General features: G+C 42.5%; 3 protein-coding genes across 8 annotated transcripts; 1 reads left to right on the forward strand and 2 right to left on the reverse strand.

Moving 5' to 3' along the window:
• Nucleotides 1-11,906: 11,906 nt before the first annotated feature.
• spag9a (sperm associated antigen 9a) lies at nt 11,907-38,765 on the reverse strand. Of its 6 annotated transcripts, none has more exons than XM_065964596.1 (31): nt 38,256-38,765; nt 33,517-33,637; nt 30,379-30,449; nt 30,184-30,272; nt 29,839-29,989; nt 27,667-27,750; nt 26,511-26,646; nt 25,823-25,916; nt 25,534-25,655; nt 24,651-24,665; nt 24,312-24,369; nt 24,020-24,172; nt 23,342-23,393; nt 23,091-23,221; nt 22,764-22,820; nt 21,169-21,333; nt 20,747-20,876; nt 19,741-19,830; nt 19,540-19,647; nt 19,240-19,423; nt 18,916-19,131; nt 18,474-18,684; nt 18,127-18,243; nt 17,929-18,009; nt 17,777-17,844; nt 16,977-17,125; nt 16,710-16,881; nt 16,184-16,297; nt 14,405-14,581; nt 13,906-14,043; nt 11,907-13,699 (listed from the first exon to the last, which is right to left on the reverse strand). In XM_065964596.1, the coding sequence occupies exons 1-31, from the start codon at nt 38,553-38,555 to the stop codon at nt 13,581-13,583; spliced, it is 3,873 nt and encodes a 1,290-aa protein (XP_065820668.1). In that variant the 5' UTR covers nt 38,556-38,765; the 3' UTR covers nt 11,907-13,580. The 6 variants fall into 6 exon arrangements, with proteins under 6 accessions (XP_065820668.1, XP_020512070.2, XP_020512071.2 ...); XM_020656414.3 differs by having other exon boundaries at nt 16,977-17,128; XM_020656415.3 differs by lacking the exon at nt 24,651-24,665 and adding an exon at nt 25,117-25,128 and having other exon boundaries at nt 16,977-17,128.
• A 14,220-nt stretch (nt 38,766-52,985) lies between these two features.
• Nucleotides 52,986-58,247, forward strand: LOC110001020 (interferon-induced protein 44-like). Its single transcript, XM_029281766.2, has 5 exons — nt 52,986-53,205; nt 53,703-53,852; nt 56,028-56,199; nt 56,620-56,720; nt 56,839-58,247. Exons 1-5 carry the CDS (start codon nt 53,032-53,034, stop codon nt 57,142-57,144), a joined length of 903 nt encoding a protein of 300 aa, XP_029137599.2. The 5' UTR covers nt 52,986-53,031; the 3' UTR covers nt 57,145-58,247.
• A 923-nt stretch (nt 58,248-59,170) lies between these two features.
• LOC110001018 (interferon-induced protein 44-like) lies at nt 59,171-62,866 on the reverse strand. Its single transcript, XM_020656432.3, has 8 exons — nt 62,772-62,866; nt 62,289-62,333; nt 61,697-61,730; nt 61,362-61,560; nt 60,950-61,099; nt 60,254-60,425; nt 60,055-60,155; nt 59,171-59,939 (listed from the first exon to the last, which is right to left on the reverse strand). Exons 2-8 carry the CDS (start codon nt 62,329-62,331, stop codon nt 59,778-59,780), a joined length of 861 nt encoding a protein of 286 aa, XP_020512088.1. The 5' UTR covers nt 62,332-62,333; nt 62,772-62,866; the 3' UTR covers nt 59,171-59,777.
• Nucleotides 62,867-71,542: the final 8,676 nt, after the last annotated feature.

Genomic DNA, 71,542 nt, shown 5'->3' on the forward strand with positions numbered 1-71,542 from the left:
GGAAAATTAAATGATTGTTCAGCATTGTGAGGAGATCAGCAGCACCCCCCCCCCCCCCCCCCCCCAAAAAAAAAGAACATTAAAACTGAGTAAGCGTCCACATTCCTGTGAAGGTAAAATCTCCCAGAGGGCCTGAGGGTTGGAGGTGTTCCCTACACCTCAGTGCACGAGAAGTTTCACAAACACTGACATTTCACACCCAAACCAGCTCCTGCTTCATTAAAAGGGCATTGTGCAACAAACCAGCAGGATACAAGAGGAACAGGCAAACACTCAAAATCATGCAGAGACTTTTAAGGAGCAGATTTCAAAGCAAGTTCATCAAGCAGTAAACCAGCAGCTCTGCAGAACCAAAAACAAAGACCACAGTCCGACAGTTTGGATCAGAGCTTTGCACGACTGCTGCCAAGCATCAACATAAACCATAAAATGCTGTCTTTATAAAACAAAGAAGACTCACATAACAGGGGGGGGGGGGGGGGGGGGGGCTGCATGTCTTCTTCACTTTTCGGGTTTTACTGCAGTCAGCATCCAGTTCGGTGCAACTTCACCTTCTTCAGGTTTTAGTTTAAATTAATTTATTTCAATCCAGAGATGCCTTTAAAGAAGCCGATATCAGTTTCCTTCCATGCACACATTCATTTTAAAAATGATTTCTTATGCTTCCTTCTACCTGCCCCACAGTCAGTGGTCTTGTTATCATTTCTTGTCTTTGGGGTGTAAAGTTGGTGCTTGTTACCAGAAAATGTTCCACTAACTTTGTCTCATGGTTTCATCTTATGTTAAGTGTAATTCAAAAATTCTCAGTCTACTTATATGAATTGTTTGAAAGGGCACATGCTCTTCTTCTTCTTTTGTGTCTCTGGCAGTCTGGAGGCCTTGCGGCACATTGCTGCCTCTCACTGGTCAGTCCTGGTATAACACTTCAAGGTATTTCCAGTAATCCTGTGGCAGATATAGAAACCAGGACAGCTCTCACAGTCTCTGCTCGGTTCTCAGGGGGATTTAGGAGACGTCTCAGTGTTACTCTCTGAATTCTAAAACATGATAAAGCAGTGTGTGTAGCTGTTGTGACATGTTTGCAGGTTCTGCAGAATTCACCCTCAGGCTTGTCTTTGCCAGATCCCATGTGAATCCCCTAAAATGGCACATGCATCAAACAAAAAGCTTTGAATACTTCCTGGTCAAACCACAATGCAACAAGAAGGGGTAAACAAATGAGACTAAATATCCTATAAAGCATGTCAGTAAGATCAATATTTCAATTAAGGCATTCAAATGGACATTTACTGTAAAATAAAGTGTTCAAGTTTGAACTCATTTCCCAAGGCTGGTTGGAAACAAATACAGAGACAGAAAAACAGCATCCTCCCCCATCGTAAAGTTAAACTTCGTACGGTCCTTATTCTTAAAAACCTGGTGGAGCATGGGGCATTCGGGCACACGTGTTCATGAGAGCATCACCCTCAACTCAACTAGGAAGTGATCCTCGGAGAGAAAACATGTTAGTTATCAAAGCGGACGAGGAAACAAATACGTTATTGATGAAATACTAAATGTAGAACGTGTATTGATCAATTTCAGCGGAACCTAATCTGAGCTGATAAAAACATATCACAGAACAAATATTCAATAAAATGAAAGATAAAGGAGTTCTTCTTCTTCTTGAGGGAGTGTTCGACCGTCCCTCTCAGGGGAACACTGAGACATCCCCGATGCAAAAACAAAGCGGTCCTGTATCCTGAGTAGCCTTTCACTTCCTTGAGCTGTGAGCTCCATGCATTTTGTAAATGTTTTTTGAAATATCATCGCATGAAACTGGATCCACATATTCTCCGCTGCAAGCACACCAACACAATATGTGACACCGCACTGTATTGATTTCCAATCTTTCATCAATCTACTCCATGCAATCACATTCTGTGAACTCTCTGCCCTCATAAAGACCAAGGTACTGTGTCACATAAAAACCTGGATGCTCCTGCACACAGAGCTGACCCTTCATCAGACGAACCAGCTCCTCGCCTCGACCTGTCATGAAGGAGACGGATGTTTGCGAGGCGCCCCCAGGGGTCACGTCTCCATGTTCCAGCCCGCAGTCCAACCTTCACAGAAAATACACGAGTACATGTAATTCCTCTCTGCTCTGCTGTCTCTGTGCGTCCTGTAAAAGTCAAGAGGCTCTGTAACTCGTGCTGTATTTCATGTTTGAGTCCGTTCAGGTTCACATGTTTTAAAGATCTCAAGATGTGCTTAAACATGCAAGAGAGGGCAACAAAATGAACAAACTAAAGAAGAACTTTGGAAATTTGTAAGGTGTTTTTGTGGGCTGTCTTAATGTAAAAGAAAATCAACGACACAAATGGAAAATGATTTATTGTAAGAGAGATATAATAAAGAGGTAGAGGTAGGAGATGTGCAGGAATGGCGTGCTGAGATACACAGAAACATAGGATGAAGGAGACACTGACAAAAAGGACAGAGAGATAAGCAGGAGGTGCATGAGTTCACGTGAATATTTCATGACGCAAGAAACATCTTATCAAAAACAGAGACCTGTTTTCTAAACCCAGGAAGACAAAAATCTAAAGGAATGCTTTTAGGAGACTTACATTTTAAATTAAGTGCTTATATCATTGGAGGATTACAGTGGTCGACAAGGGGTTTTCAGTCCTGGCCGACAATTATTGCAGCGTGGACACATGAAGCGAGTTCAGCTTGGACTTGCACATCGGGGATGAGACAGCTGAGCGAGGGTTCTGTCAGAGCAGCCCTGAGATGTCTGGAGCTAATGCTAGCTGCAGGGCTAACTGAGCTGTTGCTAACTCACTGCTCTGTATTTGACCCCGATCATTGCGGCTTTGGACCGTCGTGAGTATGAAGTTATTTTTAAAAAGGGTGATAAAAATACCTTGAAATATGTTTTTTTTTTAATTATATGAATTATTGCAGATTTTCACAAGAAGGGTTTTTCATGAAAATACTTTCTGTCCTTAATGCATGGAGGGCTTTCACTGAGCTAAAAATATAAATAAGTGCAGCATGCATTGTCTGCTTGATCCACAATTTCATCCAACTGGCAGGTTATCTGAAGCGAGTGTGTTTCCATAAAGACGTTTACCTCACACACATGTAAAAGGCATGTGTTAGGACCGTTTAAAAAAGGTAAATATGAGGTTAATATTCATGTTCTACTTTTTCCATTCTCTCCACGAACTGGCTGAGAAATCAATCCCCTTTCACCCACACACATTTTTATCGTTTACATCCAAGTTCCTTTATGCTCTACTTAAAATGTCCTTCCACCCACATCCTATGTGTATTTCTCTCACTCATACACACACACACACTCGGATACTCCCTGATACTTCACGTTGCTAAAGCTGGACAGAGGTTGTCATGGGAACACTTTGACAGTTTTCTTGGCTCACTCGTGCAAAAACACAGAAACTCGATCAGGAGGCGGAGAGAGAGAGAGAGAGAGAGAGAGAGAGAGCGCGCGCACGTGTGAGACAGCAGGGCAGCAACTTCAATCATCAAGAGACATCTGTGACGGGCAGGTGAACACAATGAGTTCTGTTTGTGGGCGAGTTATCTCTATTTATGTATTGGATTGTTGAAAAGTGCTCATAGACAGTGAGCACCTGCAGAGTCTGGATTCATCAGATATCACAGGTCTCCAAGTAGCAACTGCTTAGTGGAGATGCCAGAATCAGCTGAGCACCAAAGACATGTGTTGCTCTAACAGTAAATGATTTGCAGACTCAGTGTCTCGGTTGCGATTTGTCGGCTAGCTAGTGCATCGCTCAGTCTGTCTTCCCTGTCAGAGATATATGACTCGGCCTCACTACCACAAGCCTGCCGCTGCAGCCAAAGATGCTCAGTAATCACATCATGGTGCACGACAGCAAAATATTCCCTCATGCATTTTCTGCTGTGTTAATGTAAGTGTGAGATGGTGTGTGTGCTCCAGAGCCAAGTAAACATACATTAACATCCGCTTCCACGTGCACGGGGGTCAGCTCAGCTTCATTTCTGATTAATTTATAGAAACCAGGAGCGTGTATATAAAATGCATCTTTCTGCTTTTTTTTAAATCATGCTTTCTCTTCCAATTGTCTCTGTGACATCAAAAATACAAATGCTATATTTGTCTTACTGATGGCTGATTTCTCACACACTAGTAAGTGTAGCTGCAGGCCATCGTCTCTGTGCCTACAGCTGTCACTAAGACAGACCCAAATACATAAACGGCTATATAATGGAAATATAAACAAGGTTCAAGGCAGGTAGTTGGATACTGCAGTATATCGCTGTGTGTAGTTAGAGCTGGGTGAAAACAGGGATTTGTTTGTGTGCTTTAACACAACATAGAAGCTACATTACAAACCACTGTGAGGTCCTATTAGACAAAACAAGACCAGTTTCCAGGCAACCATCGGAGACTCCAGCATTTCACCGGGTCAAGATGAGAAATAGTTGTTGGAAATAGATGATTTATCACAGAACTGTAAAACAGAGGTTGTTCACTTTGAACACCGAGTTGTTTCTTTACATTCATACGGATCCATGCGTGCTGTCCCCACCGTTCAATCTGATTGTGGCAACGTGTATGAGAGTGGGTAGGAAAGAATCTTTAACCTTAGATATACAATTTTTTGTTAAGGTGACCTTAACACAAACCCAAAAAATATGCATAACAGGGAGTTTCACCCAAGGATTTTTTTTAATTTTAAGGCATCAGTTTTATAAGGCACTCAGGTTTGTTACATTAAGAGGCAGGAGACGTGGTTCAATTTATCAAAAATAAAGGATGTTTTAATACAAAATGGATTAAACTGCATTATAAAAACACCAAACACACAAGGACGTCAAGGGAGAAAGGGAGAGTAGCACGTCGTGCTTCCTGCTTCCCGTGCTGCAGGAAGATACAGGCCTGCAAGACACGTTATGATGAAACATCGCATAGGATGTAAGTTAGCTACATGCTAACATACCTGAACCGATGGCAGCAAGAGGAAGGAAGTGAGGCGACCCGGAGGTGGGCGGGAAAACCAAAGAGTAAGAGGGAGAGAAGACGGACACGCCTTCCCTTTAAAGAGCGTGCCAGCCCCATTGAAAGAAAGGCAACGCAGACTCACACATTAAGCAGGGATGACACATATCATCCTTATGCTGAGCTAAGTTAGCATGCTGAGGCTGGCAGTATTTCATACAGACATGAGTTTGGTATCAAGTATTATTTACTGATGATATTCTAATATAATCATTTGACTATTGCAAAGAAAGCAAACAAGCACATTTCTGCATTATGTTAATAAAGAAATGTCACAGTTCAGACTCTCCAGGTGTGAACACTGAATCATGACGGTGATGTTGCACGAACAACAACAACAACAACAGTACATGCTGGTAGATAACAGCAGAGATAAACACGTGATCATTGTGGCTGTTATTTTCAGCCAGCTGTGACACTTAAAAGATAAAACAGTAAAAGTAAATGATCCAAGCCGTTCAACCTTTGTGCTTTTCTTATTTAACACTGCTGCTTCGCTTGCATCTTTGATACATTTTACCCAGACGTACTTAAGGATCATCTTCATCAGCTCTTTGGCAAACATGAGCTCAACCAACTTACTGCCCCTGCTGAAGGCCGATAGCTTAAACCATAGACACTAATTATTGAGTGTTGCGTCACTGCCTCATTGTGCACTTTCCTTTCTGCTAATAGAAATCTGAGAAAACTGACCTTCCTCCTCTCCATCGTTTCCCCGCAACCCAATCTGAACTATTTGAGCTTTTTTTTTTTGCCACAGTTGCTCATTTCTCCACCATAAAAAACTAACCTTGCAACATGCAGTCCTACATTGGTTCATCTTTTCTGTGGTCTAACATGGACTCGCTGCAGCTGAATGCTCTCATTTCATGATAAGGACGAATGGTACACAAAGAAGGAGGTTAACAACACTACAGGCCACAAGGAAAGCATGGACATGTGTCAGTCACGCACACTCTCACACATAGATTACAGGCAGGGATGTCAGCTGCATTTGATGATGGAAGATGTCAATATTTCCCCGAGTCTCTCTCCGGGGGTCTTCACATGAGAGCGAGGAGGGCCCAGAGGAAAGGTCAGCCCCGGCTCAGAGCGGCAGCTCGGCCACATCAGACGCAACACTGAGGGATCAAAAGGGAGGATGTAGCCCACCAGTGAGACCTCACAGCGGGATCTCAAGGAGGACTGACGCTGGAGGAAGAGGTGGAGGAGATGGAGGATGAGGAGGGATGACAGAAGGAGGAGGAAAAGCGGGGACAAGCTTGAAAGTGAAGGGAGGAGATGATGGCTGTTTTTAGAGATGATATGGGCAGGAGGTTTGGATTTGAATAGAATATCACATATTATTTAGAGCTAATGAAGCTAATGATAGCTACACTGACTCAGAGGGAGAAACCGTTAGTTAGCAATCTATGATCCCATCGTGTTAAAGTCTGGGGAAGGTTTGGATTCAGGTGCTGATGGATAAGATGTTGCGTGGGCCGTTGGATCTCTAAACATCAGTTTACAGACAACAGATATCTAAGTTAAGACTTCCATTTCCTTTTCCTGGTTACTGTTTACAAATACGCAAATACAGAGCCGGTGAGCCCGTCTCTGGACTGTTTGATATAACGGCTGATGCTAAGAGGACGTTTTTAAAAAATGTTTTTAACCAGGAGAAACCTCATTGAGATTAAGAAACTCATTTAACAAAAGTGTCCTGGACGTTGACGGATGAAGCTAAGAAGAGAAAAAGAAAGAGAGAGTGACCAACAGGAAGTAGAGCGTACATCCCTGCAGATATTATTGAGAACAGGTTGCGAGTAGTGAAGTCGGGTCGGAGCAGCTTCAGCTTGCTCCTGAAAAAAAGACATTTTAAAAAGTGTTCAATGATTCATCTGAGAATTTAGTTGCAAATGATTTTGTCATCAAATCAGATTTTGTGTAACAAAGTCCTCTGACTCCAGGCTCAGTTTCACCCGGCTTCAGGGAATTTTTTTGCTTTCATTTATGCTACATTCATTTGTGTTTGAAGAAATAGCTAACATGGTTTTAGCAGTACATTAAGCATTACGGAATTGAACTCGCTTGGTTTGCGGTCTCTGAAGCTTTGCACAGCCTCATCAAACACGTTTTTCTCTCTAGAACCAATGCTTCAGCTCTTTTGTTTACATGCGTTTAGAAAAGATATAAAGCAGGAGAGTAAAAAGTAGAATGACTGTCAGAGATAGTGAAGAGCTTCTCGGGGGAGAAAACGACCGCCAGGCCTATGAATCATGAAAGGGAAAAAAAAGAGAGTGAATCATGAAACTCAAATCATCCAGCTGCTGCATGCGTGTGAAAAATATGAGAATGCAAATGAAAATGGAAAGAAGATAGAAGAGAGAGAGCGATAAGAGCAGGGTGTCTACGTCATCAGTGGGAGAGTAAGCAGACCCTCGGGGCAGAGGGGGAAAAATAAAGGAGTGAGGAGTGTGAGTAGCATCACCCTCATCTCCCCTGCTGCTGGTGGCTCTGTCGCCGGTCATGCTCTGTTGGGTGGTGATGTCACTCAGATGGTAGAGAGGCTCGTCCACCCTGCCCACCACGCCGCAAAATAAAATAATCTATCATTTCCCTCAAATGCTTTAAAGATTAAGTAACGAGCCTGTTGTGTAGATGTTAGGGGTTAAAAGACATTTGTGTTTAATTACAGTGGAGTTATATTTGTGCAGAGGCTGTGGTCCTTTGGGCGAGGGAATCGTTTGTAATCAGTATAAAATATCTGTGAATGCAGCGAGCAAAATGTACTTGTAAAGTATCAGTAAATGAGATGAACTAACTCATTTAGATCATTTCAAGACGCTCAACAAGTACATTTGACAGAACCAAAGTATTTGTTACTCTCCACCTCGGGTGTTTTCTTCCTCTTCTTGGTGTGGCTGTATGTTTCCGTGTTGAGAACAATGAGCTTTTTCTCATATCAAGAAAGAGAAAGAGAACTGAAGAGAGAGGGGGGAGAGAGAGGGGGAGAGAGAGAGAGAGAGAGAGAGAGAGAGAGAGAGAGAGAGAGATTGGAGGTTTGCACCCATATATAACCTCTGCCTCACTGCCAGCCAGCTCATGGTGTCACGCTAAACTGTGCCCCTGCTCTCAACCCCACTTCTGTCCCCTCAGCACTTTAGTCATTGGCTATAAATAGGAACACACACACACACACACACACACGCACACGCAAACGCACGCACACACACACACACACACACACACATACACACACACACACACACACACACACACACACACACATACACACACACACACACCCACACACACCCCGGCCCTCTCTGTGTATTTTCTCACTGAAGAGATTTCAGCTGCGATGAGGCCTCACCTGCAGGCTCGTGTTGTGTTTATGGTCCTCGCAGCACGCTCGGAGAACGCCTTGCTGCTCCGCTGTGTTGGCTCAGAAAATGCTTAGCCCGGCCCATCACAGTGAAATACTGAGCAGCTCCACAGGAGGCCAAAGGCACTCTCACCGGGACCGAGGGAGGCCATTAAATCACAAGCCATTACAAACACACACACACACACACATTGCAGGGGACAAATACAAAAGAAGGAAGGGGACACATAAAAATGCACAAACACCATTTCAGATATATTTCCTGGTTCAGTATCAGATTAAAAAACCATCCTAAGACATGTATGCAGAATATTTGTATTTCCTATTAACTGTTTAAATTTGAACCTGTTCGTTAGCTTACCCGCCTCGAGTACAGCGTTCTGACCGAGTTGGTTTCTGAAGCCACAATGGCCGTGTTTGGACGAGATGGTGAAGCTGCAGAGGAGTGAGAGGTCATCAAAGCCAAACAGTAAACACCAACTACTAACTGATTCACTAGAAAGAAGGCTAGTTACCCAGTGTGTTTCTTAATAAAGTGTGTAGCAATAATGCATGGGCCAACTAGCAGGCCATAGAGTAAGTGCTATCAGATGGGGCCCTCTCAGGGAGGTCTTCTACTGTCATTGCCAAATTTGCACATTTTCAGTCAATGCTGTGATTTAAGATTTGTCCGGACCTTGGGAGCCCGCTACTGGCTCGGGGCCCAAAGCAGTTCCCTGCCTTGCCTATTGACAAGCAGCGCCTCTGGTTGTCACCGTAAAAAGAGCCAAATACAGGCAAACTTTCCCCTAGTTGTGCAAGTTTCCCATAAGCATCCCCCTCACCATCACAGCTAAACATTTCTGCATTTAGAACCAGCAACTAATGTTTGAAGAACATTTTGTACTTTTCTCTATCCGCTCACACAGGTAGTCGGGATCAGCTCCCCTCTTGCAGTACCTCAGCTGTACTGCAGCACCAGCTCAGGTTTTTTTTTTTTTTTTTATAGTCTCAAGAATCCCCCGTCTGAGCCACAACACACGCTGTGACGTCAGAGAGCGCTCTACGTGTGTGCAGGCCTCGCTGTCAGCCCCCGCACGGCTTGTGAGGAGGAGGTGGGCACAGAGAGAGAGAGAGAGAGAGAGAGAGAGAGAGAGAGAGAGAGAGAGAGAGAGAGAGAGAGACGGGGGTGGGAGCTGGGCTCTACGCTGTGATGTAATTTCATGGAAATTGTTATGTGTGGTGATGCTGCAGCTGACAGGAGCTCTGAACAAGCACAGCCTCCTACTGGTCGAGGATAAAAAGCATACAAAAATAAACAGTGCACAGATGAGAGAATCAAAACAAGGGAAATATGATGATTGTGTCTCCACGTGCAGCAGTGTTTACATACATATTAAGTCCACATTTATATCTGAGGGTTCAATCTAAATGTGTAACAGTTTCTATCATGCTAAAGCTAAGCTAGTCCTGCTAGCTGTAAGCAGGATGATAAAAACTTAAATGTCACCTCTTGCAGTGATCAAAAGGTGTCCTGTGTTTAAAAGATCAGACATGAGACTCATGATCCAATGATGTGACCGCTGAGGAACAGAGAGGACGCTTCAGCATGTGTTATAGGATAAACTTACAGCGCCATCTGGTGGCTACAGGTCAGCTGTTTTGTGAGTCTGAAGCCATCCAAATGTCTCTCATTTGAGTTCCTTATCTTTAATCCTGAATGTCATTAAACCATGGTTTACAACTGCAGTAATTAGTGGGCTGGATTTTAATGACAGACTCATAGAAAAGTCTGCAGAATCTACAGCGTACAATTAAATTATAAAGGCGAGACGCAGGTGAAGATAAAAGTGCATGGCAATTATTGTTTTTCCATTTGCACGTTTTCAGTGTCATCAGTGTACCGCAGGCAGCCTATACCACCAGTGGCGTTTCTAGAGTTTGTTGGGGCCCCAGGCAAGAAATATTTGGGTTCCCTTCAACCAACATTTATCACCATTATGTCTGCCAGTGTCCCAACGCTCACTCCTCTTCCTCTTTTTTCCCCTCGTTTCTGTTTTCTCTTTTATGGACGAATCATTCCTCTTCATTTTTTCAGTTGACTTTCATTGACTAACTTTGTTTTTAGAGTGAATGTTGTCAGATGGGGCCCCCTTAGGAAGGTTTCCTACAGTCATTGCAAAATTTGCACATTTTGGGCCACTGCTGTGGTTTAAAGGTTGTGAGCCCTCAGGCCCCCCCCCCCCCCTACTGGTCTGGGGCCCCAAGCAGCGCCTATGTCACATGTTTTGGATACATTTCCTGATATCATGCCCCTGAAATCTTAGTTGTTCACACGCGTCCCTTGGAGTGTGAACTTTTCCCTTAAGGACGAGGAAGAAGAGGATCTCAGGAGGCAAAAACATGAAATATAAAAGATGCTGCAGAAATCTGCGACGTCAGATGAAGCAACACAGTCTGACACTTTGCCTTTCTATCAAATGCTAAAGCGTGAACTAACAATATTGCGAGCAGAAAAGTGAATGACAGCTACAGTACGTGCACAAAGATCACAACAGCTGCGTAATATAAATGTCATCACACTCACCCTCGCGTCTTTGTGAACTTTGGTTTTGGGGTGAGTATTTCCTGCTGTGTTTTCGTATCAGCTCCCCTGACTTCATGAAGAAGTTTTACCAGAGGGCTGGCAGGATGAGGTCCGGGTGGAGTCAGGTGAATCGTTTGTCCGTGTTCACACATGCAACTCACCGCAAGTTTTTGTGCATGTTTGAAAACATCGTCTGATTGGTTGTAGCGGACGAAGGGAATTTGACCTTTGCCGGATGAGGACGGCGCTGCTGCAAATCTACACAAAGTCGAGGTTACAAACTAACTTCTTATTCAGAAAAGTAGAAAAAGAACCAAACTGCTGTTTTCAGACTTTGTTTGAACTTGTTTTTAAATATGGATTTGTACACAGACATCCTGTGCATGACATTTATTTTTCCCTTTAAAGGTCTGCTGATTGTTTTTATAAAAGAAAATGTTTCAGACCTTTGTATCAACGTTCAGTCAAAGGGGAACGCAATTTAAACTTAAAGATATTTAGACACACAAGCAGAAACTTCTCCATGAAATTGATTTTAATAGATTGTTAAAAATAAGGCTATGATGCTATTTTTAGCAAACATTAACCAGGAGGAACCACCGTCATGGCGTCCAGAGGAGGCGGTACAGTGTGTAAATGTGACCGATCTGACGGCTGTACAGTGAGCACACATACACCGCAAATCTGCAGAGTCAAACACACACAAACTAATGTGTCCTGCTTCCACATGTACACACAAACACAGACACCCCACCCAAAACGGTGGCGCACACACACACACACACACACACACACACACAGAGACTGAGCCGAACACAAAGCAGTACTCTCTTTAGACAAACATGCATAGCTTAGTACATGGAGGTGTTATCGCTGCACACTTTGAGTTCATGGTTTGTTAAAAAGTTCCAACAAGATGACATGAATTTCTTTATTTCATTAACAATCACGTCAACGCAGTGACTATTTTCCTTTACAGTAGCCTCCTGTTATATTTTTTTGTTCTTGTAGAAAGTTACATTCTGAACCAAAAATCGGCTCCATAACATCAGAAATAAATACTGGAATGGTCAAAAAAAAAAAAAAAAAAAACACAATAAAAAGTGACTGCTTTTTGAAATGGACTGAAGTAGTCGGATATAAAAACAAATGAAAACACGGTCTGATTATTGGTATCATGTTACAGTCATGACTTCATCGACGTGTCTCACATATGAATACAAAACACTCCAAAAAAAGGGAACAACAGTTTCATTTCGGGTCTCTGTATGTTTGAAACCACAAATGAGGAATGATGCAGAAACAAGGACGGACTCTTAAAACACTGCAACATTAAAAGATTTTTTTTTTTTCTAATCCAGATTCCCTTTTTTTAAGATCTTTTTTCCAAATTAGGATGAAACCCTGACAACGCACCTACATGTCTTTAAAATTATACGACTCAAAAGATGTTTCAAATATAAAACAAAGGAATTCAGTTTCTCCTCCTCCTTTGGTTACCGGGACGACTGACCGCTAAGAAATCTTTGCATATTTTGTTCCCTTCATGAAAATTAGTGAGTAGTAGTGTTCTACATTTCCACCGGTGCGCTTCAAAAAAAATTTAAAGTGCCAATGAGCTGAAGCAAACAGGAAGCACCACGATGGTGGCACAGGCAGGTTGTCCTCACACACCAGACGACGGGGTTTAGCTTGAAAACGCCCGAGTAGGTGCACACACACACACACACACACACACACACACACACACACACACACAGACTTGGACAAACATACAGGATTCCTCCATGCAGGCTAAAGCTAACCTACAGTTCAGTACAGTAAACTGGAAGCCTTTAAGTACCCAGACTGCTCGGGTTTTACTCACATCACTAAACTAGATCTTGTGGCATACTGAGCCCCGGAGTCAGTCGCTATAGTTACGACCCTCAGAAGCAAAGTTTCATCCTCCTGCTTTTGCAGAAAGAAAGCTCGTCTCGTTGACTTCTGATTCGTCAGACTAAACAGTAGAGTTATCAACCTCCAAACACTTTGACTACATTTTGAATTGTAGGCATGATAATCTTAAAACCTGATAATAAAACTGCTAAACATGTTGGAGATTTCAGCGACACACACCCGACGCTCACACACTAACAGACATGTGGTTCAGAAAGTTTGATAAAAAATATACTTCCTGCTCCTTGTTCAATGCTTCAAAACTCGTCTCCCTTTGATCCTTCACACCAAATTCATTTTCCTACAGCGTCCACACATCCCCCTGAACAAACTCACACCTTCGGTCTCCATTCTCCCTGCGTGCACCAGCTTCACCTCCATGCATCCCTCCGCAGACGGAAACGCCTGGATGCTCGGACGGATTCTTCCAAGTCAACATCAACCTCACTTTGCCTATTTTTCTGATTCATGAAGAATAAACTGTACAAAACATGAACTAAAAATAATGTTTACAAATTAGTGGTACTACTCAGGCGTTAAGAACCATCGGTAATAAGAAATTAAAAACTCAGAGGAGGGCATGCAGGGGGGGTTTGGTGGGCGGGCCCTGGCGTTGACACAAGAGTCTGTGGGTTTTTTTTGTTGTTTTTTTTTCAGTCATGAGAGGTTGTGACCTGCCAGACGATGAGGTGGCTCTGCTCAGCCTTGGTGGGAGCTGACTGCTGGTTGGCTGAGGGCTCCGATAAACCGTCCAACTCCCCGCCTTCGTCACCTGCAGGAACAAGACACCGGATCAATCACGTCTTCTTTTTGTCCAACCAGCAGCCCCCAAAACTAAACTGTCTCCATTTGGACACAGCAACATGATTCATGGATTATTAAAGTAGTTGGTTATTGATTTTTTTCCCCCTTGATGATAAATCAGCTGATCGATGCATCTCTCCTTGACTAAGAGAAAACAGTGCTTCTTATACTCACCCATTCTAAAGTCAATGTAACCTTCCCCTCCACTCATCACCAGGTATGTCTTAGGCTCGGACGTCGCCGTGTCAGAGGATTCAGACGGAGGATCGTCTGAGCCCGAGTCTGCGCTGCCTGGAGGGGGCATCGCCTGACCTGTGATAAAAAATATAAATAAATAAAAAACAAATGAGTCAAAAACAATTACGTCAACAGGGATGAGAAAGATTTGGTGAAGCTGTGATCAGGAAGAAGCTGCTATAATCTTTCTTAATTGACCCCAAAAAAATGAATTAATTACGATTTAATCTGATATTTCAGTTTAACTATATGAGTCAAATTATTCACAAAATGCATCAAAATTAAATGCAGATTTTATTTAAGTTTAAATAAAAACTTCCATACAGGAATTCATCTCTATTAAGAAGATGAAACAGTTTTCTGCTTTTTTCCAGTTGATATTTTTGAAACATTTCAAACCGTTTGATTGATCAGTTTGTCCACCATCGTCACTTACCTGGAACGGTAACAAAGAACTTGACAGCGTCCCGGTGTCCATGGAAACACAGCTGGGCGTGGGCCATGGAGCAGTACGGCACGGAGCTGCCTGGCATGGCACAGTCTGAACCGTCGTCAGTGTAAACCCGCACAGCACTGCCGGGCCAGGTTGGCACGGTTCCCATCGTCTTGTTGGCTGAAGGATCAGGAAGAAACCGATCATTATGAAAACTCGACTTGTGAGCTAAAATGATCAACAAAAAAAAACCGCCGATGACAGAATAAGGAGTGTGCTCTGGTCCCAGTTTATGAAAACAGGTTAAAGCAGAAAATGTTTCCTGGCAGTTTGTTGTTGATCGCTCATTGAGGACACACTCATATTGAAGCATAGTTGCACTTATGGTTGGAACATAATTTCCCTCAAGGAGACTTGATAAAACAGGATTATAAGCAGAGGTGGCCTTCGCAGTCTCTAACACAGACAGCCGAGGACTCACAGCAGATTTATCAGTTTATTGTTTGTGAGACACAAGAAGCTTCTTCCCCTGCAGAGAAAACAACAACATGCGGAGAGGAAGAACATGGAGACATAACGGGACGAGAAAAAAACAACGATTTAGTCAGAAAGCAGAAGTCCTCATTTCGCCTGGTACCAGCTGTGTGGTGTGAACCTGACAAACTGTAATGTGAGAGCTACGCTGTGACTGTGAGACCTGTATCCATGGAAACGCAGTTGTCTTTTATCCACCTGGTAGTTTGCTTTGTATTTTCTGAAGCTGCCTCAAGAGAAATCTGGGACGCGGATAAAGTGAGAGGCGAGATGCAGCCAGGAGAGGATTGAATGATCAATACCAGCCTCGTGTCTGTACCGCTAATGAGAAGACGGCTCCACCAGAGGGTTAGCCTAGCTTAGTTTAGTTTAGCACAAAGATGGAAAACAGAAAAAAAACACGTCAGCATGACCATTATCAAACCACAATCATTTCCAACTTAAAAACACGTGATGTTCCTGTAACAGTGTAAAAAGAAAAGTGTAAAATCATCAGAGTGAGTCCTTCAGTCACAAATTAAAGTAGAAAACAACACAGATGAACATCAATTCATTCTTTCACCCTGGAAATAATGCAACTCTCTACTGGCAGGTCATCCTACATGTTCTATCAAACCACTGCAGATGATCCAAAACGCAGCAGCACGACTCGTCTTTAACGTCCCCAAAAGAGCACATCACTCCGCTGTTCATCTCCTTACACTGGCTCGCATCAGATTCAAAACTCTGCTGCTCGCTTACAAAACAGCGACAAAAACGTCTCCTCCTTACTTTAACTCTCTCATCCAGGTCTACACTCCCTCCCGCCCACTACGCTCTGCCAATGAAAGGCGTCTGATCCAACCTTCACAACAGGGTCCTAAGTCTCTGACTAGTCTCTTCTCCTCTGTCGCCCCCCGGTGGTGGAATGAACTTCCAAACTCCATTGGATCTGCATCTTTAAGAAAAAGCTAAAGACCCAGCTCTTTCATGAATACCTACGACCTTCATCACGATGATGGTTCTGATGCTGATTAGAACTCTAAAGAACAGCTGTCGATGTTGTGCTCTGCCTCTGGTCACTTCCTGTCAGCACCCGTGTGTCCGATCGGACTTAAAGCTGTTTGTTTTCACTTCCTGATGTTTTCTCCTCCTCTCTAGATCCTTGCTTGTGTTGTTCTAACTCTTTGATGTACGTCGCTTTGGATAAAAAGCGTCTGCTGAGTGAATTGTAGAATTGTAAATAAAGCGCCTCAGAGTGCGACTTACCTTCAGACAGCGGGATGGAGATGATGACACCGTTTCCTGTCCCCACCCACAGGCGGCTGCAGGACACCACCAGAGCTGTGATCCTCACGAAGGAGAAGCCCAGTTTACCCGTACCTGCAACACACACACACACACACACACACACACACACACACACACACACACACACACACACACACACACACACACACACACACACACACACACACACACACACACACACACACACACACACACACACACACACACACACACACACACACACACACACACACACACAGTGACATTTCGACTAAGAAGAGCGAATAAATTAGTTTCTACCTTAATTAGACGAGTATCTGAAATACACAGAGAATACTTTCAGAACTAGAGCCAAGCTATTCACCTTAAACCTTGTATTTATGTTATTTCAAAAGCTTTCACACACAAAGTCAGAGATTCATTCTCATCAAAGAGTGAGTAATAAACAACGTCCTGGTCCAATGAGGTAAAGGAAGAGACGAGGATTAAAGTGAGGAGTGTGTACCTAACATCTTGCTGACGTAGGGCTCGATGTCCACGTCCTGAAGGTGCTGGTAGGTGTGAGCGTGAAACAAGCGTAGAGTTGAATCTAGGCGGATTGACACCCAGATCCCGTCCCCAACCCAGGCCAGCTGCCGGACCTGACTCTCCTTACGAGGGTGAGCGTCAAACGACTTCTGCTCGGACGGACAAACATTCAGAGTACCGTTGAATCAAACGTTTGGTTACAGGTTGTTTTTATTTATGAATGAAAGTAGTGAGAGAGCCGTACCTCTATCCTCATGGCCTTCGGCTGAATGACGTAGATCTTGTTCCTGTAGCCGCACCACACCTTGTCGTGGACGACCGTCATACAGCGGATTGAGTGGTGAGGCCGGCCCAGATCCAACAGGTGATAATTTGTTAAATCCCACTGACCATCTGCTTGAAAACAAGGAGAGAACGAGCACGAGAATGATTCTTATTGATCCAATAAATAAATAAAAAAAGGGGAAACATAAATGATTATTATCCTGGACTCAAACTAACCTCTTACAAAAACCACGGTTACCAGAGCAGCTTTCTTTCATAACTTTTCTTATATAATAAAGCATTTAAATGGGATAGTCCTGTTCCTCTTACTTTAGGAAGCTCTGCATTAATAATACTTTGCTGTTCATCACCCTTTTAATTGATTTCTTCTTTTAGAAAGAGGTGTTATTCCTTCTAATCACAGTACTGACATGGAAAAACATCCTGTCAGCGGTGGTCTTGATTTAAAATCCTGAGTCCGCCTAGTCTGAGGTCGAGACAAGACCGAGTAACAATGCTTTTGATTCTGAGACGAGACTGAGACCAAGACCGGTTTCAGGTACTCCAACACTAATTCTCATCTTTGCCATGTTCTGCTTTTCATGCATTCCTTTCTTTTCACAGCTTCTAATAGTTTTATTGTTTGCACAAACACTGCACGTCTTCACCTGTATGTACACTGCTGAATAAAAGTGTGTATAATTATTATACTACTTTTATATGTAAATAACAATGACCATCAGTAACTGAATTCCTCAAAGATTAAACGTGAACACTTACCGATGCTTCTGTGAAAGATTGCCAACGTCCCGTCAGCCAGAGCGACCAAGACTCTCCCTTTGACATGCCTGTAGTGAGAAGAAGAGCATGTTGCTGTAGTCAGAGATGAATGTCTGTGTGTGTGTTGTACTAGATAATGACTTCATACTCACACTATGCTGAGGATGGAGTCTTTCAACTTGATGGCGTGCAGACACTTTCTCCATCGAGCCACAGACGAGTGAACGTACAGACTTAAAGAGGAAGATACCACGAGGTGAGAAGTTAAATCACAAGACGATTTCACATCATGACTGACTGAATCATAAACATGCAAACAGCGCCCTCTAGTGTCTGTTTGTATTACTCACCATCCGTTCTGAGCTCCCAGCCACATGGTGGGGAGGGCGCTGCTCATCCTCATGACCTCCCCGTCTGAGAGGTCCGAGTCCTCGGGCAGGGAGGTGACGCCATCCTGCCCAGAGCCCCTGGACCACAGAAAGGGAAGACAGCATGATTCATTTTTAGAGAAGAGTCAACTTTTTTATTTATTTTTTTACACTTTTATTGCAGTAAATTCATCTTTCAAAGTATCCATTAAAATGCATTTGAAATTTCTTTCCCCAATATTTTATAAACCCTGTTTTAAGTTTAAGACCTATGATTTGAAACTATGCTTTTTGCATATTTGCTTTTAGTAAATAAATCCCACACTCACCTCTGTGTGTCAGCAGGTGAGGGGTCGGTGGGTCCCACCCCCAGCGGGTCGGTGAACACATGCTCGGTGTAGATCCCCGGCTGGTTTGGATCCGCTGCCTGGTCCTCCTCTCCTTCTTCGCCCACACCGGCGTTGGCCTCCGTCGCCTCTGTCGCCTCCTCTGCTGGAGGAATGCCGTCTTCTGCTGGACTGGTCTCTCTGGACAGCTCCACTGTGTGCATGGCAGACCACAGGGGATTACTGATACAGACAAGTGTTCCTGCCTAACAAACTGAAGTTTAACATAGTTTAATGTCTTTCCAGTGAAAAGGTAAGATTGACTTTGTCCTGTATCTATCCGAGCATAGAGAAGTTCACACACAGGCTCACTTTCATTATGAAGCCAATTGGTAAATCAAATCAAAGAAAGTCTTAATCAAATATGTTCTCAGCAGACATCTACCTGAGCCGGAGATGCCGCAGTGCTCAGCCGGATGAGCACTGACACGTGGGGAGGCGGTCTGGGGGATGGCGGTGGTCCCCTCTGCTGCCACCGCACCATCGCTGCCTGTTGAGCCCACACTGGCCACACTGCCAGCCAGAGACACCCCGTCACCTTGACTGGCCTCCAAGTCTTGGGGTACCTCCTCACCTGCGGGATAATCCGTCTCCAGCACACCTGGAAGAAAACAAAAAAAAGTCATAAAATCCAGCGCTGTTAAGACTAAAAAGAAATGATGAGGTAAAGATGAGAAAGAAATCCGAACAAAGCGATCGCTCAGGGTACCTGGCACACTGGCAATGCAGACCACGTGGGTGTTACAGGCGTAGAAGCTGTCCAGGATGTCCGAGGGCTGACTGGCGTCCAGCACCATCACCTTGGTGGAGGAGTGTGTGCTGGTGCAGACCCACACCCTGCTGGAGATCTCATCCTGCAGGACCAGCTCCTTCTCCTGCTCACCTTTATCCTCCTGCAGGTAAACATGAAAATCAGGCAGAAGAATTTAAATCAAAAGTCTGGAGACCTTTGTATTCACTGGGTTTCACCGTGTGTTTAATTGTTACATCATTTTAAACGTCCTCTTACCTTACTCTCCTGCTCCAACTGGTCCAGGCTGCTCTGAGAACCCTTGGTCTGTTTACTGAGCTCTGAAGTTCTGCCCCCAGACATGTTGACTCCTGCAGCACACCACAGCTGGAGAACAGACAGAGAGCATGTTATAAAATGACCTTAAGTTCATCACATGCCCATCGTATCTAAGTGTTTTGAAGTTGTAGACCTCTTTACCTTCATAGAAGCATCTTTCTGCTCCAGAGGTCTCAGGTATACGGGCACAGGTAAATTCATTTTGTTCTCCACCTGTCCACCGTTGGCCACCTGTTTGAGACAACCAGCACATGCAAATGAGCTTTAACAAAGATAACGTCTCCAATTGAGTGAAATATTTTAGGTTTTCCTCAGTAAAAAAGTAACAAAGTTAGCATTTCCTGTTTTGATTTGATTTGTTTACTCCGAACATGTAACATAATAAAAAGGTGAACATAAAAAAAAATAGACAGAATATAAAATAATAATTACAGACAGTGGAAAGTATAATTCAGAAAAAAATAAAACATTTGGACGCTATGCTTTTTTAAGTTGCATGTCCGCAAAGGAGTGGGAAGAAGTAAAAACTTTGTTTATACATGGGTCCACGAGAAACTGCTGAGAGACGACTCATTAAAACACACACAGGACTCAGGTTGTCGTCCATAATAATGTGTGTAGCTAAAGCCATGGCAAAGTTTTACTTTCTATTTGCATCCCCAGAAGCATTATGGGAAATGTAGTCCCACAAACTTTAAACATAAACACACAGGCAGACACGCACGCACACAGGCGCGCACACACACAGGCGCGCGCACGCTCGCACGCACGCACTGTTACTGCCTCTGAAGACCGTACAGAGGGGGGATTACTACGTCCCCCACTTACAGCTCTGCAACATTCAGATTGAAGGTGAAACATCACAGGGGCGTAAATATATCACGGCTTGAAACGGCAGTCTGGAGAGGGCTAGTGAGACGTGCAGAGGAGAAAATTATAATATTTTCTGTCACTTTAATTTCCATTTTACAAATTGTCATCTGTACAATAATATTTTTCTGTTTTAATGATCTTTGGTTCTCTCTAGTGGACAATCTACATCAATGTTTTTTTTTTTTTTTTTTTTTTTAAACTGTGTGGCAAAGTTAGCTGAACTAAACTAATCACTGGTGGTCCATTAGATCCTACCCAGGCCGTGATATCTGACCTTGTACTTGCTGGGCAGGCTCCAGCCGTGTGCAGTGACTCGTCCGTCCTCCTTCTGCATGTGAGCCTTCACCTGTCTGTACTGAGCTCTCTTCTGCTCCTTACGAGACGGTGAGCTGCACTGATCCTTTCTGCAGGGAGAGCAAAGTGAGAGACATGTGATCAGCTCACAGAGTTATTACAGAAGGAACGCTTCAAATGTTTAGAAAGAGGCGGGACAGAAATCAAACTTAAATATGCCGCACTGAGATAACTGTTCCGTTTTGTAAAATGTAAATAAATAAATCAACATCCAAACACTTCAACCCTAACACTGAACATCCTGGTTAACGTTTTAGCCTTGCATACATTTGGTATCTTTTCTGAGTGTCCATTAACACGTCATGTGTCAAGACAGGAACCACTAATCCTTGTTTCACTCACTCTTCGTTGAGGAAGTCGAAGGTCTTGGACTTCTCCGTGGGGAACTGGGAGAAGGTGCTGCTCCTCTTCACCAGGCTGCCCGGGGAGTTGTACTTCACGTTGGACTGGGAGTCCACCTTCTTGGTGGCGGGGAAACTGGAGGAGGCGCTAAACAGTCTGCTGAAGCTGCAGGTGGTGAAGTTACAGAAAGCCAGAAGGGAAAAAACAGAGCAGACAGGAGTGCAGGGAAAAAGCAAGGAGAGAGGGGGAGGGGGGGGTCACCAACCAACCAGATCACCAACACTTATTTTACAGTGACACAAAGCATGCTGGGAGCTGAGCTGCTCTGTCAATTGTAACCAGGACACTATGACTTTTTAAGTATCAGACATTTTGTAGTTTTTTCCCCGTCTTCAAACCGTATCATGAAAGTCCGCTTTAGCTAGGCGGTCTTGTAAATGGTTTCTGGCACCGTGTTATAAAATGAGCAGATGTAAATCAATGGATCATTAATGATAACTAATATGTTGATATTTCTGTGTTGCAGGTGATTGGGGAAACACTGACGATTTGAAAAGAGAGCTGCGGAAAGCTGAACGCTCCCCCTCCTTCTTCCTCACCTCCAACAAGAGACGATTATTGTGTTTGTTAAAATGAGATCGTTTATGTTGTTCAGTCCTCAGTATGTCGTAGGGGAGAGGAGCCTTTTCTTTGGCTTCATTTTTCTCCTGTTTTTCCCTCTTGATGACTGTATTTTATTTTCTTGATTTGAGGTAAGGTAGTTCGGTTTAACACTTAGAAGTTCTGTTTATTATTTTGCCGGCGCACTCCCTGAAGATGACTTGGTTTAGTGTTTATTGTAAATAAATCATTGTGGAGTGAGGAAGGAGAGTCTCACTTTTGAGCTATGGCCCGTTTCCCCTGGGCTGATGGTAAAATAAACCCCTCATGCAGAGAAGATGGGAAACATCGCTGTCCAGTTAAAATACTTTAAATACTCCGATGCTTCTGCAGAAACGTCCTCGTTTTGATTTCTCATCACTGACTGATTCAAACGGGGCACTAGCTCACCAACTGTTTCAGTTTGAGCATTTTCATTAACACAAAGACAACACATCATTTCATACAGATCGTGTGTATGTAGTCAGCCTGCTGGGGGGGGGGGACGCGGCCCCTCGTGAGCTCCCTGTGAGCAGACAGAGGAGTACACATGAAAATGCACACAGCAGGCAGGAGACGGGGGAAACCCAGGGGCAGAAGGAGAGTCATGTCTGAGCAGTTTGTGATAAAGAAAAGAACTGATGCACCGCACGCAGAGAACAGAGATTACGGAGACAGACACATCAAAGTGGGATCTGTGTGTGATGGAGGAGCCGCTCTGCGTCCATGGAGGGAGAGAAGGAGAGAGGAGGTTTGGCTGGGAGAAGCTTTATTAAACCATCTTTACCTAATGCTGCCAATTCAAAAGCACATCCCGGAGAAGATGAGAGAAAAAGTGTTTGAAAGAGATTTCAACTGGGAGTATTTGCACTGACCTCGACAGGCTGTGAGATCTTAAGCCCTATGACATAAATACTAAAAGGTCAAAAGGTCAACCGTATTTGGAGAGGACTCACAACTGCCAGATGCTGGATTTCTTCTTCTCTGCGAGTGTTGGGTTTTCTCTTGAGGCCCTAAAGAAGAGGACAGGGGACGACAAAGTACATGATGATGTCACAATGGATGTCACAAATTTTTGTTAATTTTTTTAAACATTGAGAAGTTATTGTGGCCGATTTAGGCTTAACCGATGTTGCATGGGCTGAGCGGTCAGAAAAGTTATCCTCATGTAATCTGCTCATTGCATCATTTTTAACCAGTTAAAAACTGTCACGGCGACAGATAAGAGAATCTTATATAAACCTGTGTTTGAAGTGTGATCACGTTTACATCAGCAGTCTTACCGGATCATCTCCGTCCACCGCACAGCTTCCTGGAGCTCCATCAGCCTCTCTTTGTACTGGTTCCTCTCCATCAGCACTCGGGCCATCTCCACTCTGGTGAAGCGCTTCCTCTGAGCCGTAGGGACATCGCTCTGTGGGAGCAGAGAACAGTTTAGCCCCACAATACGAGACCGCAGATATACGACAGCTAGAAGACGCATGTTTTCAAACTAATGTCTGCAGCCTGAAACACGATCACCGAAGAAACTCACATCTTCTTCGTCTTTACTTTTCTGTTTCACTTCTTCTATTTCCAGCCGCACTCTGAAAGACACAAACAAAATACACATGTAAGATTTCATGTCCTAATGCACGGTTGTCACTGTATCCTTTCTGAGAAGTAATAAACTACAGTGGCAGACGATGGAAAGAAGATATTAATAATAATAATACTGTACCAGGGAGAATAGAAACAAACGATTGGCTTTTAACAAAAAGAGAGAAACATAAAGAGCGGCCCCCTCTACAGTCTTGTTTTCAATATGCTTAATGCTGTGCTTCTGGGGAAAATACAACACGTACAACTATGATCTGTTTTCTTTCTTTTCCTTTTTTTGTGGCAGACATGGTCTAACAGGCTGCAAATTCAGAAACAATGCAAATCTCAAAACACTAAACAAAACAAAAAAATTTTACTAGCTGACCATGAAAACTGTGCTGCAGAAAACAAAAAACACTAAAAGCAAGCACGCTGCAAATGCATGCATGCTCCACTTTCCAATGCTTTATATTTATTTGCAGCACTTCTCCATCCTTACATTTGTTTGGGTATTTTGTGTATGCTTTTTCAATATGCATTGTTTCTATATTTGCAGGCTGTTCCTCTGAATGAGCATATACAGCTGCAGCCGATCAGTGCAATCTGCTCTGAAGTCCGTCTGTTGTCTTACTTTTTCAGCTCCTCCTCCACCTCTCTGTTCTTGTCCTCCAGCTTGGTCTTGGCCTGCAGCACGGCGTCGAGCTCGCCCTGCAGCATCTCCTTCTCACACGTCAACTCGTCCACCTTCAGTATCAGGTCTTTGTTCACCACGTTCAGAGCATTCCTGCAGAGAGAGAGAGAGAGAGAGAGAGAGAGAGAGAGAGAGAGAGAGAGAGAGAGAGAGAGAGAGAGATGACACTTTAGCATACAACGGGATATGAAGTGGTTGGTATCAAAAATCTAAAGTTACTTTGTGAACTCACTTTGTCTCAAGCAGCTGTGAATTCTCCTGAATGAGATTTTCAACTTCCTTGCCCATTCCTGAACAGAAGCGATGACAGAATTAGAGTTTCATCACTAAAAAAAACAATCTGACAGCAAATGACAACATAAAAACTACGAATTAGGATGCAACACTGTAGATGATCATTATTGCTACTGGAAAATCTAACAAGGCACTACAGAGGATGGGAAACATGTCCTACTGAGAGATTTGCTACTGCAGGTTTTCACAGCACAGGAAACTACCACAACACAGAACCCCACAGCACGAGGTCACATGACTGACAGGAGAAGGATGGAGAGAGTGGGTGGGGTCTTACCAATCAAACTAAGGTCTGAGAAAACCATGCAATCCATGTCAGGCGGAAAGAACAAGGAAGAGAGAGAGAGAGAGAGAGAGAGAGAGATGGGATATAGTTTGAGACAGTGGAATGACCAAAACGATGAAGGAGCCAGAGCTGAACCTGTAGCTGCTGACTCCACAAGCAAAAGATGTTTGTTTTGTTTCTAAAGCTAGAAAGATACAACAAAAACAACAACAACGGCAGCAGTACAAAGAGGAAAACAGGGAAATCGAGGGGCAAAAAATAAGCTGTAAAAAGAACCGTTAGGCAAACAAAGGGAAAGCATCGAACTCCATCATTCATGCATTGTCAAAGTCATGAGTCAACTTCTGTCAAACGTGATGATGAAGAAGAAGAAGCTATGAGCCGCAATGATGGCAAGCATGGCAGAGAGTGACTAATGAGAGGAGATCTAAGAAAAAGGTTTTGAGGTCATACACACCAGAGTACTCCACTGGGATTATGGACAAAAGGCAGAGGATGAGACACGGGAGAGAGAGAGGTGATGTTAACATGGGTAGATGGCTAACAGTGCGTACAACAACAGCTGGACCAAAGCAAGGTGTGCAGCATCGCAGGAAACAGCAGGTGTGGAGGAGAAACAACACATTTAAAACTGGAGCTATCAACACACCAACAGCTAGTTTAGCTTCAGTTAAGCAGCCTCACAAGGATTTCTAAAACCCGAGAAAGCAACGATTAAAGATGTCAGAAATATGTCAGGGTTATTGTGAAGTTCAATTGAAAAACTCAAAAACACGTCAGTGGTCTTTGGCATTTAGACTATTCCAACAACATATTTACTGCACCTTCATCTACACACTTCAGTGCTACAGTCCAGATAAAGGTTGTTGCTCACCTAGGAGGTCGGCTCCTTCATCCACGTCCCCGATGAGCCCCGTGCCTGCAGACGACAGCTCTTCAAACAGAGAGTCTGTGTTGCGGTCAAATGCCATGTTCTCGATGCCTTTAGTCGGGGTACTAGAGAGAGAGCATACAATAACTTTTTATTGACTGGGATACATTCAGACTGTTCACCCTCTCTTTAATGCCAAGGCTCATTTTTGCATTAATAATGAAATTGTGCAGCCCTGTAACTGTTGATGTAATGCTTCCCTGTGAAAGTGAACAGTAGTTCTATGAGCTACCTGCAGGGCTTGTATCCGATGAGATCCATGTCCAGCTCAGGGGTGGACTCAATAATGTCCTGCACATCTGAGCTGTCCTCATTTTCAGGCAAACCTGTGAAGTTCAAGTAAGAAAAGGAAAGAGACTGCATGTGGATTCAGATGCTTTTGAAATCATTTCCTGATATTAAACCTCTGAACTATAAGAGCTAAATGGCAAAATTCAGCTCCATACATTTTTTACACAACACAGCCCCGTTTCCACCAAGTGGTCCAGTTCAGTTCGGGACACATTTATTGGCGTTTCCACCGTCAGAAGTTGGGAAGGGTACCAAAATAAGGGATCGGTACCGTCCTACTTTTTTGGAAACCCTTCTGTTGGGGTGCCAAGGTTACCGATCTGACCCTAAAGGGTCCCTTTTGTTTACTGTGTCCCGTTCTTCTTCTTCGTTGAACATAATTAATAGCGGGATACACTGTGTTGGGCTGCTATGATGTCACACTATTACATAGCTGGCGAGGTTATCGCCATCTGGCTTACACTCCTCTTACCAAATAAGGGTACAGCTGGCTGTGGAAGTGCAAGCCAGATCAGGGATTACTGAACCAAACCAGACCCGCTTGGAGGGAACGCGGCTCAAAAAAGACAAAGCATCCAAAACAACTACTGGATGAAAAAAAATCTTAGTGTCATGAGGTGTGACCGTACCCACTGATATGGATCTGGTCCCCGGTGCAGCCTGCACCTCGGTGCTCTTAGTGGTCCCATCTTCCCTCTCCATGTCCGAGGCTGCGGTGGACATGGGCGTGACCGACTTGGAGCCGGTGAAGTCTGACAGCTCATCCTGTAATCAAAAGAAGCTCGATCACAGCCTAAATTTCCAGAGTTTTCAGAGACAAGGCAGACTTCAATTAAACCAGGGTCCCAAACAAAAAGGTGACACAACAACAACAACAACACAAAAAAAAGCACACTGTTCAGGATGCGACAGGTTAACATGATGAACACAGTAATCACAAACATAATGGTTTTACTACTTCAGCTACACATGCAGTTTAACAGGAGACACTACAGTCCAATGTCTCTCTGCTCTTGTAATATTTAGAGCGAGAGTATCGTCCATTAAACAATCTGAAAAACTAAGCTACACGGTGTTTTTTATTTCTCTGTGAAATAAGAACTTGTAAAAACATCACATGTGGACGATGAGATACTTCAAACTAACACACAAAGGAGACACTGAACTAGGCTGTGGACAGGGATAAGGTTAGCAACACAGAGTGACAACGAGTCTGACAAGGAGGTCCACACAAAGCTACACAGACTGCAGGGGGGGGGGGGGGGGGGCGCTGAAATGAAACAAGGAAGCTGCCATTTACCGCTGGTTCACAAAACAACACAACACAACAAAAACACAGAGACTCAAATGATAAATCTGGGTAACAATGAACTGTTACTTGACTACAGAACAGGATTCAAAGAAATGATTCTATGTTAGTGTGAATGAACTAAAAGTACAAAGCAGGAACAAAAATAAATAAAAAACTAATCAGAGGCCAGATGCAACCATGGTGTTATTGAGTTGAAGGTTTGATATTTCACCGTTTCAACCCGTGACACACTTTATTGTTGTGCACATTTTAAATTATCCAAATCCAGCCTCCGCAGTTTGCACAGGTCATGGTTGCATGTAGCATGACGTACCAAAAGTGATCTATGAAGTGAAGCTTGAAATAAATGTGAGCGCGAGGCTTTTTGAAAAGATGAAACAGCATAGTAAAGGAGACTATGCAAACACAAACACTGAGCAGCCTGCAGCCGGTGCAGGCGTGCCACCACCGCTGCCGGCATGTCGTCCAACTACCTTGCAGTCGTCTGCCAGTGAATTCCCCCAAGAAGAGTCCTGCGCACTCTTACTCTCCCTTCCCTTTGGGGGGTCGACAAAGTCCTTTGGGGGGGGGGGGGGGGGGGGGGGGGGGGGGAGAGTAAGAATGAAGCTCACATGTGCAGAAGCAGTTCAGCAGAAATGCAGACAAAGTGTGAATGTCTGGGAGTGAGTGAGAAAAAGGACAGTAGTAGTAGTGAAGTCATGTAGACAGCTGTTTACATCAGAGTGTTGACGTGTGGCTCTTTCAAAGTGTTCACTTCATAACTTGTCAAAATAAAGATGTAGCTGTCACACTTCAAGAAGCGTACAATGAATAACTGCTTAGATAACCACCGTTTAGTTTGTCTCATTTTTTAAACAAATATCCTCAGATCAAGCTTCTCAGTTCTTTTTTTGTGATATTAAACTGAATGCTATCTTCAGCTTCACTGTGTCCCAAAGAATACCATTTTTAAATCCTGTTACCGGTACCTGTTTTTTTAAAATCACTTAATGGTCTCGCCTCAAAATACCTCTCGGACCACCTCACACCGTATGAGGCACCCAGACCCCTCAGGCCCTCTGGGGCCGGCCTCCTCAGTAGTGTGCTCAAAACCAAGCAGGCTGAGGTAGCTTGAGGTCTTAATAGCTGCACACTGTCGACGTTGCACAAAAACATTGGAAATGTGTTTGTGTAATTTCGACAGTGTGCGGATAAATTCAGCTCTGTGACTTGAACTGAATCGATACGGGGGTCTGACAGGTGGTTCACGTCTTTGGAACTAAACGACCTCAGATTTGTTTTCATTTTGAAACTTTAAATCTCCAGCCCCTGATGTTTACGACTTCCTTTAAAGTATAAAACAGTAAGCGCCCCTTTAAGTGACATCTCTTCTATTGGTCCATTTAAATGAAGCAGGAAGCAATGAATCAGAAAATATAATTAAGCCAGATCTTAAGGCGATGGGATGGTCTTGCTTATGACTCATATCGTAGATGGATATTAGATCATGTTTGGCATGCTGCACATCATTAACCTGTCATCACTTGAAGCTCCGCCCACTCCCATAAATAAATATCATGTCTTGGTGTAAGTCCACAGAGTCCACTTGGCCGGCCTCAACAATAACTGTCCTGTAGCACTGATTACATAAGAACCAATCACATTCAGCCAGCCTTCTTCCCCCTCAGTGACTGGCTGCCGGCCATACAGCGGCATCACTCCCATCATGCATCGCTCCACCGAGCTGATGCCCCAGTTTAAAACAAAAAGGCAGCAGTGGGATGAATTAACATCGTCACCCTGCAGGTCCTTAACCGCCACAGATACAAATAACACCCCCGTACCAATAATATCTCAAAGAGGAACAGAGAGAGAAGCACTGTTTTTAGAATCACTTGTCGTCTTAACGTGCATTTAGACTCCTGAAAGTACAACGAATATAATAATCACAATCCTCTCCCCTGCTTTAAATAGAATGTCGCTGCTTTCATGAATATTCATGTGATGCATTTGATGATCTCCTCTGACTGCTGCCACAGCGGAAACAAAAAAAAACAAGTTTGCATATTCATCAATGGATAAAGAGGAGGATGTCTGGAAACAGAGGTGGCCTTGTCAGATGCCTGCTAAGATGTGCCTGCTCGCCTGAGCTTATCAAAGGAGCTCTATTTTTAACCGGATCCGAAGCCAAACATCCTACCGTCTTCAAGCACGGCCGACACAGCTGGAAACACGTCCAGGACGAGGGATTATAGAGCTCACATTATGGTTTACATTTAATGGATTTTTTTTTGTCTGTGCACTGTTGAAATATAACTAAAACACTGATTGTTCATTAAGAGGTGAATAGTTAGGTATCCGATTATTTAGAGAAATGAAAATGTGGTCTGAATACTGCACTATACTCCTTATTCATTTAAGATCAGAACATTTCAGACTCAACTGAACAGGCTCTGAGACTGGACTGATGAAATGTTTCAGACCAATACAAATCTGTCTCCCTACCGTCCTGACACTTGATTTAGTTTAAACCTGTGGACATCAGTAATCAGGATGTTTTTATCTGATCATGAACATGAGTTCATTCTCTGAAGAAGTGTCACAATAAAAGATTTGTTTGTCCACCATTTAAAGTTCACATATAGTTGCCATCCGCACACACTGACCTTGAGACTAGTGTTGGATCGCGGCTGCGTTGAGTCGTTGAACCTCCAGCCCTCTGTGCCCAGGGTCTCCGATCTGACCTGGGGGTCCGGGGTTAGCAGAGACGTACCAGCAGACGAAGGGAAGACCCCCAGAGAAAGAGGACGCTCTCTCCTAGAAGATCAAAGATGATGACGAGTTTAATGACAGACAGACTCCCACAGTCTGTCAGACCAGCAGAGTCATCCTCACATGACTAACTGTGGAGACATTCAACTGTCCTGATGAGGGGAACACTTATAAATCATGAACTCGTTGATCCGTCCCGTCTTTAAGGACAAACAAACACATCGTGCCTGTGGTCTTACCTGACGCGGCCGACTGCGCTCGACTCCGAGGTCTCACTGATCTGCTGCAGTTTGATCCTCTCTACATGCTCCATGTAATTATGAATCATCTGCAGAAGCCGAACAAACAACACAGAGAGAAAACGTGTCATGAAAGTTGTTAATAATAATTACAGAGTCTTCTCTCCCCCATCCCTCCTCTCCTCTCCTCCTCACCTCTGTGTGTCTCTGGTGGAGGGAGTTATATTCCTTCTTCAGCTCCAGCTCACGTTCTTCTAACCTGCCGACTAAAGCACAAACAACCATGTTCAGTGTAAGGCGGACACTTCACAATGGCCAGTACATGCATCACATTTAGTATTAAAACCATGTTTGATTTGGGTTTGGGTTTTCTAACCCTAACCCTTAATACCATTCTGATGTTTGTATGGTCGATATTAAGCTTCCTCGAGCAGCTGGTTAGCTTAGCTAAGAATACAGACAGGAAACATGTTGAAACAGCAAGTTTTAAAGATCAGTTATTAACACCTCATTCTTTGTTGTTACATAAACCTAACCCGGATACCCTGGTGTTGTAGTCAAGATCAAGGCAGAATACCTTGGTCGTGATATTTATGGTCTTGGACAGAGACAAGACCAAGACCATAAATATCACAGAGCAATCATCATTTCCTTCTCATCACAACCTCTAATCCAGTATTGATTTAAAATCCTGAGTCCGCCCAGTCTGAGAAAATAGGCCGAGACCTTCAAACAGTGATCTTAAGACTAAGACTACAACACTAGGATACCTCCTCAGAGCCCACAAAGAAAATACCCTCCTCCTGCACTTTTAGAAAAAATTATACGTTCATTTTTAGGCATATAAAACCAGTAAGATCAAATGTGTACATGTGGAAAATTGCTATCGTTAACGTTGCTGGTTTGACTGTGTTTAAAGTCATTACACTAAGCTTACTAGCTGCTGCTGGCGGTGTCTTCACATCAACTCTATAAACACGACAGTGGGATTTATCTTCATCTCACTCTCCACTCAAGATCTCAAATTATGTTGAACTTTTCCTTTACGTTGCACATAAATGAGTGTGCATCAAAGTTGCATCATCGTGCCGCTCCATGCAGGCACGGGGGACTTAGCAGAGCGGCTTATCCCACTCAGATAGATTTCACTGTTGTTACAAAGTGACAAAAACACCTAATCCTGTATTAGTGCGTCAGGTTCGGTCTAAACTGCATCCAAAGACAGACTCGCTGCATAAAGCCTGGATACTCTCCACCACAGCAGCTGCAGCGTCTGCATGCTTTATGATGACGTCTCAGCAGCTGGGAGTGTTTGGACATTGACTCCAGATTTTTATTCTTCTATCATGAGTCATCAAATTCATGGAGACATGTAATGCAGTGAAGACAGGGGAGGCAGCTGACGTCTGTAGTAATCCCTCCTGTGTGATGGAGGAGGAGCTGGTGTGTATAACATACCAAGGCTATGATACTGGTTGTTTTAATAGTTAACACCTTTTCCAGTTATATCCACTCTTAACATGTTATTTAACACAGACAGAGAAATAACTGCTATTCCTCTGATGTGGGCGAGAGCTGTTTAAGAACCATTTAATAAAATGTGATGAATCTGCTGGGAAGCCAAGAGGGTGAGATGTGAGTCTCTGAATAATTGTCCACCATCACCCTGCTGGATGCTTTATGTCTGACAACATGCGGCCCAACATGCTGCGGTCACGGCATTTTGACTCGTGGATGTGAGTCTGTTCCGATTATTAAGAGAGAGGTTATTCAAGATCAACTTCCAAACTCCATTCGATCTGCAGAGTCTCTTTGCACCTTTAAGTAAAAGCTAAAGACCCAGCTCTTTATGAACACCGAGATGACGACCTTAATGGTATTAAAGATGGTTTGTTTGATAATGGCGATTACAGGATGGTTTTGATGCTGAATAGAACTCTAAAGAAGAGCTGTTAATGATGTGCTCTGCCTCTGGTCACTTCCTGTCAGCACCTCTTGGTCACTTCCTGTCAGTTCCTCTTGGTCACTTCCTGTCAGCACCTCTTGGTCACTTTCTGTCAGCACCTCTGGTCACTTCCTGTCAGCAACTCTTGGTCACTTCCTGTCAGCAACTCTTGGTCACTTCCTGTCAGCACCTCTTGGTCACTTCCTGTCAGCACCTCTTGGTCACTTCCTGTCAGTTCCTCTTGGTCACTTCCTGTCACCCCCCCCCCCCCACTGGTCACTTCCTGTCAGCACCTCTTGGTCACTTCCTGTCAGCACCTCTTGGTCACTTCCTGTCACCCCCCCCCCCCCCACTGGTCACTTCCTGTCAGCACCTCTTGGTCACTTCCTGTCAGCTCCTCTGGTAACTTCCTGTCAGCACCTGTATCTCCAATCGGACTTAAAGCTGTTTGTTTACACTTCCTGACGTTGTCTCCACCTCTCTAGATCCTTGCTTGTGTTGTACTTACTCTCTGATGTACGTCGCTTTGGATAAAAGCGTCTGCTAAGTGAATTGTAGAATTGTAGAAATAGAAAATAAAGCAAAGACCAAAGCAGATGAAGAATCAGATCTACACTGATGTGGCGTCAGTGGCTCTTTAAACTCAGCAGTAGCTTTGGATTCTGTCCCACATGTCTCATCCCTGCTGCTGCTGTAAAATACAGTCATGAATGATTGACTATTTACTGGGAGTGTGATCGTTTAATGGGAGATGTTTAGTGGAATCAAATGACCGGTAGCATCATGTGCTCTACTTCTCCACATATAAAAGGTGCTTCTTAAGAAAGTTTGAGAGAAAAAAAAAAGACATGATTTAAATCTGAGAAATGAAACCGGCTGCTGGTGTTTGCTTTGTAGACGCTCGAAATGAGGAAGAAATTCATGTGAGCAGCTTTGTGTGAACGCATGACTCATTTGAAAACCAGCTCTGTTGCTTTGCGGCTGGATGCTGGACCAGCCATACTGTGGGAATTTCCAACAAGACAGACAGTGAGAGCCAACCAGCACACGTCCCCTCCCCTAATCCAGTGATGAAATGAGCGGTAATGCACTGTCGCATTAGGAGGATGGGACTAACAGAAATCCTATAATCCCATTACTGTTACCCCGCAAAGAGGGAGAACAAGTGTGAGTGTTTAAGTGTGTGTGCACGCCGACAGAGACGAGTTAAAAACAGAGAAGATGATTAACATGTATATGGAAACCGACTGATGAATAGAAAAACATACTGGAACAAACAGTAAGTACGTACACATCAGTGACAGGATGTTCCCTGCGCCACACTGCAGAGAAGAGACTGGGACGAGGACGGCGAGGTGAAACAACGTGTGTGTGTTAATGTTTCTTACTCTGGTCTGCGGAGTTCCTGATCTTCAGCTCCAGTTGTCTGGAGTGAGACTCCATCCGGTCCAGATGGTTCTGCAGGTCCTTCTTGTCCTGCTCATGAGTGTCCTCAAACTCGATGAACTTCTGCTCCGTGACACAAAGACACAAAGACAGAACGTGCTCAGACTCAATGGTCATTATTTGTAGTAAATAGCAAAGATTAGAAATAAAATAAGATCCTCCATCTGGGGTTTCTGTTGTAAATAAAAGGGAGGAAACAATAAGATTAAAGACTTTAAAGATGTTCATGCTGAGGTGCAGATGGCCTAGCGATTATGTCGTGCGCCCCATGTACAGAGGCTGTAGTCCTCATTGCAGCAGCCGTGGGTTTGAAACCGACCTCGGCCTCTTTGCAGCATCACATCACCCCCCCTCTCTCCTCCCAACATTTCCTGTCTCTCTTCAGCTTAAAGACCAAAGAAACCTTGAGTGGGGGAGATGTGCATGCCCTGAAACACAAGTTCACATAAAGAACATTTGTTAAGAATCTTGTGTCTTTCTTTTGGGGAGGTGGGAGGTGATGTTGAATGGTAGGGGAAACACTAAATGTATCAATATGTTGTGCTGAAGAGTGAGATTATCATAATGCTTAACTGTTCCAAGAACATTGTCCATCCTTTGCTGTGCATTCTCGCATGCCGCGATACGAGAGAAATATGCAAAGTGTGATTACATTAATCCACATCACAATCAGTGATGATCAGTGTGATCAATTAAAAGTCTATATTCAAAGTGTCTACGTCTATCTGATGTTTTTCAACAAGTCTGTCCCGAATCCAAAATGGATCTAAAAAGTTTTTGGTTTTTTTCAGAGGTTAGCTGCACACTTGAACGTCACCTGACTGCATCACAATTGTTTGAAAGCATTTTACCCAGGCCTCCATCTGGAGATTGACAAAGCTGAAGCTAGTGTCAGATATGGGTCCAATGGGCCACTCTATGGGGCCGATCTATACAGTTTAGTTCTATGCTATTCTGTGTTGACAGCGAGCTTGTGAGCGTGCTGCGGCTCTGTCGTTCAGACTTTTGGGATGTGTTTACTGCAAATGCTCACATCAACATAACGATGAAATTCAATAATTTGTGAAATTTCTTTTTTGTTTGGGGATTGACAAAAACCAAAAAGTCAATGATGTTGATGTATCTGAGTTATTTTATGAGCCTTATAATTAGTTCATATATGATGACTCTTACTTCAGTTACAGCTCGTCACACACAGTGTGTAACTAAACAGCTCAGACTACACTGTATCATTGTCAAAGAGCAACTTTTTTTCTGAATCAGGACTTGAGGGACAGGATGTGACTTAGTGGTCCAACTTAATGGTTCATCCGGAAGCTCTGGGTCCTCCCAGTTTCCTACTTGGTGTGTGTGTGTGTGTGTGTGTGTGTGTGTGTAATGTGTGCATCGGCATCCACATCCTGTCCGGATGAGTAAGCCAAGGCCCTGATGTGGCTACCGTCCCTCCTCTGGGCGCAGGAGTCTCACGTTACTGTGATGTGGCAGTCTTTGAAATGTTCAGAGCTGAAGCATACTGTTTTAAAGACATGAACAGATTCATCTTTTTCATCTGATTATTTCTGTTTGCTGCAGATTTGAATCGGCTTACATAGTTTTCATTCAGCTCTGGCCTAATCATCAAACAAAAACGCTGATAAGAGCAGGACTTCCTCAATCAAGAGAAACTTATTCTGAAAAATGAGATGACCATTTTATTCTTGACATCATTTTTAAAACAAAATGCCCCAAACTGCAATGTGTCCTCCTCTCTAATGTGAACATGCGCTGGTCTTTGCTGATGCCGAGCTGTTTATAATTTTTTTTGAAGTCACTCTGCACTCTGGGAAGATGGCCGTGATGAGCATGTTCCACTGTTGGCCCCAGACGTTTTATTGAGAAAGCAATCGAGAATAACTTGAGAAAATTTAAAATGACAAGGAGTCTAAGTGTGACCAGGAACCATGGAGTAATGCTAAAGGAAACATCAACAGTCCCATATTCATGTACAGCCGGTTTTGAACTATTTGAGAAACTGGAAAAGGCCAAAATGACAAATTATTGATCCGAACAGCTGTCATGATACCTGAGACTAAAATCAATAACTTTCACACACTCATCGATATCAGAAGTGATTCCTGCTGTTCTATGTTGTGTCTATCTTTTCATTACATTCTAGACTCGACGCTGCAATAGAGGGAGGGAGGTAAATGATGGTATCCGTTTTATTGTTGTTAATCCAACCAGTAAAAGGTCTAAACAACTCATGTGAAGTCTGACGTTTAATCAGATCTGGAAGCCGCCCCCCTTAAGGTAATATGACACCCTGGACTTCTCAGTAGAGTGGGGGTTAGTCTGTGACACCAGGATATGTCATGTAAACCAAAGACATGAAAAAAGAAAGGAAAACAAAAAGCATGAGACGTTCCCTCTCTGCTCATTTCTGACAAAAGATGACATGACCTGGAAGTGATAGCATGCCTCTCTGACCGGCCCTGCGTGGCCCTGCTCAGTCCTCCTCAGGGTGCGGACAAAGACCCCCCCCCCCCCCGCCCACAGTCCCACAAACAGATGTTTTAATGAGCTTTCATACCTAAAACAGCACTGTAGTAATGAATGTGTTTCATGTTTATGTGTTTGTGTGTCCGGCTGTCACACCGCCTCACTGTCACTGTGAGCACTGACGGGTCAACATGTCCGCAGCACACTGGGGGCCCCACGTCCACGCTGTCCTGATGCCCCGAGTCTACAGAAACAAGCCGAGACAGAAGGTCTGAGTCAAGTCACATCGGCCTTCATACAAACAAGCTCGGGGCCAGGAGGCAGGAAGTTCTCTCTCTCTCACACACGCACACACGCAGGCTTTATATGCAATTTTTTCATCCAGCAGATGTCAACCCTTGAGCACCAGCATGAAACCAAAACAACTTGCGGTGCATTGTTGTGTTAGCATGCTAATGCTAGCGATCTTTATTATGCTCGTATCTTCACACTGCATGTAAATTTACCTGAAATGAGCGTGATCTAGAAACACAGTTAAGCAGTGAGTACAGTATGTTCTTCTTCTTTTCTCTAGTCCCTCAATTAAACAACTTTTATACTCGAGGGGAGAAGTCAGCCGGCCGTCCCGGCGATGTAAACAAACTGAAGATAAGACTCTAAAAACTCTGAAAACATCACAGACAGTGGGACTCGGGTGTTACACCCATTGTAAACAGTCATGACTCACAGAGTTATTTTCAGAGGATATACTTGATTTCTACATTTAAGTGTGAAAAATCACATTTAAAGTCATGAATTATGATCTCTGTGTAAAAATCATGATTCTTTTTATTCTGTCAAACAAGCTGATGAAATAGAGCTTATTAAACATTATTCACAATTACATGAATGTGACTGTTTCATATACCCAATGTACTGCAGTATATTTGGTATCTTGAGCTGTTTTTTTTTTTTTTTTAAGTATCCTCCAGCGGGAGTAAGAGAGAGAGAGAGAGCAGCGATGGTCCATTTAAATTCATAGGTCAGCATGCTCTGACGTTTCTCGAATTCCTTTTGGTGTCTCGCAAACATTACGCTTTATGTCTCGTACAAACAGACAAAGACCAGAGGAGCCGACACTGCATCGATTGCACACGTGCATTAGAAAATGTTGCTGATGCATTCGCGCAGTTTTGACAGTGTAGAGAGGTGGGGGTTTTTTTTGGTAGAGATGGTCATCCTGTAGTCACATGCCAAAGTGTCCTCGAGCGAGACACTGAACCCCAAGTCGCTCCCGCTGCTCTGTCGGCAGCGTGTCAATGTGTGTGAAAAGGATTAGTTAATACTGAGGGACACTTTACAAAGCAGCCTCTGCCATCAGTGTGAATGTGTAGGTGTGACATAAAGCACTTTGAGAAGTCAGGAGATTAGAAGCAGATATATAAGCTCAAGTGTGTTAAGACGTGTTCGACGGGTATTTATGAAAGAAAATAGAAAATCAGTGTCTAGAAATCTATTTTTGTTGCAGCGGCATCAAAAACAGGCATCTATACTGTAAATAAATGTATAATTCCTGTATTGTGACAACCCTGAGGTAGAGTGCTTTGTGCAGGGTTAAAGGTCACAATGCTGACCTGCTGTCTGGAAGGTTAAATCACATAAACAGTGACATGATGAGCGTCATAAAGGATAGTGTGAGTGTCTGGTGACCTAAATTGCTTTGTAGTGTCACTATCACAAGCTAACCTGTAATCCTCATGACATCTCCTTGAAACTTGTGTTACAGCGATGTCCCAAAATGCTGAGTCACTTCACCTGCTGTTTCTCCACTCAGACGTGGCTCCAGCTGTATCTGATGCTTTGGTGGTGTACTGTAGGTGATTTGAAGGAGGAGGTGGGTGTGTTTTGCTTATAAGAAAGAGGCATTTGCATAGGCAATAATTCAAATCACCCATCCTTGGAGACACTGATCAGACACAGCTAATACAAAGAGAGAGAGGGGGGGGGGGCATTGCAGCCATGGCACTGCCTTGTTTACATCTCCAATGAGCTCCACGGGAGGAGGCTGCAGCTCTGAACACGTGTGTAGGTTAATTCACGGCACAGGGATGGAGGGGAGGGGGGAAACACCTGAGGGCAGACTTTCTTCATTCCTCCTCCTCCTCCTCCTCCTCCTCCTCCTCTTCCACAAAAAGGATGCTGGCGACCGTCCCATTCAACTCACCTCCTCTGCGTGTTTCCTCAGCGCTTTCTCCCGCTCGTACTGGGTGATGAGCTGCTCGTTGTCCTCCTTCAGCAGCTCCAGCTCCACTTCGTGCTCCTGGTTCTCCGCGAACACCGAGTCCAGGTTCTCCAGCACGGCCACGACCAGCGGCATCAGCTCCTTCACCACGTCCTCGTCGTATTTGCCGATGAGCCGCTCGAACTCGCGGTAGATGGAGTTGGCCAGGCCCGACACCCGCTCAGACATCATCGCTGATGTCCCCGGGTCGTCCTGGTACACAACTCCGTCTTCCAGCTCCATTTTTTTAGTCCTCTGCCTCACAGCTAACAGGACTAACGCGGGTTATTCCGTCTCACCCGCCACTATGAACACCGTTACCCGCTTAAATGAAAGCAGTGTTCCTTCAATTGAACGCACACATTGAGAATAAAACACGGCAGGACTATTACAATGCATGCGAGACAGGCTACGTGGATATCTTCCTCTTTTCCCCTCACTTGTCCCATGGTGCATTAAAGTGCTCATCCAAAGCTTGTACTTTTCAGTGTCACTGAAAGGCTCACACAGATGAAGTCCCGGGACATTTTTTTTGTTTACCTTGAGTGTGCAAAATATACAAATTCACGACCTGCAATTAACAAAAAAAAGTAAATAATATCGGGGGAAAAAAACACAACAATTTGTATGCTTTCCATTTCCTATTGGCCTCTTTCAAGCCCGCATTCAAAATATCTGTGGGAAAGTGAAGGCGCCACCACAACAGCTGAGTTGTTGACCAGATCACGTGATGACGTCATATCATGCCAACAACGTAAGATTATTTAGTACTGACAGGCTGATATTGTGCACAGTCTTACATAATTATTTTTAGGATTTAAAAATAAAATAGAATTGATAGCCCGTCTTTATATCTTATTTCTTATTTGCAAGCGCTTCAAATTGAGCTTTTATATTATTTCTTAAATAATTTGAACCCCTCACGCATCACTTTTTTAACTTAGATAAATGTAAAATTTTGTGTGTGTTTACTATATTCATGTTTTTCATTGATGTTATGTGTTAGTACCACCATGATCAGCTTTATTGGCCATGTATGCTCACACACACACACAAGGAATTTGTGCTCTGTGTACTAAAGTACAACATTAAATATCAACATTAACAAAGACTAATATGTACAAGACTAAATAAGTCAATAGTGCAGGGGTGAGTTGTGCAAAAATGCTGAGATAAGCACGATAATGAAAATGTAATTATGTAACATCATCATATACATGAGGTAGAGAGTGTTTGCAGTACTTACATTAAGCATTGTGCAGAGATTGATATCACATTAGGAGGATAATAATACACTATTAAAATGATTAAGGTATTGACCCTAAAATGACTGTCAAATGAAAAATGTGTGACTTTTTTTATCCAGTAGATGTCGCCCTTGAGCACCAGCATGAAGCCAGTGGTGAAGTGCAAAGTATACAGAGTATACCCACTTATTTTTCAGTCTCCAAAGGGTATACCCAATTCTAAATCCATTCTGATTCACAATATTCAGTATGCTGCAATGTGTTTTCCCTAGGCTGGTGAAGGGACTATGTAGTTGTCTCATCCTGTAGTCTTTTTTTCCAGTTAAAATGATAAAACCTTACCTGCTCTTCTTTTGTGGTTTATGTTAATAACATCCCTACTCCCTTAAGTCGAGCAGCAAAAGTTGAGTGTTTACGTGTAAATACAAAAGGCCTTTTTTATAAGAGCATTAAATATGCAAGAGTAGTCTCACAATAGAGACCGATTATCCTCTGCTGGACCAGCCCCTAAAAAAAATAGTTTTCCCACTACTTCAGGCACCACTACAAAAAAAATGGACCTGAGGGCCACGTTGACGGTTGATGGGGGCCGCATGTGGCCGCCTGGCCGCCAGTTGCTCACCCAACAGCATGTCTTTGGACTGTAGGAGGTCGCTGGAGTTCCCCGGCGAGAAACCATGCATGTTCATCAACCTCAGTCTTCTCAGTTCAATCAGCTTTTTCAACAATCACGCCCACATGACATCATCCACTAACGCCTCCACCACCAGTGACTCCATGGAGGGATAGATCTTGCTTCCACTCAGGGCAGACATCTTGGATCACCCTATTCAGAGTTCAAGCGCCTTAAATTCTCTGTCAATCATTCAATGTCACATATGTAAAATAAATATTTATCTTGGATTCATGTGCTTGTCTCTCCTGGTTGAAACGAATGGAAGTAGAACACTACAAGAGATGACAGATATTTAGACGTAAAGCTTTCATGTATCAGTGTTCAAACTCAGCGATAACTGCAGTTACTGTTAACTGGTGAGACAAAAACTTCCTCGACCTCAGTGTGTCATAAACAAAGGAGCTCATGATTGACTTTCGGAAAAACTGTGAAAAACCTAAAGCTATAGTGTTGTTCTGTACAGATGTGGAGATCGTTGAAACGTACCAGTATTTGGATGCCATGTTCAACTCACAGATAAAGTTTGATGTGAACACAGAATGTATTGTAAAGTGAGGTCAACAAAATGTTGTGCATCTCTTATCAGTATTTTGTTGAAAGTCTCTTAACTTTTTCATTTGTCTGCTGGTTCGACACTTTGTGTGTAGAAGACACAGGAACGGCCTGCACAGTATTGTAAAGGTCTGCTCTAAGATAATCAGTGCCCAGCAGAGAGACTTGTGTTCTTTGCGGGAGAGGCAGGTGGTCCAGAAAGCTAAGGGAGTTCAAGGTAATGCCCTCAGGCCACCACTTCATCGTGCCCTCTTTCATTCCCTCCACCATCAGGCTGTTTAAATCTTGATAGTCCTTGTATTCTTCTCTTTGTTGATTGTGTCCCTTCCTCTTGGGTTTAATGATAAGTGGTTTATTCCTGGGACTTCTATTCCTTGAATGTAGTCTAAGGTGTGACTACGGTGCATCCTTGAATGTCTTAATTATGTATTTAATGACTTATTTATTAGTGTTGTCCTTAAAGGCTTTATATGCGATTTTTCAGACTTAAATGTAATACAAATCAAGTATATCCTCTGAAAATAACTCTGTGAGTCATGACTGTCTACAATGAGTGTAACACCCGAGTCCCACTGTCTGTGATGTTTTCAGAGTCCTATCTTCAGTTTGTTTACATCGCCGGGACAGCGGCTGACTCCTCCCCTCGCGTATAAAAGTTGTTTAATTGAGGGACTAGAGAAAAGAAGAATAACATACTGTACTCACTGCTTAACTGTGTTTCTAGATCACGCTCATTTCAGGTAAATTTACATGCAGTGTGAAGATACAAGCATAATAAAGATAGCATTAGCATGCTAACACAATAATGCAGCGCAAGTTGTTTTGGTTTCATGCTGGTGCTCAAGGACATCTGCTGGGTCAAAAAAATCGCATATAAAGCCTTTAAACTGTGCTTTTTATCTGCCCTTGTGGGTGCCATTGCTTAAAGAGACCACACGAGGGTGTCAGCATGTCAAATACTGATTTGTTTGATGTGTCTGATTAATCTCCTTCTGTTGTTTGTTTGTAAATGTTTGTGTGGTCTGGGAAGACTGTGGAACCCAATTTCCCTCTGGTATAAATACAGTTGTCTAAATCTAAGTCTAAGGAGATGGTTAAGAAATAAAAAATAAAAAATAAAAAACACCACAGGAAACCAGTTGTACACATGCAGGAGATCTTCTCTGTGAAATCACATCCTTCACAGTCCTGTCACACGGACCCATTTGAGGATTCTAAAGTAAGCCTACCTGTTGAAGCACCAATGCTCAAATGGACCTTCCTGAGAGCAATCAACAACACTCATCAATCCTTAATGACAGAACGATCTTGATTTATGCACAAACCAGGCAGATCTGCTCGTCAAGACACTTTGCAAAAGCACACAGAGGCTGTTAAATTCCAGATTGCCAGTATGCTCAAACTCAGATTGTGAATGACTAAGTGTTTATATCTGGAGCTGTACTATGCTCATGCTCGGGACTAAGTGTACGACTCATTGTTGATCATTTTTGTCATACTTCAGAAGTTGTCAAATACAGACATACACAGAATACACTGTGGTGGTAAAGTCCAAAGTATTTTAAAAAGGAAGTTATATAGTGGTTAGGTGTGCTATGAATTTAACACTTAAAAGTATGCGCAACAGAGATAAACAGTCGTCATTTTTATATTTTCAGTAGTTCTGCACTGCATGAATATCTTACATTATAATCTTTGCTTATAAACACCACAGTCACTAGTTATATTCTTACTTATACAAACAGACAGAAGAAAAACGTATAATGGTCTTTCTCGTACATGCAAAAGGTATGCTCCAGGTGCATTCAGTTAAGTTTATTATGTTCAAACAACACATCTTAAAGACTTAAAAATGCCTGAATTAGAGTAATACCACAACTAAGTCAAATACTCACAGAAGTCTACACTTACACAAACTTATTTTTTACATGGCAATAATTAAACCCAGGAACATTTATTAATTCAAGACTAGACATCATTCAAACGTGTTATCTATATTAGGTTAACGCTTTATTCAATAAAGCTCAATTATGCGTTGAAGACAACTGAGTGCATTTGAGTTTGAACTGAATGTGAAAGAGAAACGATTGAATGATTACAAATAATCTGTTATAATTTACACATTTAGGCCTTTAATGGCTTCTGTATCCTGGGGGATACAGTCATTTGACAGGCTGTGGGCTGGAGGGGCAAAAAATGGGTGCACTGCAATTTCATGAGAAAAACTGAAGGGTGTGTAGTGGCTATTTGTCCAAAACAACAACAAAAAAAAACTAAATAAACTAATATCAAAAAGTAATCAAATGACCACTGATACACCGTGGGGATGTAATGTACGCAGGCAAAAGAAACCCAATGTCCATGCAGGAGAGAGAGAGAGCGAGAGCGAGAGAGAGAGAGAGAGGGCGAGAGAGGGCGAGAGAGAGAGAGAGAGAGAGAGAGAGAGAGAGAGAGAGAGAGAGAAATCAGTCCATGCTTCAAAACAGCCCAATATGTTGAATGAATGTTTTGGAAGTCATGAAGTCTGACTTCCAAAACTTTCCCCATCATCCATGATCCTCTTGGAGCTGTGCTGTCAGCAACAAGAACAATGTCTCCAGAAGTAAGACTTCTTCTGGGCCTTGTCCATTTTTGTCTCTCCTGCATCATAGGTAGATACTCAGAAATCCATCTCTTCCAAAAAAAGTTCAGCCATGTACTGTATTTGCTTCCACCTTTTCCTGACATACAGATCACCTTTGTCAAACAGACCTGGTGGCATGATTGGTTTGCCCTTTAACATGAGAATGTGATTTGGTGTGAGGGCTTCAATATCATCCGGATCATCTGAGACTTTTGTGATGGGTCTGTCATTCAATATTGCCTCGACTTCACAAAAACCTGTCTGAAGCCCTTCATCACCCAGAGTCTACTGTTTCAAAACTGAGGTAAGAACACTTTTCACTGAGCGAATCAGGCGCTCCCATATACCACCTTGATGGGAAGCTGCTGGTGTGTTGAAGTTCCATTTTATGCCATCATGGATCAAAGCTTTCTGAATTTTGCCATGGTTCAGAGCAGCTAGACTTTCTTTCAGTACCCGGTTGGCTGCAACAAAATTAGTGCCATTGTCAGACCTGATCGTTGAGATGGGGCCTCGTCTACAGATAAACCTCCGAACAGGATTTATACAGGAGTCTGTATCTAGTGTATATGCAAATGCACAGCACGACTGGTCATACAGGTGAATAACACTCCATAGCTTTAGAACACTTCGGCCTCTTTTTACATCAATGGGGCCAAAATAGTCAACACCAACATTTGTAAAAGCAGCTTTGTCAGGCAACACTCTCTCTTCAGGCAAGTCAGCCATCTTCTGTTCAGCAAGCCTTCCTCTGTTGCGTCTACAAACAAAACAGTCTGATATCACTTTTCTAGCGGCAGAGTTTGCATTAATGATCCAGTACTTCTGCCGTAACCTGGACAGCATGTGATTTCTTCCTGCATGTCCCAGCTGACAATGAATGTGGCGCAATATTAGTATGGCTACATGTGTGTCTTTAGACAGAATAACTGGATGTTTAGATTCAGATGGCAGTGCTGCTTTATTCAGCCGACCTCCCACTCTGAGAACTCCATCATTCATCACTGGGTCCAGTTTGTATAGAGGACTTTCCTTGGAGATGTTTTTTAAGTCACACTTGAGTGAGGTGATTTCAGCTTTGTAATGTTGTCTTTGCACATGCTGAATGATTGACTGCTCTGCTTTTGCAAGATCTTCGGGAGTCAGACTTTGTCCCTTGAGTGTGACTTTAAAACTCTTAATTCTTTTTTCCACTTGATGCTCTTGAATCTGTAGATTGTCTTGATTGAGGCTTACAGAAGCACACCACTCTTTTTTCTTCTGTACCAACATCATTAGAACTTCCTTGACCTTTAGAAACCAAGCTACAGATGATTTTAACTTAATCCAGGATGAAAAGTAACAGATCAGGTGATTGGTGGCATTTTCCACATCCTTGACAATAACATTCACTGCCAAGTCCCTGTTGACCTCTGGGTCATCTGCAGAAATCACATCAAGCTCCTCAAGCTTAGGCCACTCCTCCTTTGACCTAGAGAGGAACTCAGGTCCATTTATCCATCTCCTGCCTTTCAGGAAATCCTGAGTTTTCAATCCTCTCGATGCTTCATCTGCAGGATTCTCTTTTGAAGCCACATATCTCCACTGATCAACATCTACTGCTTCTCTGATGATGGCAGTTCTGTTTGCCACAAAAGTGTGGAATTGCCTGTTTTCGTTACAGATATATTTTAGGACCGTTGTGCTGTCTGTCCAAAAAACTGACTTCTCCAACTGAAGTTGCAGCTCCTTCTGCAGAATTTTATCAACTCGAACAGCAGCTGTGAGTTCCAGTCGTGGAATTGTAGTCTGCTTAAGGGGAGCAACTCTGGCCTTTCCCAAGAGAAATGCAACATGTACCTTTTGATAATTTTCCAGTCTCAGGTAGGACACTGTTCCATATCCAACCTGACTGGCATCGGAGAAGTGATGAAGCTGTGCTGTGACAGAGTCTCCAAAGTCTCTGGGTTTAATACAGCGTTCCACCTTAAACTCAGCCACGTTTTGAAGGTCCTCCAACCACTCAGACCATTGCTTAGAGAAGGAATGGGGAATAGCTTCATCCCAACCCAAGTTTCTCCTACAAAGCTCCTGCAGCAACAGCTTGGCTGGCATTGTGAATGGTGCTAGAAACCCCAAAGGGTCATAAAGTGAGCATACCACTGACAGAATACCTCTTCTGGTTTGCGGCTTTTCTTGCACTGAGATCTTGAACTTGAAACTGTCAGTTTCAATGCACCACTGTAGTCCTAGTGCACGCTCCATTGGAAGTTGATCTGTATCCAAATCCAGTTCCATCATTTCTGATGCTCTCTTTTCCTCAGCAACTGATAGTAGCACTGTGCGGCTGTTGCTGACCCATTTTGAAAGATTGAATCCTCCTTTGTGACAAAGAGCATTCAAATCCCTGATCATTTGCATAGCGTCCTCCTCTGTAGCCATGGATTTCAGGCAGTCATCCACATAAAAGTTATTTTTGACTGTTTTGACCACTTCAAAGGGGGAAATGATGAGCGTTATCCTCTGCTGTTCTTCTCACAGCATAATTTGCAATGCTTGGGGATGATACTGCTCCAAACAAATGTACCTTCATGCGATACTCCACTGGAGAATGTGCAGTGTCACCATCTGTCCACCAGAGGAAGCGGAGAAAGTCGATGTGCTTGTTTGGGACATGTACCTGGTGAAACATGGCTTTGATGTCTGCCATAACTGCAACTGGCTCTTTTCTAAATCGAATGAGGACTCCAATGAGAGTGTTTGTAAGATCGGGTCCCTGCAAGAGCTGACAGTTCAGTGACGTGCCTTTAAATGTTGCTCCACAATCAAAAACAACTCTCAGTTTGCCTTTTCTGGGGTGATAAACACCATGATGAGGTATGTACCACACATTTCCATCACTTTGTTTTAGTTGTCCTGCAGGCACCTTTTCGGCATATCCTTGAGTTATCATGTCATTGAGAAATGCAATGTATTCCTCCTTGAATGAGCTGTTTTTGTGAAATTTTCTTTTCAGGCACTGGAGGCGCTGTTCTGCAACACAACGATTGTCTGGTAAGAAAGGGTTTTCCTGTTTGAAAGGTAAGTCAACACAGTAATGACCTCCAATACATTGAGCTGTGCTGCTCACAACATTCATGAACTTAATGTCTTCTCTGGACATTTCAATTTGCTCTTCTGACGATCTCTCATTAAAATCATGGTTGTACTGTTTAACAAGCATTTCTTGAAGGTGTTCAACAGAGATTCGGTTGGCAGTTACAGCAGGGCAGCCACTCTTGCTCCTATTGCTTCCACCTCGAAGAGGACCATTAATGACCCAACCAATCCTGGTTCTTACTGCGTAGGGTCCTTCATCCTGACTGTTTATCAGCTCCCAAGGCTCCAATACTTTAGGGGCATCAGTACCAATCAGAAGATCCACTCCAGCATCAATGTCATGGAGCTCTACATCCTTTAGATAAGGCCATTGAACAAGATCCTCTTGTCGTGGGACATTCAGTGAAGAAACAGGCATGGTCTTTTGTGTTAAAACATCAGGTAACTGAATGAAATCATTTGCATTTACAGCAGACACTGCAAGATCTGACAGAACATGAGCATTTACAATCTTCCTTTGTCCCACTGTTCTCAACAAAACACTTGTCCTTTTACCTTTCAGGTTCAATTTTCTTGACAGGTTCTCCGTGCAGAATGTTCCTGAACTTCCTGGATCCAAAAAGGCGTATGTTTGCACAGTTCTATTACTCCTCTGGCTCTTAACTTTGACAGCAACAATAGAAAAGATTGAATCGGCTTCACCACCAGCCCCAATATGGCCACAGGTCTGAGACATGACAGTAGAAACACTTGAATGGCTCACGGACTGTTGTGATTGTTCGGAGGATGTGCCTTTATCCTACCGCTCGATATGAAGGACTCCTGGGTGCTTTTGGTGACACACGTCGCAATCCAAACGACTCCTGCAGTCTTTGCTTGTGTGGCCTACTTTCAGGCAACCAAAACAAACTCCCTTTTCTTTAATGAAATTAATCTTATCACGATGTAGTTTACCTTTAAATTGAAAGCATTTTTCCAATGTGTGGTTACCTTTTGTGCAAAACAGACAGTTATAAAGAGACGAGGACTTGGTCTTGTTTCCTGCATAATGAGTAATGACTCATTCCTTTACTGCAGTGACATTAGTAGCAAAACTGCTTTCCCTTTTTCTTTGCTGTGAATATTTAGCGTTGGAGACCTTGGAGTTGGTGGGTTGTGAGTCCTGAATGTTGCCAAAAAGTGGGTCTGAGGCAACTCTAACTTGCTTTTCAATGAAGCCAACAAGATCAATAAACATTGCTCTGCGACCACTACGCTCTTGAAGATCACATGCAACACTTCTCCATCTTTCCCTGAATTTGTAAGGCAGTTTTAAGATGATGCTCCTCATGTTAGAAGGTAAGTCTAATTCCTTCATTGCATCATTTGCTCTGTTAGATTTGAGCATCCTCGAAGAAACAGTGAGAATGATTGTAGTGCTTTAGTATCCTCACTTTTAACAGGTGGCCAGTTGTGAATCTTATCCATATAGGCAGCTGCAATTTTGTATTTGTTTCCAAAATGCTCTGCTAAAAGACCTTTGGCTCTATGGTATCCAATTTCTGAAGGCAGATGTTGACAGCTGTGCACCAAGTCCCTTGGTTTCCCCCTGGTGTACTGTTTGAGAAAATGCAAGCAGTCGCTCCAGTTGGCTGTTTTCTCCTCCACTCCATTCTCAAAAGCTCTTATGAAAGACTTGTATTGAAGAGGGTCTCCATCAAATACCGGGATGTTTCTTGATGGGAGAATAGAACTCAGATTTTGCTGGACCAGCAGAGAAGTAATTTCATTTTGTCTCTGCATTATGTTTACAATGTCATTCTGATAGTTGTCAGTCTGCTTACATACAAGTCCTGTTTGATGTTCATTAGCAGTTTCAGTCACTTTTACTGGAGCATGAAGCTGTAACATCTCATCCTTTTGTGTTTCTTGTCTTTGTTTGGGCTTAACATCTTGTGGATGAGAGATGGTATCAAGTCCAGCAATAACATTAGCATTTTCTTCAATTACTGGTGCAAAGGTGTCAGCATTGGGATTTAATGCACTGAGCTTTTGAGAATAGTTCCTTTCAAAGTAAGAGTTCATGCCATCTGAATATTTTGAGCCACACTCTGATGAATTTATTTCCAAGACCTGAAGCTTTGCATTTGTTACAGTCAGTTAAGTTTCAAGTTCCAGTTGTTCCTTTTCTCTCCTCAGCTTTTCCTCTTGAGCTTCTATTTCATGTTTCCTTTTAAAAGCAGCAACACGCTCAATTAGAGATGCCTTGTTGACCTTGTCTTTAATGCGTGCAGAAGAGGCTGACGAGGTTCGTGATGAATGAGAACGAGTCCTCACAGAATTTGATTTTACACGTGACACATTAGAAGCCCTGTCTTCAGGGTTGATATCATCTGCAAAATCCTTTTCGTCGGGAGTGTCTCTTTGTGGCTCCACATAAGGATGACCCTTTTCAGACAGCCAGTTTTTAACCCCTTTTGTGAATTCACCGAACTTTGTCATTTTTTCTTCGAAGTATTTACTTTGTTTTGTCAGTTCATCTTGTGGCAAGGGCAGCTTGATTAAAGCTTCGTGCACGTGAGCTGCATCTTTATAACACTGAATGAACGTGACAAGCTCGGAGTTGACAGAATTGACATTTTCACTTGACTCCATTAACACGCGAATTTTTTCTCCACACTTCTTAGCTTACATTTTGCACTCATTTTTTCTTGGCACATTTCTGTGTAGAAGCACAAGCCTTTAGAAGTGATTTTAATGTTTCTTTCAGTTGACGGCATTTCAACATAATTTACAGCAACATCATCCATGTTAGCGTTTTTTTTTAAACTGCTTGTTGCGCAGCAATCAACATCCACAATGAGACAGAAAAGCAGGCCAAAAGCTTTCGACCAACATAACTGGTTTATTGGCCGATCAGATCCAGTTTTCAACACAAAGACACACTCTGCAGTCGGGTTAATTGTCAATGGAAGCAGCCGACAGTCTTGCGTAAAAGTGTTGCGTAATAGTAACACGCGGCGATTCTGCGCCGTCCAACTCCTCAAACTTCATAAACTTGGCACTTTAACGTGAAAACACTGACATTCAAACTCCAATCGTTTGGCCATTTTTCAATACAGCAGTCGTGTCACATACCAGTTTCTTGTGAGGAGGCTGAACGTTGTGTCGATCTGGGCCAGAAGCCGGTTTCCTTCTGACGCTGATTCCACAAGTTTGAATGAAACAATCTGTGCCGTTCATCCATCCAAAATCCAATAAGTTCCAATCCGTCCAGTGATGTGGAATCCTTCCTTTCTAGTCCAAGGGCGTGTTTTTTACTTTATGTAGTGGCTATTTGTCCAAAACAACAACAAAAAAACCCTAAATAAACTAATATCAAAAAGTAATCAAATGACCACTGATACACCGTGGGGATGTAATGTACGCAGGCAAAAGAAATCCAATGTCCATTTTGCTGGTTTATTTTAATGAAAACAAACAAAAGAACCAAGAAAATCGTGGCTCCCGCTGCCTCTCTTGACCTGATAAAAAAACAATAGGCCCACCCAGGTGCATGCTGGTCCTCTACCTGCCGCTTACTTAAATAATCTCCGGTGCCCACAGTATTACCCAAATATTAGTAAACTAAATACAAAAACTAATTCTATCCCCAATTAAATAGCTCCAACAGGGTGGTTTTGGTTAAGTACTCAGTTCATTTGATTTCATGTCAACATTCGAATTGATACAAATCATTTGTTACAAAATCCAAAGTGACGGTGTGCATTAATAAAGACACCGACCATGAACTAAGTGATGTTATATTTTCATGTTTATGAGAGTATTTTGGGGACTTAGTATTTAAAACTTATTTTTTGAGGAACATTTTATAAGTTCTTGTTGAAAAATTATAAATTGGGATTTTCACAACATTGATTATCAGGCATTGAATATTTGTATCCGGACACATTGCTAGATAGGGGTATAAAACAGGTACAATCACTCATATATACATTTGTTTTATGGGTTTATACCATATAAGAAATACAAAATATATATCTATTGATTACTCTTAATTTTACTCCTAAATATGTTTTATTGGTTATTAAAGCCAATTTGCACATGTTTCATGAACAACCCCGATCATTTTTCAGCTGTGCTGGGGGAGTCTTTGCATCGTCACTGGTCAAAATATTGGCAAAATGTTAGTAAAGTACGGTGGCTGGGAAGTGCAAAGCAAAATTATAAACTGTGAAACACTTTTCCAACAGCTGAGACAAATGTACAAGTGGCAGAACACTTATACCAGTCCCCAAACAAATTGACAAACGAAAGACTCTTGAAGGAAAGGGAACGTACCAAAGGCAGGAAGTGATTGAGTGAGGTATCATTTTATTTGTTTTGGCTGAAAGACTTGGCAGTGATATGGAGTTTGTGAGTGACAGAAAGATGTTGCAAATACATGAAGGATGCATAATCATAAAGATATGTTAAAAAAAGAAAAAGGCCAAGTGGATGAGTATAGAGGAAGAAGGGGACACTGAAGGGCGGGTGGGATCAGCTGAATGTAAGAGCCAGGTGATGAGGACAGGTAAACACAGAGGGAAAGGTAGAATGAGTAAATATAAACAAATGCTAAAAAAGATACATTTAGCTATCAAGCTATCACTGCTATTATTGCAAAGACTTCAGTCAGTGAAGATATAATTTTTTTCTTCTGATTATATCTTGTGCAAATTCTGATGGACCTGCAAATTCAAAAAAACAGCCGATAAATATCAGAAAGCTAATTTCTTGGAAGTCAGAAGGCTTATCAGAAACAGACAAAAGAACAAAAGTGAAAGTAAGAGACCCTATAAAAAATCTGGACCAGCCTGCACATTTGCAGAGTCACTCCAGAACATTCAGAGCAACACAAGAAAAGGTAAGACTCTCTTCATTCTATGATTTTATTATTCATTTGATTGACGTCAGTTTGTTTTAGACTTCAAGATGTTTATAATGATAAATCTCTTTTTTATAAAGGACTCCTTTTACTGCTGAGTTTTCCTTTTCCCTCTTTGTTTATTTTTCTTGAATGATGTGAACATGGAATTGATATTTATTTAAAAGTTACTTTAACAAACCAACTCTCACATGAACTGTTTATTTATTTTAATTTGTTTTTACTGACGAATAATTTTAATGGGCTGCATGGTGGTGCAGTGGTTAGCACACGGTGGTTCCTGGTTTGAATCCCTGTTGATCAGGCCCCTCTCTGTGTGAAGTTTGCATGTTCTCCCTGGGGAAGTGTTTCTCTCTCGGTACTTCCTCCCTCAGTCCAGAGATATGCTCGTTAGGTTAAGTGGTGACTCTAAATTGCCCGTAGGTGTGAATGTGAGTGTGGCTGGTTGTCTGTCTCTGTATGTCAGCCCTGTGGAACAGTCCAGGGTGTGACCTGCCTCTCGCTCAATGACAGCTGGATAGATGGATGAATTTTGTTGGGGTTTTGCAGAGCTAATATGCAGTGAAGCTATTTGTAACTCATGAACTGAACTGTCATGAATGTTTCACACCGAGGCTGGTTCTAGGCATGCTGTTTCACACACCAGTAAACGGTTGGAAAAATGTTGGAAATACACCAAAATAGCAATAATCAGCATTAATGGCTTCAGCTCTTACATAAATCAGTACCTAGTGACTGTATTCCTCATAATTGTTATTTTTACAGAGTTCATGATCTGAATATTCTTCCTTTATCGAGGTAAAGTCATGCACATTAACACACCACTGTTATATTTTACAGATATGGGAGGAGGAGAATCCAAACCAGCCCCAGCACCACCTTCTCGTAAGACTTTTTGCACAAATATTAAAATGATTCCTGGTCAAATATTGTGACAGTGTTTCTTGAGGTGATGTTGATTATAAGTTTAACCCTTGGTTGTCCTGCAGTTTAGTATACACTACATATACTTTATTAAATATGCCTTTGGGTGTGGGTAAGCAGGAGCACGGGGACATCTTCTGCTGTTTATCTCATACACATTAATATCCGTCTGTAGCATAGCATGACACACCCAGACTGAATAACAACAACAGTGATACATCACTTCACTGGTCTTAAAGCAATATCACTCAGCCAGCCGTAACCATGAGCAACCTTAAAGGCAAAGTGCATCATCAGACTGTTACTCTTCCAATTGTATGCAAAGTACAATTTAATTAAAAAATAAGTTATCCATAAATCAAATGATGTTTATACTCTCAACCTGAGAAAAAATTCACAAAAATAAATCTCATCTCCATCTTCCAATATTACCATCCAGTGAAACTTGATGCTGTTTAAATTGTTTAAATAGTCTGAAGTTGTCTTACTGTATGTTAACATGTGAATTTGTCTTTCAGCTCTTTTCAGTGAGCCATGGAGGACTCTGCCGATGTGAGTAAACAGGAAGTGAGGGTGATGAAACTGGGTGTGGTTCTGCCACTCAGCAGAGCATCAATAACAATGTGCCTGTTGAACGTTCAATATTCAAAACACTGAAGTAATGAATCTCATGTTCTTCTACCAACAGGAGCACTCAGGAAAATCTCCTCTTAATGAAATCTTACCAACCTCGAAACAAAGGAGTCAAACATCTCAGGATTCTGCTTCATGGACCGGTTGGTGCCGGCAAGTCCAGTTTCATAAACTCTGTTGAAAGTGCTTTGAGAGGCATTGTGTCAAAACGAGCTTTGACGGATGCTAACACCGGGAGCAGCTTCACCCTAAAGGTATGAACAACTGATGACTGTGGTGACTCCAAGCTAATATTATTCACCATTCTCTGTAAACTCCACCCCTATCTGTGAATGGCTTAGTGAGCATGTGTGTGGGTGGTGAAGCGAGTGAGGAGAGAGAGAGACAAGGCGCGTGTGTGTGTTCGACAGGTGTGTGCGAGAGGCAAGTTACTGATGCCGTGGACCGGAGCAGAATCAGCGCAGAGAAACTAGTCAGCATCTGAAGTGTATGCACAGTTTGAGCTCTGTGTGCATACTAAAAAAGTAAAAAGCCGGACTCTCCGTGTCTGTTTACAACTTGCTAAAGTTGTAAAAACTTGCTAAAACTTGCTAAAGTTGTAAACAGTTAAAGTGACAGGGGTTAGCCCCAAAGTTGAGGGCTACAACTTCAGCCCTGGAGCAGACCACGGTCGGAACGCCGAAGCAGGAAAGCTTAACATTATCTTACATTTACCTGAACGATGCAAATAATTTCTCCTTCTTCTTCACAGTACAAAACATACAACATCCATAAAGATGATCAGAGCTTCTATTCTATTGTTTTCAATGACATCATGGGCCTTGAGAAAGACGACAACAAAGGAGTCAAGGTGGAAGATATCAAACTGGCCCTGCGGGGACATGTGAGAGATGGTTACAAGGTACACTCCTAAGACGTTCTCTTCTCTTTTTAAAGGGCCCTGTGGAGTTCACTTCAACAAGTGTTTTAAATTAATGTAACTTTTGGTGTTGAAAAACGAAGCCAATTCAGAACTGCAATAACCTGCAGTTCCTCGAGTGTCCATCGGAGGCAGGCTGCAAAAGCCCTGGGCCCATAGCCAAAGAAATCATGAGAAGGAGTGAGTGTGTGTGTGTGTGTATGTGTATGTGTATGGATGCTGAAGCAGACGTTTGGGTAAATTGTAGCAGGGATAAGCTAATGTTTTTGCACATTTGTTATTACTGTTTTTATATTGTTTTGATGTATTGTCCATGCAGCAATTTCCTAGTATCTGAGACAAATTTCTCCCTAGGGAGACAAACCACCTTGAAATCCTGAGAATCCTCTCACACAGCTCCTAGCTTAAAAAATCCTCGCAAGGAGTCCTAGATGAGGAGTGATTTAGAAACACTCTCTGAGCGAGGAAGGGACAGAAACTTTTATCTTAATGAGGAGGCCTAGTTGACCTGTTGCTTAGTATGACACGTTCTTCAGAAGCTGATTGAGTGCTCTCTTACTGATAATGGGCATAGAAGTACAGGGAAATCGATTGGGTCCACTCTGCAGCGTAATTCATTTATTAAGATATTATATCTTTATTTAACCTCGGATTCAGAAAGGGGCACCACATCCTGTTACTGTTAGAAATTAACTCTAACTGTATAAGTTATTTCAAGTCAGTTTCATATCTTGAAAGAAGTTCGAGAAATGTTAAACCAGAAAACACACAGACAAAGTTCTGAATTTTATGTTTTAAATTTAATATATAAATGGTAAACAATCAGGTATAGATAAAACAGATAAGCGTATGATTCTTATGATCATCTTATGAGCAAGTTATCGAAGGAGAAAAGTTGATAAACGAATTTTAGGATTCTCTTTGGATTTAAAGGAGGGCTCTGAATAAACACGACTCATGACCTAATCTCTCAATAACCCACTGCAGGAACAAACACTCTTACTGTGAGGTGTGTTCGATTGAACTCCGCCGACTGGTCCCGCGTTTCAGTCTCCGGCAAGTGGTTATTTTCAGGCCTAGAGAGGTCCACGGGTCAGATTAGATGCCTTAGCACCTTGGTCGGAGTATGAAGCTAGGATGGAGGTGGAATGGCAGTTCAGCCGTCGTGGTTGTGTCGTCATCAGCTCCAAGTGGATCCAACAGGAAAAATATGAAAGAGTCTTTTGATACGTCGATTTCCAATTCAGATTAACCTGCCATCTCGATGAATCCAAATTAAGAAATTGGCGTTCGAAATTGAAGAGCAAAGACTTTGGAGAAGAAAATTCAAAAACCTTGTTTGTGCAAAAATAATTGATGTTTCAAAAATGTCTGTTGAAAATAAAAGTTCAGCAGGGATTGTTCTCTCTAAAGCACAAACTTAAAAGTCTTAAGGTGATTTGAACTAAAGTCCGAAGAGGAGTGAGCAAGAGCAAGAAGCAAGAACCTGAACCTTGAGATCTGAGCTGAGTCTGAACTTTTATCAGCTGCAAGAGAAGGGGACCGCCCAAGGGTTACTCCCACTCTGACCAGAGGACAAATGTTTAAATTAAACCGAGTTTACTCAATAAGATTAAGAATAAGAATCTAAACATATATACGTCACATATATGTTTCTATCAGATCCACGTTGATGTAGGTTCACGTCATATATTTAGACATGAATTTCTATCAGATCAGTCACAGTTTCGGTCAATTTGTACATAGCAGAGTGTTCTATTTCCCCTCGGTTGTTTAGTCAAGGCGTTGTAAAAGTTTAGAATATCCTGTCTTCTAGAGCCTGTCTGAGAGGGAGACTTAAATCATTGATCAGTTCCTTTGTTTCTTGATAAAAAGTAACCAAGATGTTAATCCACATTCCTGAGTCCTGCAGAAAGAGAGGTTGTGAAAAGTAGCTGCTAATATTGGCTACAACTCATACTGTAGGCCCTCACCTATCAAACGTACGGCAGAAAACAGAAAAACTAAAAACAGTTACTTTAAAAGGACAGACAAACCTCCAGAGGATACTAAATATCCACTAAATATTTTTTTATCATTTTGCTTTTTTATTCCCTGAAACATTCACGGCTCTGTGCATTGAAAAATACTATTAGAATGTCTATTTTTGTTTTTCAGTTCAATCCCTGTGGCCCACTGACAGAGGACGACCCGGGCTACAACTCCAACCCCTCTCTGGATGACAAAGTCCACGTGCTGGTCTGTGTGGTTCCTGTCAACTCAGTCTCTCTGTTAGATGACAAAGTCGTGCAGAAGTTAAGAGAAGTCAGACTAGCTGCCAGTGATCTGGGTAAGAACAGATATCGCACACTTACATTTCTATATAAGTAGGGATGTAAAGATCATTTGTGAAATCTTGAAAAATCGATTCAAAGGTGTCAAGGTTCACATCGGTACTCTGAAAAATGAATGTCAATATTGTGAGTGTCAGCAGCTGTAGAGCAGAGGCGTTTGGTAGCTGCAGAGCAAGATTTTGCAAAAAAAAAAAAAAAAAAAAAAAAGGCCAAACCACACTGACAAGTGGGTTTGTAGCCCCTAAAGGAATCTTTTTCAATCGTAATTTATAATAATCTACAGTCTGATTTTGTTAAATAAATCCTGAGAAAATTGTATCGTGAGTTTAGTGAATTGTTACATCCCTAAATATCAGGCAAATTAATTACAAGAAAAACAAATGATTAAAATACTGAAAATGTTTCCACATCTGCAGGAATTCCCCAACTGGTCATCCTCACCAAAGTTGATCAGGCCTGTCCTGAGGTTGAATCAAATATTCAGAACATGTACAAGAGCAAGTACCTGAAGGGACAGGTGAGCCGGTTTAGATTTGTTATTGTTGAGTTTCACTTCTTTTTTTCATCACATTTCCACCTTTGGTCTGAGCTTTGCAATCCCTGATTATCTGAAATTATTTGACTCCAACACGTAGGTGGAACAATTCAGCGCGAGGCTGGGAATTTCCACCAACTGCATCTTTCTGGTGAAGAACTACGAATCAGAAACCTACACAAATGATGGCATCAGTGGGCCGATACTGACCGCACTGAAACAGATGGTAACCGAAGGAGAAGACTCCTTCATCCCAACCCAGCCGCGAGAGGAAAATATTGTCACTTCATGTTTCAGCTCAATTTTACATTACTTACCACAGATTATGCATTATTGTACATTAACACAACATGTAAATGTATCCTGCTGTGGTAAGGAAAACAATGAAGGAACACAAACATGGTAACACTTTAAAATAAGGGTACATTAATTCACATTAGTTAAGGCATTATTAAGCCTTAACTAATGGTTACTAACAGTTAACTAATGTGTCTAGTAATCATTTATTAATGGTGTTCATGTTAACTATGGTATTAATTAATACATTATTTAAGGATGCTATTAATATTAGTTAATGCAGTAATACGCACAGTAAATTCATACAAAAATGAACATTAAGAAACCCTTAACAGATGTCTCTTATTAACATTAATTAAGGGTTTACATGTTAATTAAGCCTATTAACTAATATTGCTAAATGTTTGATAAAGATGTTCATTTAGATGCATGTCTTGAGGTTCACAGTTGAGTCATGTCATTAAGACAAAAGTGTTTGTTTTTAATTCATATTTATTTAAGGTTAATGACTGCTCACTTGTCCACCCGCCAACTGGTGACTTATTTTTGGTAAAGGTTGAGATCAGTGGACCACACCATGGTCTAAATGTAGACGTTAGATTGTTCCTTTATCTTCATGTAGACGTTCTTAACTTACAGCCTAACCTATCATTATTGTTGATGTTATATAAGCATTACTTAACCATGATTAACCATTTATTAATGCTCTGAATAAGCCTTACTTAACCATAATAGACCATTTATTAATGCTCTGAATAAGCATTACTGTTAGTACGTATTTTCATGGATTCATTCATCTTGATAATTTTGTGGTGTTGAAAGATCAGAAAGAGTTATGCAATTGTTGAATTTGTTTTAACCATATATGCTCTTTTCCTTTTATTATCATTTAATGCATTTATCATTTACTTAATATATTTTCTTTTTCTTTTATTATCATTTAATCTTTTTATCATTTCATTCATATGTCATATAGTCAATACGACTTTTGTTTTCTTGGCTTTTACATTTCCTGTCAATCCTACACATACCCGCGGCGCCTATGCACCTGTGAGGTCAGGATAAGTGTGCCATACTTTGAGCAAGACCACATATGAGCTCGTAGGTGTATAGCGTTTTCTGCGAATCTGCCTGGTTCACGGTCTTCAAGCTAAAACCAAATATACCTGTGTCACCTTTATACTTTGACATTAAAACCACATATGAACTTGGTATCAAGGATGTATCACGTTTCTTCAAATCTGCATTGTTGAGGTTTTACAGAATCTTGGAAAAAAGAGACCGTCCGTTCTTTTTTACTTTTCTAAAGGACTCCACGTCACTCTGACTTTTGAATCCCCATTTTGGGACTTAGTCTCTGAGACCAAGATCTTTTAAAACCTCAAGTGTCTACACTCTCGATTTAGACTTTTGTCTTTGTATTTTGCTTTTTACATTTTTATATTTTTACTTTTACTGTTTTGTATTTGCATTTGGAATATCATTTGAAGTTTTTTGATACATTTTCTGAAACTTTTTGAAACCATTTTCTGACTGAAATCATTCACACCACAAAGACCGGAGTCTCTCTTAAGGACCCCGTGAACCTCGGAAGGTAAGCTTGAGCAGTCACACCACGGCACACTTCTACTGACTAACGGCTGGTAGGGAGCAAGTTCTAGGAAAGAGTAGACTAGTTAACTAGTGGGTGGTGAGCTTCTGTTAGCTATAGTAAAGTTATTGACCCCTTTTTGCATGTCCAGGACATGCTACAGTGGATATATCTTTAAATTGTGTCAACCATCTAAGAGTAATTCTTCTTTTAGGTTTGTGGAGCTATAATGCATGTGTAAGAGACATCATAGCTGCAGAGTTATATTTGGATTGGAGCCAAGTGTCTGTTGTGAGCAGAAAAGGAAATGAGCAGAAAAGCCAGGAATTTGTAGGATGTACCTTCTAGCAGAATATAAGCAACACTGTGAAGATGAAGACTTTGCCACTTTGCCCACGATGACCAATGAGGCCAATGATTGCAAGCGATAGTGAGATCTTGGTCAGCATGGGTCAGCGATGGTCTGCACTTTGTCAGCCATGTGTGTTGTGTTTCGATGTTGTCTGACCATGGCTGAATAAATCCTAAAATGATCCACAGTCTGTTTCAGGAATTCATCATTGTCCATTTAATACAGAAACAACCCCCACCCAACAAGACATGATGACAAACATCTTTTGTTTCAATAATCGAACTTTGATTAATCCAATTCATTGGTAAAGAATGACTTACACGAGGAACCAGCTTGTTACTGTTAGTGAATCCACTCTGGGAAATCTCAGGTTTCATAAACCATCTACACAGCAATTTACCATTTTCACACGCAGCTAATTCATGCAGAATTACAACAAAGTTTCTTTATTTCATGTTCATAATGTAAATATTCAGAATTACTTGATTGCAATGGTTTATGCAAATATACAATTTAATACACAATATAAATATTGTGTCCCACTTTTGATTTTGTACCTCTTACACAGTCATCATTAAGAAATACAAAATGTCAAACTCAACTAAGAACGGTCAGGAAATCCATTATTTGTTTCCTCCTGTCTTAACCATCAATGAATCAATCACGCCTTACATCACATGATATATCCATCATACAATAACAAAATGACAAATAACTGAAAATCACACAGCAGGTTACACTTACAGGTTTGTGTTAATGTTCCTTCATCATGCATCGTCTGCCTCAGCAGTGAGACGGTCTACATATAGTTGAGGTAGTCTTCTCCCTGGGATACCATCTGTCTCAGTGTGGTCAAAAGCGGCCCGTTGATGTCGTCAGTCGTTTTGATTTCTGACTCGTAGTTCTTCACCAGAAAGATGCAGTTGATGGGAATTCCCAGCATTGCACTGAATTTTTCCACCTGTTGGAGTCAAATAATTTCAGATAATCAAGGATTGCAAAGCTCAGACCAAAGGTGGAAATGTGATGAAAATAAATAAATGAAACTCAACAATAACAAATCTAAACCGGCTCACCTGTCCCTTCAGGTACTTGCTCTTGTGCAAGTTGTGAATATTTGATTCGACCTCAGGACAGGCCTGATCAACTTTGGTGAGGATGGCCAGTTGGGGAATTCCTGCAGATGTGGAAACATTTTCAGTATTTTAATCTTTTGATTTTCTTGTATTTCATTTGCCTGATATGGAAATGTAAGTGTGTGATATCTGTTCTTACCCAGATCACTGGCAGCTAGTCTGACTTCTCTGAACTTCTGCACGACTTTGTCATCTAACAGAGAGACTGAGTTGACAGGAACCACACAGACCAGCACGTGGACTTTGTCATCCAGAGAGGGGTTGGAGTTGTAGCCCGGGTCATTCTCTGTCAGTGGGCCATTAGTACGAAACTGAAAAACAAAAATAGACATTCTAATAGTATTTTTCAATGCACAGAGCCGTGAATGTTTCAGTGAATAAAAAAAGCACACTCTTTTTTTTACATATTCTAGTTTTACATTTTATTATTGAGAGACTTGCTTCTCACACACAGGCCTGAATCCTTGTGCTTGGGTCGCGGTACCAAACAAACATGCCTAATGGGAAAACACCCTGAGAGAGAACTCAACCAATCGCAGCTTCTGAAGAAAGTGTCATACCTAGCAACGGGGTCAACCGGGTCAACTACACCTCTTCATTAAGATAAAAGTTTCTGTCTCTTCCTCGCAAAGAGAGTGTTTCTAAATCACTCCTCATCTAGGACTCCTTGCTAGGATTATTTAAGCTGCAGCACACCTCTGGTGGAAACTCGAGGAACTGCAGGTTTTTGCTGTTCTGAACATCAGAGGGTGCTGCTTGCATTCATTTAAAACACTTGTTGAAGTGAACTCCACAGGGCCCTTTAACAAAAAAAGAGAAAGTTTTAGGAGTGTACCTTGTAACCCTCTCTCACATGTCCCCGCAGGGCCAGTTTGACATCTTCCACCTGGACTCCATTGTTGAGGTTTGCCTCCAAGCCCATGATGTCATTGAAAACAATAGAATAGAAGCTCTGATCATCTTTTTGAATTTTGTATGTTTGGTACTGTGAAGAAGAAGGAGAAATAATTTGCATCGTTCAGGTAAATCTAAGATAGACATTCCTAAACCAACAAAATAATTATTTCATTTTATTCAGTGAGGTTATTCAGTGATAATCTATGTTGATCAAATGTTTTTTATTTTATTTGTAATCTTTTACTGAAACTGAGCTGCCAAAAAAATATCAATTTCTTCAAGGAATTTAGTTTACAGAGAATGGTGAATAATCTTAGATTTGAGTCACCACAGTCATCAGTTGTTCATACCTTTAGGGTGAAGCTGCTCCCAGAGGTCGCATCCGTCAAAGCTCGATTTGTAACAATGCCTCTCAAAGCACTTTCAACAGAGTTTATGAAACTGGACTTGCCGGCACCGACCGGTCCATGAAGCAGAATCCTGAGATGTTTGACTCCTTTGTTTCGAGGTTGGTAAGATTTCATGAAGTTGAGATTGTCCTGAGTGCTCCTGTTGATAGAAGAACATGAGATTCATTACTTCAGTGTTTTGAATATTGAATGTTCAACAGGCACACTGTTATTGATGCTCTGCTGAGTGGCAGACCCACACCCAGTTTCATCACCCTCACTTCCTGTTTACTCACGTCGGCAGAGTCCTCCATGGCTGTCTTAAACAAGCTGAAAGACAAATTCACATGTTAACATACAGTAAGACAACTTCAGACTATTTAAACAATTTAAACAGCATCAAGTTTCACTGGATGGTAATATTGGAAGATGGAGATGAGATTTATTTTTGAGACATTTTTTCTCAGGTTGAGAGTATAAACATCATTTGATTTATGGATAACTTATTTTTTAATTAAATTGTACTTTGCATACAATTGGAAGAGTAACAGTCTGATGATGCACTTTGCCTTTAAGGTTGCTCATGGTTACGGCTGGCGGAGTGATATTGCTTTAAGACCAGTGAAGTGATGTATCACTGTTGTTGTTATTCAGTCTGGGTGTGTCATGCTATGCTACAGACAGATAATAATGTGTATGAGATAAACAGCAGAAGATGTCCCCGTGCTCCTGCTTACCCACACCCAAAGGCATATTTAATAAAGTATATGTAGTGTATACTAAACTGCAGGACAACCAAGGGTTAAACTTATAATCAACATCACCTCAAGAAACACTGTCACAATATTTGACCAGGAATCATTTTAATATTTGTGCAAAAAGTCTTACGAGAAGGTGGAGGTGTGGGTGGTTTGGAAGGTTGAGGTCCCATATCTGTAAAATATAACAGTGGTGTGTTAATGTCTCTGGACTGAGGGAGAAAGCCGGAGTACCGAGAGAGAAACACTTCCCCAGGGAGAACATGCAAACTCCACACAGAGAGGGGCCTGATCAACAGGGATTCAAACCAGGAACCACCGTGTGCTAACCACTGCACCACCATGCAGCCCATTAAAATTATTCATCAGTAAAAACAAATTAAAATAAATAAACAGTTCATGTGAGAGTTGGTTTGTCAAAGTAACTTTTAAATAAATATCAATTCCATGTTCACATCATTCAAGAAAAATAAACAAAGAGGGAAAAGGAAAACTCAGCAGTACAAGGAGTCCTTTATAAAAAAGAGATTTATCATTATAAACATCTTGAAGTCTAAAACAAACTGACGTCAATCAAATGAATAATAAAATCATAGAATGAAGAGAGTCTTACCTTTTCTTGTGATGCTCTGAATGCTCTGGAGTGACTCTGCAAATGTGCAGGCTGGTCCGGCTTTTTATAGGATAGGGTTTCTTACTTTCACTTTTGTTCTTAGGTATCTGTTTCTGGTCAGCCTTCTGACTTTCGAGAAATGACCATTCAGATCTTTAGTGACTTTTTTCTTTTTTTTTTTTAATGTGCAGGTTCATCAGAATTCGCATAAGATGTAATACAAAGGGAAAAATGTATCTTGACTGACTGACTATATCAGTCTTTGCATATACAGCAGTGATAGCTTGATATCTAAATGTTTTTTTCAGTATTTATTTATATTTACTCATTCTACCTTTCCCTCTGTGTTTACCTGTCCTCATCACGCTCTTACATCCAGCTGACCCCACCTGCCCTTCAGTGTCCCCTTCTTCCTCTATACTCATCCACTTAGCCTTTTTCTTTTTTTAACATGTCTTTATGATTATGCATCGTTTATGTATTTGCAGCATGTTTACCGTTTACGTTTTTACTGGTTATGTTTCAGGTTTTTGCTGCACTTTTTTTTCTTTATTCATTCTGGGGATCTGCGTGGGGGGTACTGCGGGAATATGGGGCCCCGGGGACCGTTGGTACGAGCCATCCGGTCCCTGTATGACCAAAGTGGGAGCTGTGTCCGCATCCTCTGCACAAAGTCAGACACGCACCCAGTGCGTGATGGCCTCCGCCAGGGTCGCCCCTTGTCACCGGTCCTGTTTGTGATATTCATGAACAGGATCTCCAGGAGCAGCCGTGGGCAGGAGGGTTTCAATTTTGGGGACCTCAAAATCTCGTCTCTGCTTTTTGCAGATGACGTGGTTTTGTTGGCTTCCTCAAGCTGCAACCTCCCAGCAGGCATTGCGAAGCGGCTGGGATGAGGCCCACCTCCAAGTCCGAGGCCATAGTTCTCTGCCGGAAAAAGGTGGATTGCTCTCTCCGGGTGGGGAGTGTGTCCTTGCCCCAAGTGGAGGAGTTCAAGTATCTCTGGGTCTTGTTCACGAGTGAGGGTAGGATGGAGCGTGAGATCGACAGACGGATTGGCTCGGCGTCAGCAGTAATGCAGGCGTTGTGCTGGACCATTGTGGCGAAGAGGGAGCTGAGCCTGAAGGCAAAACTCTTGATTTACCGGCCGATCTTCGTTCCAACCTTCACCTGTGGTCATTAGCTATGGGTAGTGACCGAAAGAATGAGATCGCGGATACAAGCAGCCGAAATAAGTTTCCTCCAGAGGGTGTCTGGGCTCAGCTTTAGAGATAGGGTGAGGAGCTCGGATATTCGAGGTGAACTCAAAGCAGAGCCGCTGCTCCTCCGCATCGAAAGGAGCCAGTTGAGGTGGTTTGGGCATCTGTTAAGGATGCCTCCTGGACGCCTCCCTTTGGAAGCACGACCAACTGGGAGGAGACCCCGGGGCAGACCCAGAATGTGCTGGAGGGATTATAAATCCTGTCTAGCCTGGGAACGCCTCGGAATCCCCCAGGAGGAGGAGCTGGAAAACGTTGCTGGGGAGCGGTAAGTCTGGGTTGACTTACTGCGCCTGCTGTCACCGCGACCCGACCTCGGATAAGCGGAAGAAAATGGATGAATGGATAGATGTAGTGCATTTTGGACGTTCACTTTTGATGTTACCAGATGTTTTCAAAAATCAGCTCGGCACAAACGGCCTCCAGCAAGAGATCCATCCACAAGGAATCTCAGGAGATTTCCTTTGAGCAAATGTCTGAGCTAAATAAAATCAGAGGCTTTCACTTTCAGATTGCAAAAATAACCCCCCTCTTACCTCAGCTATTCAGTCAAGACCTCAGAGTCATGCCTGCCCGACAGTGTTCCCTATCCATTGTTTCTTCGTCTGTGAGCTTCAGCCCTCTTCCACCCTCTGTTGACCAGCAGAAACAAAGATTGGGGAACCACCAAGTGCAAAAGTTATTCTCCCCTTTCTGCTCCCTTCAGAGCCCCCAGTCAGGCCTGTTAAAAACAGTCCAGAGAACACAGAACTGCTGATGGTTACTCCAATATATTTCACAGCTTAGCTGCAGAGAGTAGGTGTCATCGCCCTAGTTTTCGCGGTGTGTCCGGCTCCGTTGCTACCCCTCGACCCCCCTCGACACAGGATCAGGAAAGCCCCTTGAGCATGCCGCTGTAGTATCCATGCTTTCACCCATTAGTGCGGTTTCTCCTTATTTGTCCCTCCGTCTCTTTTTTTCTTTTTCCACTAAAAGACCAAGGGCTGACAATGCCAGCGCCATTTTCAACTTTTTATCAGACATTATTCTCCATTAGTATTCTACCTATAATGCGAGTGGTGAGCGACAGCGGTGTGAAAATGGTCTTCTCGTATCATAACAACGGACTACCGCCCCCTGCTGGCATGGAGAGTTATTTCCTCTCATGCATGTGCAGAACGTACGTGGTGGTTGGCCGTCGGCTGTAGTCTTTGCAGTGTGTTCAAGTGCAACTTTTTGGCCAAGACAAAAGGCGACGCCACAGGCTGCCTTCATCACCACTAGTTCTTTGCCGTCTGCTCAGTGTGTCAGGGCCTTAAGGGAATGCGTCCTAAAAGTTTGTCACTGAAACATGACAGAAAACAATAAAACACGAGAAAGGTGAAGAGTGAAACATCAGGCATGGAAACAGCATAACCTTGAAGACACCACACTAAATGAATTCACGACTTGACACAGTTAGGAGAAAAGTAAGGTTTCGTTTTCTCAAAGTTTTTTTACTTTGCATCTTTTTTTTGGTTACATCTCTTGTTTAATGAATTACAAACATGAATGCGGACATCAAGTCCTCCCAGTTTGATGCTCCATAGTCACAAGTGCATTTTTTAACATTTAGATTAATATCAAAACATTGCATAAACAAGTAAGGCTATTAAAAGGCCATAGAAAAGTGGTTCCATTCAGGTAATGTTCACCACCGTTTGAATATGTAGATGACTTTGTGGCAGGTTGGACAGCGATGCTCCACGTCTTTGCAGGACTCAATGCAGAACGGGAGGAAACAGCAGAGAAAACACCTGTAAGAGGAAGCAGGAGGCGTTTCAATTATTTCACCCTAAAGTTACAAAAGCTTGTATAACTGCTTTGTTTGCCTGTAAAGTTTCAAATCATTTGTTGAAAATGTTTATAGATTTCCCCCCCCCCACTAAATTCCACCCGGTGTTTGTATTTTTACCCAAAAAAGGTGAGGCCGGCACAGATGCCCCAGGTCATCAGGCCCGCTGTGTGATGCGTCACGGTGACCACTGTCTGCTGGCAGTGCGGACACAGAGCTTGTCCCGGGCTGTCATGAAGCCCCGCTGTTACAACCAGGTGAGTGACTGAGGACGAGAATTGCACAAAGCAGAACGTATAGGATTGGTCTCCATTTTCAAATTCTCAATCAATGTCATAACCTAGTTAGTTTCGGCTGATGGATGTTCAGCATGAGTCTGGTTTTGCCCAAGATTTCTGCATCTTAAAGGAAGATGTTTCAATCACCTTTAACTTTGCTAGATGCTGCTGAGTGCTCATGATGGATTAACGTTGGGTCTTTGTAGATAATATAACGAGTAAGGTCTTTAACCTGCTCTTTAGTCTCTTTTTAACTCCTTTTTCAGGTATTAATGAAGGAGTGTTCATCTTTTAAATCACACTTCATCTAGTGCAACTGTTAAGGTCAGTTTGTCCAACTCTTCTGTTGGAACTTCTTGTGTTTTAAGAATGAAATGTCTTGGCTGCAGTGACTCAAAAAGGACCAGCAGAGGGAGCCAAAAGACTGAGCAAGTTAAACATAAAAGTAGATACTGTTTCTGTCTTTCTTTGTTCCCTGCTGTGTACTTTAAGTTAACAAGCTGTTGAAGCAGTAAGAGTTTAATCGTGAACGCTGGTTCTAAAAGTGAAGTTTAAAGCTGCCATGGATGGGGGAAAATTTAAAAAACTAAAAAATTACGTACATTTAAACGTGACAATTAAAACAAATCCCTCAAATGAGACGCTCACAGTTCATATGAGCTAGTGTGTTTTAAATTTTTGGATTTCATGACAATCAGAAATGTACCTGTGAAAGGACCTCTGTTATAAGCAAAGCTCATACGGTGACCCTCAACCACACAAACAGTGAACAATAGCTTTTTGTTGAGCTCAGACGACACAAACGGGCTATTCTCCCGATGACTCTGAGCAGAGAGAGAGGATTTCACCCGATGACTTTGTGACAAAGCAAGATTTCCTCATTCCTAAAACTAGAACCGTAACATATTTACCATCTCTTTACGTGTGTTAGTGAAGGGTTGACTTGGTTGTGCACGCCCTTTTCTGAAAAATGGTAAAGTACAACAATGCATGCATCTCAGTCGTGTTGGCATACTGTAGGTGCATGACCTCACCTGTTGCTGCAGGTGCAGGAGGAGCGTAGGGAACACCTGGCAGAAAAAACACACAGTTTACCAAAGTGAGAAAGCAGAATTCAGATCTGAATTTTGATTCGATGCTCTATAACTTTGCTAATTATGTTTGCTTACATGTCAGTGTTCTCTACAGATGTAGGAGTGTTTTTACAGTGACTGGTATTTTGTGAAGCAGTTTGTATGAAAGGTAGTTGACTTGAGTTTGCGATACACCGCGGATAACCTCAGGTAGATGGAGGTCAGCATATTTTTCACCAGAGCGGCTAGCAAGACCAACGAAGCAAAGTTATAGTGGATATGTTTGGAATCTAAAACTTATATCTGTTTTAAAGGAAGAATGTGTGACTTTTCGATCGACTCTCGAGCTGCAATCACCTGTGGCCTGCATTGTTGTGTTAGCATGCTAATGTTAGCGCTCTTTAGTTAGCTTGTAGCTTCACATCTACGGAAATTGACAAAGAATGACAGTGATCGAAAAAACGCTTAGGTGTCATTCGAATAATCAGTATGTTCTTCTTCGTCTCTCTAGTCCTTGACTAAAACAGCTTTTACCGTCCTGTCCATGTAAACAAGGCTCTCACAACAACACAGCCAGCGGGTGAAACTTTTTGAAACCATTTTCTGACTGAAATCATTCACACCACAAAGACCGGAGTCTCTCTTAAGGACCCTGTGAACCTCGGAAGGTAAGCTTGAGCAGTCACACCACGGCACACTTCTACTGACTAACGGCTGGTAGGGAGCGAGTTCTAGGAAAGAGTAGACTAGTTAACTAGTGGGTGGTGAGCTTCTGTTAGCTATAGTAAAGTTATTGACCCCTTTTTGCATGTCCAGGACATGCTACAGTGGATATATCTTTAAATTGTGTCAACCATCTAAGAGTAATTCTTCTTTTAGGTTTGTGGAGCTATAATACATGTGTAAGAGACATCATAGCTGCAGAGTTATATTTGGATTGGAGCCAAGTGTCTGTCGTGAGCAGAAAAGGAAATGAGCAGAAAAGCCAGGAATTTGTAGGATGTACCTTCTAGCAGAATATAAGCAACACTGTGAAGATGAAGACTTTGCCACTTTGCCCACGATGACCAATGAGGCCAATGATTGCAAGCGATAGTGAGATCTTGGTCAGCATGGGTCAGCGATGGTCTGCACTTTGTCAGCCATGTGTGTTGTGGTTCGATGTTGTCTGACCATGGCTGAATAAATCCTAAAATGATCCACAGTCTGTTTCAGGAATTCATCATTGTCCATTTAATACAGAAACAACCCCCACCCAACAAGACATGATGACAAACATCTTTTGTTTCAATAATCGAACTTTGATTAATCCAACTCATTGGTAAAGAATGACTTACACGAGGAACCAGCTTGTTACTGTTAGTGAATCCACTCTGGGAAATCTCAGGTTTCATAAACCATCTACACAGCAATTTACCATTTTCACGCAGCTAATTCATGCAGAATTACAACAAAGTTTCTTTATTTCATGTTCATAATGTAAATATTCAGAATTACTTGATTGCAATGGTTTATGCAAATATACAATTTAATACACAATATAAATATTGTGTCCCACTTTTGATTTTGTACCTCTTACACAGTCATCATTAAGAAATACAAAATGTCAAACTCAGCTAAGAACGGTCAGGAAATCCATTATTTGTTTCCTCCTGTCTTAACCATCAATGAATCAATCACGCCTTACATCACATGATATATCCATCATACAATAACAAAATGACAAATAACTGAAAATCACACAGCAGGTTACACTTACAGGTTTGTGTTAATGTTCCTTCATCATGCATCGTCTGCCTCAGCAGTGAGACGGTCTACATGTAGTTGAGGTAGTCTTCTCCTTGGGTTACCATCTCTCTCAGTGTGGTCAAAAGCGGCCCGTTGATGTCGTCAGTCGTTTTGATTTCTGACTCGTAGTTCTTCACCAGAAAGATGCAGTTGATGGGAATTCCCAGCATTGCACTGAATTTTTCCACCTGTTGGAGTCAAATAATTTCAGATAATCAAATTGCAAAGCTCAGACCAAAGGTGGAAATGTGATGAAAAAAAGAACTGAAACTCAACAATAACAAATCTAAACCGGCTCACCTGTCTCTTCAGGTACTTGCTCTTGTGCACCTCCAAGTCCGAGGCCATAGTTCTCTGCCGGAAAAAGGTGGATTGCTCTCTCCGGGTGGGGAGTGTGTCCTTGCCCCAAGTGGAGGAGTTCAAGTATCTCTGGGTCTTGTTCACGAGTGAGGGTAGGATGGAGCGTGAGATCGACAGACGGATTGGCTCGGCGTCAGCAGTAATGCAGGCGTTGTGCCGGACCGTTGTGGCGAAGAGGGAGCTGAGCCTGAAGGCAAAACTCTTGATTTACCGGCCGATCTTCGTTCCAACCTTCACCTGTGGTCATTAGCTATGGGTAGTGACCGAAAGAATGAGATCGCGGATACAAGCAGCCGAAATAAGTTTCCTCCAGAGGGTGTCTGGGCTCAGCTTTAGAGATAGGGTGAGGAGCTCGGACATTCGAGGGGAACTCAAAGCAGAGCCGCTGCTCCTCCGCATCGAAAGGAGCCAGTTGAGGTGGTTTGGGCATCTGTTAAGGATGCCTCCTGGACGCCTCCCTTTGGAAGCACGACCAACTGGGAGGAGACCCCGGGGCAGACCCAGAATGCGCTGGAGGGATTATAAATCCTGTCTAGCCTGGGAACGCCTCGGAATCCCCCAGGAGGAGGAGCTGGAAAACGTTGCTGGGGAGCGGTAAGTCTGGGTTGACTTACTGCGCCTGCTGTCACTGCGACCCGACCTCGGATAAACGGAAGAAAATGGATGGATGGATAGATGTAGTGCATTTTGGACATTCACTTTTGATGTTACCAGATGTTTTCAAAAATCAGCTTGGCACAAACGGCCTCCAGCAAGAGATCCATCCACAAGGAATCTCAGGAGATTTCCTTTGAGCAAATGTCTGAGCTAAATAAAATCAGAGGCTTTCACTTTCAGATTGCAAAAATAACCCCCCTCTTACCTCAGCTATTCAGTCAAGACCTCAGAGTCATGCCTGCCCGACAGTGTTCCCTATCCATTGTTTCTTCGTCTGTGAGCTCCAGCCCTCTTCCACCCTCTGTTGACCAGCAGAAACAAAGATTGGGGAACCACCAAGTGCAAAAGTTATTCTCCCCTTTCTGCTCCCTTCAGAGCCCCCAGTCAGGCCTGTTAAAAACAGTCCAGAGAACACAGAACTGCTGATGGTTACTCCAATATGTTTCACAGCTTAGCTGCAGAGAGTGGGTGTCATCGCCCTAGTTTTCGCGGTGTGTCCGGCTCCGTTGCTACCCCTCGACCCCCCTCGACACAGGATCAGGAAAGCCCCTTGAGCATGCCGCTGTAGCATCCATGCTTTCACCCATTAGTGCGGTTTCTCCTTATTTGTCCCTCCGTCTCTTTTTCCACTAAAAGACCAAGGGCTGTCAATGCCAGCGCCATTTTCAACTTTTTATCAGACATTATTCTCCATTAGTATTCTACCTATAATGCAAGTGGTGAGCGACAGCAGTGTGAAAATGGTCTTCTCGTATCATAACAACGGACTACCGCCCCCTGCTGGCATGGAGAGTTATTTCCTCTCATGCATGTGCAGAACGTACGTGGTGGTTGGCCGTCGGCTGTAGTCTTTGCAGTGTGTTCAAGTGCAACTTTTTGGCCAAGACAAAAGGCGACGCCACAGGCTGCCTTCATCACCACTAGTTCTTTGCCGTCTGCTCAGTGTGTCAGGGCCTTAAGGGAATGCGTCCTAAAAGTTTGTCACTGAAACATGACAGAAAACAATAAAACACGAGAAAGGTGAAGAGTGAAACAACAGGCATGAAAACAGCATAACCTTGAAGACACCACACTAAATGAATTCACGACTTGACACAGTTAGGAGAAAAGTAAGGTTTCGTTTTCTCAAAGTTTTTTGACTTTGCATCTTTTTTTGGTTACATCTCTTGTTTAATGAATTACAAACATGAATGCGGACATCAAGTCCTCCCAATTTGATGCTCCATAGTCACAAGTGCATTTTTTAACATTTAGATTAATATCAAAACATTGCATAAACAAGTAAGGCTATTAAAAGGCCATAGAAAGTGGTTCCATTCAGGTAATGTTCACCACCGTTTGAATATGTAGATGACTTTGTGGCAGGTTGGACAGCGATGCTCCACGTCTTTGCAGGACTTAATGCAAGAGGAAGAGGAAGCAGGAAGCGTTACAATTATTTCACCCTAAAGTTACAAGAGCTTGTATAACTGCTTTGTTTGCCTGTAAAGTTTCAAATCATTTGTTGAAAATGTTTATAGATTCCCCCCCCCCCACCCACTAG

Source organism: Labrus bergylta, chromosome 16, assembly GCF_963930695.1.
Source record: "Labrus bergylta chromosome 16, fLabBer1.1, whole genome shotgun sequence".
NCBI lineage: Eukaryota > Metazoa > Chordata > Actinopteri > Labriformes > Labridae > Labrus > Labrus bergylta.

Coding starts and splice junctions, on each gene's coding strand:
- LOC110001018 (XM_020656432.3), bottom strand. CDS start 62,331: ATGGGACCTCAACCTTCCAAACCACCCACACCTCCACCTTCTC. Junction 61,731..62,288: donor ACCCACACCTCCACCTTCTC/GTAAGACTTTTT, acceptor TTTGTCTTTCAG/CTTGTTTAAGACAGCCATGG. Junction 61,100..61,361: donor GGAGCAGCTTCACCCTAAAG/GTATGAACAACT, acceptor TCTTCTTCACAG/TACCAAACATACAAAATTCA.
- LOC110001020 (XM_029281766.2), top strand. CDS start 53,032: ATGAAATCTTACCAACCTCGAAACAAAGGAGTCAAACATCTCAGGATT. Junction 53,853..56,027: donor ATGTGAGAGATGGTTACAAG/GTACACTCCTAA, acceptor TTTGTTTTTCAG/TTCAATCCCTGTGGCCCACT. Junction 56,200..56,619: donor ACTAGCTGCCAGTGATCTGG/GTAAGAACAGAT, acceptor CCACATCTGCAG/GAATTCCCCAACTGGTCATC.
- spag9a (XM_020656414.3), bottom strand. CDS start 38,555: ATGGAGCTGGAAGACGGAGTTGTGTACCAGGACGACCCGGGGACATCA. Junction 25,917..26,510: donor GACCAGATCCATATCAGTGG/GTACGGTCACAC, acceptor TGAACTTCACAG/GTTTGCCTGAAAATGAGGAC. Junction 25,656..25,822: donor ATCGGATACAAGCCCTGCAG/GTAGCTCATAGA, acceptor CTCTCTCTCTAG/TACCCCGACTAAAGGCATCG.